Source organism: Oreochromis niloticus, linkage group LG11 (genome assembly GCF_001858045.2).
Source record: "Oreochromis niloticus isolate F11D_XX linkage group LG11, O_niloticus_UMD_NMBU, whole genome shotgun sequence".
Taxonomy (NCBI): domain Eukaryota; kingdom Metazoa; phylum Chordata; class Actinopteri; order Cichliformes; family Cichlidae; genus Oreochromis; species Oreochromis niloticus.
Genome location: NC_031976.2, coordinates 29839138 through 29910416, shown reverse-complemented (window position 1 = coordinate 29910416; position 71279 = coordinate 29839138). Strand labels below are relative to the sequence as shown.

At 39.4% G+C, this 71279-nt stretch overlaps 5 protein-coding genes across 12 annotated transcripts in view; 2 read left to right on the top strand and 3 right to left on the bottom strand.

The window, feature by feature from the left end:
* LOC102077038 (atrial natriuretic peptide-converting enzyme) overlaps positions 1–7624 on the top strand; it is a 7652-nt gene extending 28 nt beyond the window's left edge. The window contains exons 1-11 of the mRNA XM_005472785.3: positions 1–825; positions 1473–1832; positions 2600–2956; positions 3829–4182; positions 4310–4327; positions 5258–5321; positions 5412–5455; positions 5790–5940; positions 6290–6403; positions 6702–6769; positions 7318–7624. The exon at positions 1–825 is cut by the window's left edge and continues 28 nt beyond it. Coding sequence (XP_005472842.1) covers positions 436–825; positions 1473–1832; positions 2600–2956; positions 3829–4182; positions 4310–4327; positions 5258–5321; positions 5412–5455; positions 5790–5940; positions 6290–6403; positions 6702–6769; positions 7318–7341 — 1944 coding nt within the window. The 5' untranslated portion in view covers positions 1–435 and the 3' untranslated portion in view covers positions 7342–7624. The remainder of the gene's footprint in view (positions 826–1472; positions 1833–2599; positions 2957–3828; positions 4183–4309; positions 4328–5257; positions 5322–5411; positions 5456–5789; positions 5941–6289; positions 6404–6701; positions 6770–7317) is intronic.
* On the bottom strand, positions 7525–24324 carry LOC100711241 (NLR family CARD domain-containing protein 3). Of its 7 annotated transcripts, none has more exons than XM_005472784.4 (14): positions 23659–24324; positions 22325–22501; positions 20866–20934; positions 20149–20256; positions 17922–18011; positions 17371–17478; positions 16886–16934; positions 16023–16251; positions 13743–15540; positions 13480–13653; positions 12928–13101; positions 10847–11020; positions 10617–10663; positions 7525–9069 (listed from the first exon to the last, which is right to left on the bottom strand). In XM_005472784.4, the coding sequence occupies exons 2-14, from the start codon at positions 22399–22401 to the stop codon at positions 8543–8545; spliced, it is 3624 nt and encodes a 1207-aa protein (XP_005472841.1). In that variant the 5' UTR covers positions 22402–22501; positions 23659–24324; the 3' UTR covers positions 7525–8542. The 7 variants fall into 7 exon arrangements, with proteins under 7 accessions (XP_005472841.1, XP_019220390.1, XP_019220387.1 ...); XM_019364845.2 differs by having other exon boundaries at positions 22325–22438; XM_019364842.2 differs by lacking the exon at positions 23659–24324 and adding an exon at positions 22684–23652.
* A 10794-nt stretch (positions 24325–35118) lies between these two features.
* Positions 35119–37222, bottom strand: LOC109204229 (sorcin-like). The gene is made up of 5 exons (XM_019364852.2): positions 37105–37222; positions 36464–36507; positions 36159–36306; positions 35573–35686; positions 35119–35282 (listed from the first exon to the last, which is right to left on the bottom strand). Exons 2-5 carry the CDS (start codon positions 36479–36481, stop codon positions 35206–35208), a joined length of 357 nt encoding a protein of 118 aa, XP_019220397.2. The 5' UTR covers positions 36482–36507; positions 37105–37222; the 3' UTR covers positions 35119–35205.
* A 4739-nt stretch (positions 37223–41961) lies between these two features.
* On the bottom strand, positions 41962–55443 carry LOC112848208 (proline-rich receptor-like protein kinase PERK9). 2 transcript variants are annotated; one of them, XM_025911560.1, is made up of 2 exons: positions 54674–55443; positions 41962–44958 (listed from the first exon to the last, which is right to left on the bottom strand). In XM_025911560.1, the coding sequence occupies exons 1-2, from the start codon at positions 54748–54750 to the stop codon at positions 43740–43742; spliced, it is 1296 nt and encodes a 431-aa protein (XP_025767345.1). In that variant the 5' UTR covers positions 54751–55443; the 3' UTR covers positions 41962–43739. The 2 variants fall into 2 exon arrangements, 1 of the variants encoding a protein (XP_025767345.1); XR_003222206.1 differs by lacking the exon at positions 41962–44958 and adding an exon at positions 52708–53065 and having other exon boundaries at positions 54674–54764.
* Positions 46793–49608, top strand: LOC102076590 (uncharacterized). The gene is made up of 5 exons (XM_005472780.4): positions 46793–47334; positions 47671–47767; positions 48513–48648; positions 48984–49213; positions 49340–49608. The coding sequence occupies exons 2-5, from the start codon at positions 47702–47704 to the stop codon at positions 49574–49576; spliced, it is 669 nt and encodes a 222-aa protein (XP_005472837.1). The 5' UTR covers positions 46793–47334; positions 47671–47701; the 3' UTR covers positions 49577–49608.
* Positions 55444–71279: the final 15836 nt, after the last annotated feature.

Sequence of the window (71279 nt, the reverse complement as noted above, 5' to 3'; positions counted from 1 at the left end):
TATTGTAGGCTGTGTGATGAAGTATTCTGTTATTTATCTGGTAAAATCAAAACTTGAGTCACAATGACAGCAGAGTACAGTAAAGTGTTCACATTTACTTTGTAACTTTGTTATTTTCTGACCAGATGTCAGGGTTATTGTGCCAGTGTTTGCCAATACACTCTCACCCCCAGGCGTGAAAGCACATAACCACAAGCAGATGTTTTGCTTGCAACTAAGCTCAGAATCGGTCTCCTGCTCTGAGATCAGTTTGGTTCTTATTTGTGTTGGGCAACCTGTTTAAATGTGACCTTAACAGTGGTCCTAAATCAGTGCCTTGTTTGTAGAAACTCCATTTGTGGACTCATACTCCACCTCCACATTCTCACATAGTTTAGCAAACCTCCTAAAGCTTTGCTAAACTATCCAGGACAGTTTTCAAGCTTACTACGAGCCATGAAGCATTTGTTTTTGGTGGTTTGGGGTTTGCTGCCTCTTCAGTGGGTACACAGCAGGAGCGATGACAGGACAAACTGCAAGCCAGTTACAGCCAGCTTTTGTCAAGGTGTGGGGTACACCACTACCCTTCATCCAACAGGAGTTCTAGGCTACAGCCTGCAGCAAATTGGTCAGATCGTGGAGACTGCTTGTTCACCGCATGTTGCCAAACTTATGTGTCGCATTGTTGTGCCTGAATGCAGCTCAGAGGACGATAGCAGGTTGAAACCATGCCGAGCTCTCTGTGTACAAGTCAAGGCAGACTGTGAATCCACCCTCAGAGCAAAGCGGTTGTCCTGGCCTACAAGGCTCCGATGTGAGACTTTACCTGAGAGCAACTGTGTAGGGGTGAGTATAAAATAATAAGAATGTAACGTCCTACACTGTCTGGCAAACATAACGCAATATAGCTGACTGAACTCAACAGTCATAATCATGAATTTTTTAATTTTTTTATTAATCAGCTTTTAGCATCAATATCATGGGATATTCAATATTAAAACTGCACAGTCTTTGATACTGTGGATTTTTGATGTTTTTTTCCTGATTATTAACTGGAAAAGTGCTTTTTGTTTAATGTTTCATGCATCACCTCACATGTGGAATAGAGCACAAGTTAAAGCATATGAAAGGTCTCATTTTCACCCAATTATTTAATGGATTGCTTCACAATTTATTGTTCCATTGTCTGTCCCTTTCACTGACATTAACAAACTTTAAATGGGAACATCCAGTTATTGTAACACTTCATGGTATTGTCCTCACCTCCTGGCTAACATTCAGCTCATCTGTTTGTGTTTTTCACAATTTTTCAATTCATGCAGTCATTCCACAAGTATGTAGAAATGAAAATGCAATGCCTCTTTAAGACTCTTCATTTAATCAAATTTCATGTATAAAACCAAATGCACCAATATCAGAAGAGAGTGCATGCCTTTATACTCCCATTAACATTAAAAATATAAACTAAAAGATTTATGTTTGTGTTCATCCAGGCGTCATCAGTCATCAGTGTTACTCAGACACCGCCTTCAGCATGTCAGCCAATCACGGTTCCTTTCTGCAAAGACATGACTTACACAGAAACTGTGCTGCCCAGGCAGGAAACCCAAGACAATATAGCCTTAACAATAAACCGGTTTAATCCACTTGTGACATCAGGATGCTCCCCTCATCTGAAGCCATTCTTATGCTCCGTCTACGTTCCTGAGTGTGTGTCAGGAAAACCTCGTCCACCTTGCAGAACACTCTGTGAGCATGCAAGGTCCAGCTGTGGAGCACAGATGAGAAGTTTAAGTTTGGAGTGGCCCGAAGCTCTCAACTGTGAAACATTTACCACAGAGTCCTGTGAACATGTAAGTAATATGAAGATAAACAATATTCACAAAGACTTTTATACACTGTGATGAAAGCTCTGACTCTTTCACTTGCCTTTCTGGCTGAGTAGCTCAAATCTGTTTCAGCTCTGCGTATGTTTGGGAATATGCTTTTTTATACTTGTAACTATATCAAATAGTAAGTGCTGGTTAATGACAATAAATGATAGTACATTTATTCATCCATTTTCTTCCACTTCTTCAATGTGGCAGGGGGGGAGTAGACCCTGGACAGGTTGTCGCAGGGCTTCCACAAAGAGACAGACATCCAGTCACAGTCACACTGACACCTTTGGCCAGTTTAGAATAACTGATCGACCATTACATTTCCCCTTTACAACAGTCAGCTTTTCAGTTGCCTTAGAATGAAGACATAGTGAAGTCACTCTTCCAGCATGCTCTCTAGTTAGCCAAGTTTTGGCCAAGGGAAACTTTGGCTGCTCACAAACCCTTAGACCTGATAGAATAAGACAGACAAGTATCACAGGACAGAAAAACAGATTGGATATACTCTCTTTGGCAATAAGAGTTAAAATGAGCATGCAGATTTGTAGCTAATGAGCAATGACATTGTTCATTCATTCTTCTAATCATCCACTTAATTACCTGTTTATTATTATTATTATTATTATTATTTACCAGTTCATGTTCGCGGGAATCCTCTTACTGTGACGCTGCTAGCCACTGCACTACTGTGCTTCCCAGCATTGTTGACATTTAAGTGATTTATGTTTCTGTTCATCCAGACTCCAGTCATCAGTGTTAGTCAAGCATCCTCTGCAGCATGTCAGCCAATCACCGTTCCTCTCTGCAAAGACCTGCATTACACAGAAACTGTGCTGCCTGAGCAAGAAACCCAAGATGATATAAGGTTGGAGATACATCAGTTTTATCCACTTGTTAATGTGAGGTGCTCCTCCCACTTAAAGCCGCTATTGTGCTCCGTCTACGTTCCTGAGTGTGTGTCAGGGAAACCTCGTCCTCCCTGCAGAACTCTCTGTGAGAAAGCAAAGTCCGGCTGTGAGCCACTGATGAACAAGTTTGGCATAGCATGGCCTGAAAAACTGAAGTGTACAGCATTTACTACAGAGTCCTGTGAGCATGTAAGTCTGACAAAACACTCTAACACTGTCGTGTCAAACTCAATTTAGTCATGGGCTACCTATGACCCAGTTTAGACCAGTAAAACCAATGCACTGTAATGGAATACATTCTCAGATCATTAATCAGATGAACAGCCGAGGTTTTTAAAAAAGCTGAAACCATAAGAGTAATAAGACACCCAATACCTCACATTGTTAAACATTTACGAGACAACAGAAGCTACTATTTCCTGTGAAATTATTTCTCGTTTAATAAGTGATCCGTTTACATAACAGATGATGTACAGCCCTTAGATGCCTTAAGAAAAAAAGTGCAAATTCAACAGATTATCTCATTTGTCCCCATTTATTATTTAAAAGTATTCATATTAGTATTTGCCCATTTTTATGGCTCAACCAATCTACTGAGATTAATTTTTTAATACTTTTTCATACTTAAAAAATCATCTTTAAGGCCACAGGGTATAAAAAACGTTTTGATTGTAGATATGTACAAACCAAAAAATGTCAAACCTAATGAGTCCAGGTTTCATGGTGACGTACAACAAAAACAGATTTATTTGGACTTCAAAGACAGTTTTTAACATCACAAGCAGGAGTGAGTTACAACAGCACATGATTACCCTTCGTGGTGTCTTGTTCTGCTGTTATGTACATTTTTTCTGTCACCATACTGATATTCCCATCGTATTTGCAAGTCTATGTATAATTTGGTATTTAAACATTTTTCAGGCTTGAGTTGGATTTTTGTGGCACATATTTACATAAAGACCATGTTTCACTATAAAATTATTATCATTATAAAAGAGAGAAATGTATCACATGCTGAAGGTAACCAGAGCTGGAATGACATTGTGTACTTGTGTCTCCAGTATGGAGTGAGCAGCAGCGGTGGGGTCTGTGAGCCAATCACCATACCAATGTGCCAGGGTCTGTCCTACAACCAGACCCTCATTCCAAATCTTCTGGGACACACAAGCCAAAGAGAAGCATTCACGAAGATGTCCTTTTTCAACTCCATGGTGCAAACCGTGTGCTCGGTGGACATACGCGCCTTCCTGTGTCGGGTTTATGCCCCTCAGTGTGAGGCAGGGCAAGCGCAGTGGCCCTGCAGGTCATTCTGTGAGAAAGCCAGACGGGACTGTGAGGGACTGATGTCCAATTTTGGCATTTCCTGGCCAGAAGAGCTGCAGTGCAGCTCATTCCCAGAGGAAATGTGCATATCAGTAAGTAATTGGCAATTTGTTGACGACCAAAGAACATTAACAATTTAATTTAATGAAGTAAAATGAGTTATTTTTATTTTTCAGTTATTTATCTTTACTTGACATCTTCCTTTTTTTTCTTTCACAGGAAGAAAAAAGGCCTAAGGTATTTCATTTCTTCAGAAATTTAAAGTAAATTTGATAACTTTTACTTTTTGCTTCTTTTGTAAGTGGACAACTCAGGGGGCTGTGGGGCTGATAACAAAGTTTTAACCTTGCCAGTGCTGATTTCAATTTGGTTGTCCATCTCAGCAAACACAGACAGGCAGGAATACAATGATGTGATCACTGCTGCTTTAGTGACTCCTAGTGGCTGAAGAGAGCTCATCACCATCACCAAAGGCTTTAAAACTGTTTGTTTCCTTAATTTGAGTCAAAAGAGACATAAATGTGACAGCAGATGGGAAATAAATAAATAATAAATAAACTTTGACAAATTACAAAAAAAAAATAAAAAATCATAAAACAAATAAAAAATAAAAACTTTAAGGGTCTCTGGTGTTGATGAATACATCTGTTTGTAGTCTAGCAGGATTTGTCCAGCAGTTGATAGTAGAAAAAAATAAAATAATGAACAAACATGCTATTACACATGCTTATAAAAGTACACAGGATTCAAACTTTTAAGTCATCTCTGATACCAGAATGTTTTATGATGAGGGGAAATTCTTTCCACATGTTAAATGTTTTGGTATTTCTGAATATTAACAGATGTTTGCAGTAGAGCTTCACAGGGTGCCTCTAAATGATTTCCATGCATCAAAAGGAGACTTATGGTTTAGTGTGTATGACTAATACAATAAAACTATGACTGATTATGTAGATCATAGTGGTTTAAAGACAAAAAAAGTTCAAAACAAATCCATGCAGTACATTCAACTGACACAAAAGGAACTGCAAGCTGCTTTATAACTGAGGTTGTGGTGTACATACACATACCGCATCTTTGGGATGTAATTATTCAGTAATGGTATAATGGTAATGGTATAATACTGCAAAATTTCCATTACACCACCATTTTTGTCCTTGTTTGCAGATGTTGAACGCTGAAGATGTCGCTGCTAAACTGGAGGCTGGTGGCTATTCTGTTCATGGAAAAGGTTTGTTTCATTTCCAACACCAAGATTTTCAATATTAATTGAAAAACAATATTTAAATTCATGTTTTTTTATTTATTTTTCAAAATTTAGCTCTTACTCTCAGTACTGCTCGCCTGCTGCTGACTCTCATGGATGTATCCTTTTTTTGTGGCAGTTAGTGGAACCAGAACTACAAATTCTAGCCAACAGTTTAACACTTAAAGAAATAAGAAGTAAATAATTTGGGGAGGGGGAGCCTTCATGTGACTGATTTTACACTTAATGACTTCTTTGTTTTAATAGCAAAGGAAGTAAAGGCTTGCGGGTAGTGAAATAGTTAAAGCCATGCCAACATGATGCATAGAAAACATTAATATGGGAACCTTCCGTGTTATAAAATTTTCCATTAGGCATATGTTTCAATTTTTTGCAATTATGTGTTTAGCTATGTATATTGCATGCTTCATGCTCTTTAACCAGCACTTTCAGGCGGACCAGTCTGGAGACCTGGATGTGGTGGAGTTCTTCAAACTGGAGCGTTTTGTGGGCGCTATCAGGAGAGAATACGTGGAGAGCTATGGGAGCAGGAATCAACCCTCTGTTACTGAGAACCAAATGAAAAAGGCTTTGGTTGCCCGTGGTATGACATTACTTCTTTAAAAGTACAGTAAAAATACATCCATTGACATCCATAATTTCTCCTTCTTCATAACTCTGCAGGTAAATCAAGAAAATATACAGATATTTCTGATATCATAGTTGCACACTCAGCTGTGTTCAGCTTACAGTACACACTGGACACATTATACAGACATGAGCTGCAAAGCCACAGAAAACCAAACTGTACTGTATATTACATTCTTGATGCAGTACAAAAAGTTTGGAGCTGTCATTAGAAAGATTCAAAACATTTAAGGCGCAGTCATTTATTTGTAAAAATAAAATAAATAATCGGGGAAATTTCACTCATTATTGCTTCTGCCGTGCAGAATTTCATTTGGATGATGAAACCTTCAGAATTCTATGGCAGGAATATCGCTCAGAGGGTGGGATCAACTATGACAAATATGTGGCTGCCCTGACAAAACTTCAGATCCTCAAAGGTAACTGCAACTGTAACACAGTGACACTGACTTTAAGGTTGTGTTCCAGTTCAATATTACACTATGTATCTACTACACTGGGTATGATGTATAGAACTATTTTTTTAACTATTAACAAGGGGAAAAAAGCACTGTGATGAATTAAAAGTCACTGAGTGCAAACCTTAAATTAATTTGTATCTATTCCCAATAACCTTTGAATTGTTATTAATTTAGTTGCAATCATTTTTGCAGTTTCGATCTTTCTACAGGCTTGAAATGGTATTTCAAAGTTTTAAATATATGCCTCCTGTCTCAGATCGTTTCAAAGCCCATCTGCTGAACTTGCCCTGTGACTGTCAAGTGGCCAGCTTCACCATGAACCAGGTGAGTTTTCATGTTTTAAATAAAACTTGTGTAGTTTAATCTAGCAAGTTTTTACATGTTCACCTATATGGAAACCTACAGAAAAGTGTAGACAATATTAATAATGACTAAAAAGTGTGTTATATAGATTATGCATGTGTGCAAATCCAAAACAGGCCAAAAGACAAAATATATAGGCTAAAATACATTAGGCTGTAGCTTTTTGCAAGCAAAGAAAAAGGAAATTATGGGAGATAATACAAACAGAGAAAATAGCAACAGAGATTTATTCTGAGGTCATTCGGAGATTAAGGTGTAAAAATCTGCACTTTGTTACATAAAATAATTTGGACTTTCATTCAGAGGAAAATACATGCAATTTGTTTTTTGTTTTTTTTAAAGAGGTGAACTAAATATTTAACTGTTTGATGTAAGTAGTAAAAATAGACTGTTTTCTGTCTTCTTTGCTACTTAGCCTAATAAGAGTTAAATAATAAAAAATATCTATATTTTACTTTCCCTATTTATCCTTACAGTTGCATTTTAAAGACTTTCTCTTTTCTTTTCAGTTTATGAAGACAGCCATTGTGTGAGGAGCAGAGCTGAACTGACCACAAGAGGACTGTATGTAGGAAATAGCTGCATAGCAATTTAGTAATGCAGAAAACTGCAAAATATATATGACTGAAATTTTCTTTAATGACAAACATTTTTAAATAACAGCAATATTAAAGTGACAATAAACACAGAAAAGAAACAGTTTTCAATGCCGGAAGTCTGATTTCAGTGTTAGTTTTAAAATGTACTGCTGAATCACATACACATTACCATTTTGCAAAATCTTTACATGCTCACATTAAAATATTGTGAAAAATGTTCAAGAAACCTTTTCTGCACGTTCTTTGTTGACAAAAAAAGTAATGACATTACATTTGGAAGTTATAATAGGTTAAATAAAACAAAGCCTACTGCCTTTTTTTACTTTCCATACAAGCACTGAAATTAAAAGAATTGTAACAGTTACAGTATATTTACAGAAACTTCGTGCAACTTTTTACAAAATGTACAGTTTTGCTATGGTTGAGTGAATAATCTCACAATTTTGGTTTTTTTTCTCAATTTATTTATTACTGTTTTGAAGTTCAGAATTCTGATAATTCTGCAAAATATACAAGGAAACATCATTGAATAAATGGCTGTGATACTTTGTAAATTTCACACCCACACCTCAAGACTCGAGCTCCACATCTTCGCTGCTGGAGCCAGTAAGTTCCACACTTCCACAGCCAGCCAAAGTCAAGCTGCCCAGCACCCTAGCCTCATCGCCACTGTAGTGAGTGATGAAGATGCTGTTGCCCAGTCTCTCGAAGGTCCTGCACCGCAGCCAGCTCCAAGCCGATACCCTGCTCCATCTGGGTCAGGTGACATAGATGGCAAACCCACACCAGAATCTGCTTGGACTTGTGATTTTTCTTAATCCCTGAAGCTACAACCAGTTTCTTCTGAGACTGTAACTCTGCAGGGATCCTCAGAAACTGTGATTAAACCGACCAATTCATGAATGTTCCCACAAGCCAGCTAAACTTCAGGCTGTGAATTGTGGGCCAGCTAACTTGAACTAGCCTGACCTAACCCTAGCTAGACTCTTGAGACTTCTGTGCCAGAGCAGGCCTCTTTCATTAATTACTCAGACTTGCTGAATGGCCAACTATAGGAAAAGTATTGGTGACTTTAAACTATGGCCCTGATCTGTCGCCCTACTGCATCTGAGATGAGCTTCAAACAAAAAGTTATCTAACACAAAGCCAGCGATGAGTTAAATGGCTCAGTCCTGACCCTGAAAGCAGGATAGACTGGCTCCTTGAATTCAGTACGGAAGGTCTGGAGGTGGATCAGTTTGCCAGAGGAGACTTTAAAGAAGGACAGAGTGCCGGCATGCCAATCCAGGTATACCCCTATTCTGCTGGCAGCAGTTGTACGGATGGATCTTCTTTTGTTACCATGATGGCAGGAGTAACCACCATTAGAGCACATCAGGGTCCAGGACTGATCATTGCATCCAAGACAGCTGTCATCCCCTTCCCCTTTCCTCCTGATTCCTTTGTACGTCACTCCTAAGTAAACATGTCCTTTCCATTCAACCTCCCAATAACAACAACCAGACAGACCCTCTGTACACAGCACTTGTTTCCAGTAGTCAAACCTCTCTGGGTGATCAGGATATGACTGCTTCTGTCTATCCATTGTCACTTTTCGGTTGTTGTTTGACATTATAAGGTTTTTGTTTGCAGTGTTTGGGTCCAGTGTGAGTTTACGGGCATCTGAAGGAAAGATAAAGGAGAACAGCAGTTTATTGCCTTTTTTTACTCTAACTTAAATGCTGTTTCAATTTGGGGACATTTCAACACATGCTTTTTTAGGTGCACTTTACAGATTTACTTATAAATCATCTCCAGGGAGTCAAAGGCCTGTTTGAAAGTTAAGACTTGATTTTAGGAGAAAGCTGAAATTAGTTTCAATTAAGGGCTAGCGTAAGATTTTCACAATTCAAGTGGTAATTATACTCTGTCATTGGTTTGAACACAGAGTTGTTGCTTAAACTCAGAGGATGAGTCCACGCAGTTACAAAAAATGATCAAACATGTGAATGTCTGCATTTGCATAAACCCAATCAAACACGGGCAGACGTGAAAACTATAACACATGCATTAGTTGTGATTGTTAAACATAATGGTAAGAGGCCCAGGAATGCATCAATGAATACCTTTACAAAGACAGGCAAACCAACATGCAGGCAGCAGTAACTCAAGAAGAAACGTTATGAACAGAAAGCAACATTTAGCTAAAATATTAGAACCAAACACATAGTGTCAAACTTCAGATCCCAAAGTTTTAAGTTGGTCATACAAACAGATGGAGAGAACAGATGGACATACATCTGGATATATTGCTGGTCATTAGGTCAGATTTTTTTTTTAATAAATGTCATTATTCCAAAATTGATTGAAGAAACATTTAAAAACAGCTCCTTGCATAAATCACAAAAATTGGTTTGCTAAGATGTGGAAAGGTTTACTGTTAATTGGTCTCTGTTTAACAACATAAAGAAGTATAGCTCATGTGGTTACGAATGTTTCTGCTTCCAGTGTTAATACTTTTGCTGTATAAGGTGGAGATTTGATCAGAATAAGCTAATAATACAGCCCACATAAGGATGTATCTTGTTTTGGGTATTGCCAACAGAGAAGTTACTTTTTACAGTGGATTTGCAGTGTCTCAGGCTTTTAGTCACATTTATACACTGGGATTTTTCCTCGCTTCCCTGTAGCTGTGGCTCTCTCACATACCATAAATGTCTGTTGAAATACATCTCTTAAGTTTATTAGATTAATGATTTTCTGTGAGTGAAAGCCTCACCTGGTGTGTAAAAAAAAAAGAAAAAAAACTAAGAGTAATGAGTGAAGTAATTTCATTAATACGTTCATAGGTCATGATCTGACAGTAAATAATGTTTTTTGTTCTTCTTACGAACATTTTACAAGTTACTACAGATGGACCGATCTGTTATTTGGATCAGATATTGATATGATGTTGACTTGAAAAGCTTGTTCGTTGGTATATCATATCAAATCATATAACACTCATTCATCAGCTCTGTGAGTTTTTGCCCTGGTTGTTTGTGATGCTGGTAAACTGCAATGGTACATTATAGAAATAAACTCACTGTGTCTTTAGTTAGAAATTAGCGCCATAATAGTAGGTTGAATACCACAAAATTACATAAATGAAATTACTAAAAACCTGAAGACTATTAACACTAACAACCAGTGCTGTAATTTTATTTAAAGAAAAAAAAAAAAAGACTTACACTTCTGCAGAACAGGTTTTAAGAACTGTGATCCACGGGGTTCAATCCTGGTAGGTATTGAAAAAGCAATTAACAAGAAATGATGTGGACAAAGTTGTTGGGTTTTTTAATAATCATAAAATTAACAGAAATTAATTTTAGCTGCTTAGAATTTAGTCTGGTTTCATTTTTATGTTTTTTTTTCTGAAATATTTTAAAGAAAATCAATTTACACCTTGGTCTATTCATACCTGAGATCGTTCAGTGCCCAGTTTGAATTCTCTCTTCCAGCAGAGAGCAGCTTAACTCCAGATTCTCCTGGATGATTGTAACTCAGATCCAACAATTTCAGGTGAGCAGGGTTAGAACTGAGAGCGGAAGCCACCGAAGCACAGCCTTTCTTTGTGATTACACATCCTGACAGCCTACACACACAAAAACACACAAACACAGATTTCTGAAGTCTAAACTGCAAAAAAGTGTCAAGACTAACACAATGAAGAGCTTTGAATGTTCTTCAAGAAGCCAGAGGAACTATTCCTGAAAACTACCAGAAGAAATTACAAGAAAGCCTGCCAAAGACAGTTCAGGCTATGTTAAACAATAAAGGTGGTCACACCAAATACTGACTTTCAATTGCACTTAATCAGTCTCTTTATTTGACTTCATTTCAATTCAACTGAATTTTAATTACACAATGCCAAATCACAACGGTTTATATTGTAAGGTAGACCCAAATAATCATGACTAAGTGATATGAGCAATTGCTTTGGTGACAGTGGGAAGGAAAAACTCCCTTTTAGCAGGAAGAAACCTCCACCAGAACCTGGCTCATGGAGGGGTGGCCATCAGCTGAGGTGAGAGGGAACAAAAGCCAGAGATCAACAATAACTAATAATTAAATGCAGAGAGGTATATAAACACGTAGTGAGTGAGAAAAGTGACTGAAGAAGAAAGAATGCATCGTGAAAATCCCCCAGCGGCCTACACCTATTGCAGTATAACTAAGGGAGGATTAGAAATATATACTTATAACCTATATTTGCACATATTTCTCATTTTTCTAGAAAAATATCAACATATGAGGGGTGGCTCAAGATCTTACACACACACACACACACACACACACACACACACACATATATATTTTATATCTGTTCAACCCAGCATCACACCAAAGTGTGTAATAAACACCGGTCCACCGTGTCCATAGACACGCATGCAGAAATTGCAGTACTGCATGCAGATGTTGTATTACGAGCAGGAGGAGATAATAAATTTAAAGCCAATAAGTTGGTAGTGAGTGTGAAATGAATAGGTGGAACGGCATGTCTATTACACGCTTTCCCATGATACTGGAAGACTAGCTCTAGCCTAAGGACCAAATATATATGGAGCCAAGTGGCCACTACTTCCAGAGCTTGTAATTGTTTATAGGAGATAAGGAGTGGGTAGGGTTGAGCCTTGATGCTGTCAAGGATCACACCAAGACTCTTAACCTTAGGGGAATGTTGACAACAGAGTTATTAATGGATAATGAAAAACTTCTGGTTGGAACTTTAGTCTGTTTTGATTTGGTGCCTATTAGAATGAATTCTGTTTTATTGTCATTAAGTTTAAGAAAGTTGTGAGTAAACCAAACATTGATTTCACTTAAACAATCAGAAATGTGAGAGAGTGGGTTTGGAAGATAAGTAGAGCTGGGTGTCATCTGCATAGCAGTGAAATTGGATGTTATATTTCTTGAAAATATTACCTAGGGGTAGGAGAAAGATAATAAAAAGGGAAGGACCTAGGATAGAGCCTTGGGGTACACCGGGATTAACTGGAGTAGATAGTGATCTGTGATTGAGTAATTGAGTAAACTGTGAGCAGCCAGAGAGATATGAGGTAAGCCAGACGAGTGCTGTACCACTGATCCCAATAGATGCTAATCTATGAAGAAGGATGCGGTGAGAGATAGTATCGAAAGCTGCTGTAAGATCAAGGAGGATGAGGAGAGTGATGACTCCAGAGTCAGCTGCAAGCAGAAGATCATTTGTGATTTTTACTAGAGCTGTTTCTGTACTATGAAATGAACGGAAGCCAGACTGAAACTGTTCATACAAGTTATTTCCAGTGAGGTGTCTATGAACCTGTCCATTCACTATCTTTTCCTGAATTTTGGCAGCAATAACTGGAAAGGTGACTCCCTTGATACTGGCCTGAAAGTTTTGATGAAAAAAAAAAAATGGGAAAAAGAGATATGAAATTATGATTTTTTTTCCGGCCTAGAGCTTTTTTTTTTTTTTTTTTTTTCAAAGGGAGACTGAACAAATGGCTGTATCCTGACCTGAGAGTTTCCAGTCTGCATTCTGGGCTTTTTAGTCCTTCACAGAGCAGCATCACACCTGAATCCTCCAAATCGTTGTTACTCAGGTCCAGCTCTCTCAGACTGGAGGGCTGGGAGCTGAGAACAGAAGCCAGTGCCTCGCAGCTTTTTCCTGACAGGCTGCAGCAACAAAGACTAAAAAAAGGAACAAATAATGAAATAGTGTGATGACAACAACTCATTGTCCTTAAAGTGCAGCCGTTTTCCAATACTGCCAAAAATAAAGATAAGCATTTGAAGGATATTTTGTAAGTTACAGTTATTACACAATCACATTTATCAAAAATTATTAAATAACAGTAGTTACACTTGTATTATTATATTAGCAGCATTAAGAACTGTGGGCCCTGTTAAAGAGACAGTTATTGAAAATAACTAAATAAATAATTTTTTTTTTTTAATCTGATAACAGTCAGTTATAATAAAGAAATTACATTACTGGTTGCACATTTGATGACATGTACCCATGCTAAAGCAGGTTTTAAATAACTATTTGATTCTTTTAATCCTAACCTGAGTGTTTCCAGTTTGCAGTGTTGACTCTGTAATCCTTCACAGAGCAACTTTACTCCGGAATCCTGCAGGTTGTTGTAATTCAGGTCTAGTTTTCTCAGACTGGAAGACTGGGAGCTGAGAACTGAGGCCAGAGGTTTCAAACTTCTCTCTGACAGGTCATGGCAACTCACCCTAAAAATATTTGCAACAAAAAGTATTTGAACTGACAGACCTTTTTATACATTTTTATATATTTGATTTATATAGCTAATTTAACCTACACAGCTTTAGTAAATGCTTTGACCACTGGCAGCAGCCTCAGAAGAACCTCCTCTGAAGCAGAGTATTTATCCAAGTCAAACACATTCAGCTCTTCTTCTGATGACAGTAAAATGAAGACCAAAGCTGACCAATGAGAAGGAGATAGTTTATCAATGGGCAAACGTCCTGAGCTCAAGTGATGTTGTATCTCTTTTGTTAGAGAACAATCATTTAGCTCAATCAGACAATGAAACAGGTTGATGCTCTTCTCTGGACAGGAAGTGGAACTGATCTTACTCTTGATGTACTGGACTGTTTTGTGATTGGTCAGTGAGCTGCTTTCTGTCTCTTTCACTAAACCGTGTAGCAGTCTCTGATTGTTCTCCAAAGATAAACCAAGGAGGAAGCGCAGGAATAGGTCTAGGTGTCCATTTGGACTCTGTAAGGCCTGGTCTACAGCACTCTGGTAGAGAGATACTAAATCAGGTTTGGCTTCAAACAGTCTGGACCACACTGAAGTTCCTTCTGACATCAAATTGACTCCAGAATTGAAAAATGTCAGATAAACATGAAGAGCAGCCAGAAACTCCTGCACACTCAGATGGACAAAGGAGAACATCTTGTCTTGGTACAATCCGCTTTCCTCTTGAAAAATTTGTGTGAATACTCCTGAGTACAATGAGGCTGCTCTGATATCAATGCCACCCTCTGTCAGATCTGATTCATAAAAGATCAGGTTCCCTTTGTGCAGCTGCTCAAAAGCAAGTTTTGCCAATGACTCGATCATCTTTTTGGTCTCTGGACTCCAGTGTGAATCTGTCACAGCTCCTCCATCATACTTGATGTTCTTCAGTTTGCACTGAACCACCAGAAAGTGAACATACATCTCAGTTAGGGTCTTGGGCAACTCTCCTCCTTCTTTTGTTTTTAATACCTTCTCCAGAACTGTAGCAGAGATCCAGCAGAAGACAGGGATGTGGCACATGATGTGGAGGCTTCGTGACCTCTTGATATGGGAAATAATTCTGCTTCTCTGCTCTTCTTCACTAAATCTCTTGCGGAAGTATTCCTCCTTCTGCATGTCGTTGAAACCTCTGACCTCTGTCACCATGTCTACATATTCAGGTGGGATCTGACTGGCTGCTGCAGGTCGTGTGGTTATCCAGACGCAAGCAGAGGACAGCAATGTCCCCCTTATGATGTTTGTCAGTAGCACATCCAATGAGGTGGACTCTGTAACATCAGTCAGGATATCAGTTTTGTGGAAGTCCAACAAAAGTCGACACTCATCCAAACCATCAAAGATAAACAAAGCCCTAAAATCCTGGAACCTGCAGATTCCTTCTTCTTTCATTTCAGGAAAGAAGTGATTAACAAGTTCCACCAAACTAAACCTTTTCTCTCTCAGCACATTTAGCTCTCTAAAGGAAAATAGAAATATGAATTGTATATGCTGGTTGCCTTTGCCTTCAGCCCAGTCCAAAGCAAACTTCTGTGTTAAAACTGTTTTCCCAATGCCAGCCACTCCCGTTGTCATGACTGTTCTAATTGGTTCATCTCTTTCAGTAGAGAGTTTAAATATGTCTTCTTGTTTGATTTTTGGTTCAATTCCATCTGATTTCCTGGATGCTGCTTCAATCTGTCTGACTTCATGCTCATAGCTGACCTCTGTAAATCTCCCCTCTGTGATGTAGAGCTCTGTGTAGATCTGATTCAGAAGAGTCGGATTTCCTTCTTTGGCAATCCCCTCAAACACACACTGAAACTTCTTCTTTAGACTTGATTTGAGTTTATATGGACACATGGCCCCACAAGCTCCTGACAAGAAAAGTGATAAATTGTATTAAATTAGACCGTTGTACAGGTATCTCAATTTCCCTACTTTAAACCGAAGACAAATTATGTGACAGAAAAATAATAAAAAGCTGACACAAACAAAGCCACGTTTATCTCTTAATGTGACGGTAGAAAATCCTTTCTTTTGGGGGGGGTTTGGTTCACAAGTTAATTTTATACACGTGTGATATTGAAATAATCCAAAATTTTATAAGCAAAATAATCAACTTATTGTCACTACTGAATCACTCACTGGGTGATTCAGTAAAGAATATTACTGATAGAAAAAATGTGATTTCTACTACCCAGACAGAAACTCTTGATATACTCTTGGATAGTATGCATAGCCAAGAAGATCTTTAAAGATGTAATGTTTTGTATAGAAGATTTTCAGCACCTCAGATTTTAATTGTTTTGGCTTGTATGTTTGTTTTGCTTCATCTACTATATTAAAAACCTCTTACTGTTTTGTAGAGAGTCAGCCAGCTTTCCATGTTTCATTCGTCTCATGACCTGCAGTGTGATTTTCAGAAAAGCCTCTCTGCTCCTCCATATCTGGTCTTCATCTTCACTATGATTTATCTCCTCATCCTTAGCTTTGCTGTCCAGGCATTTTGGGTAATCTGGACTCAGCAATTTACGGAATGTCTTCAGCTCATTTTTCACAAAAGTAACAATGTTCTCCTCAACAACCTGTAATACAATAATACTCATTCAAGTTTCAGTTTCAGAAGCAGAAATGCATCTCTGTCAGAAGCTTTGATGTCATAGTCCTACATTTGTGTCCAAGATTTATTATTTTGTATCTTCAGTTGACTCCTTCCTATCTTCTTTCTATATCTAGGGGAGAGCCATGTATACAAACTCATTCCACCCACATGTATACATTATCTTATTCTTTTTGTTTTCTTTGTATATTTTTTTTCGTCTGACACTCTGTCCCCCTTTTTTAACAAGTGAAACCCCTACCCCAGTGTGCCAAACCAAAGGTTATCAACCAACCATGCCAATCAAGATGACCCAGCAACATCCAAAGCCTTGAGGAACTCAGGGTTAAACTCATCCACCCCAGCTCCCCCCAATTCCCAAAGTATTTCTTTCACATTGTGACTACCACTTTGCTTGGCCTGGCCTTGTTTCTGTCAGTTGCCTTCTGAGACCAGTAAGATAATACATTAGATCAAGTATCAACCATCTGGTTGTGCAAGTGCCATCACAATAGGCCACAGCCACAGTGTCAAAATATGTTTAGGTGAACAAGACCAGTTGAAGTACTCTGTTTCTTTTATTTTTTTCCAGTTAGAGGGCTGCTTATGCAGTTACTAACCAGAAATATGGAGTCCAGGTCTGTCCCCTCTGGCATTGTCTGGTGATCTCTGTGGGCAAAACATGACTCATTATTTATGATTACTAAACCAGCTCCCTCTTATACGGCTAGGGAGTCAAATAACACATCAGTAGTGCCACTCACTAATCACCTCATTACTTATTGAGACAGAGGCAAATTTAGATTTTGGCGTTGTAAAGTGTTTAAGACAAAGAAAAAGGAATAAGAGAACAATTTATTCTGCATACAAAGAGGAGACATATTTGTATGCATAACAGAACAACACAACATATTCATTTTGGGACAGAACATATTAAAACAAATGTACATTAAAAAAAAGAAACTACATTAAATAGAGCCCATGATGCTTGACTCAGAAAGTCTGTACCTACTGACTGACACACTTGACGGAAAGAGAAACAAACAACATAAATCTTTTTAATACCGATCTCACAATTATGCTAAAAACTGCTCTGTTGACTTACTCTGTAATTGATTCATGTTGGTTGAAACCAAGAGGGTAATCCATGGATCTCTGGCTCTCCATGGATACACAGCTTTGTGAAGTTGAGTTTGAATGTTCCTGCTTAGTCCTCAAAGAAATGGAGCATACAAAAAAGTCACATGGAAGTTCTATAGACTTCAGTCACTGACAGGGAAAATGGTAAGTGGTACTAGTTACCATACATAGCCAGACAAATTAGAACAAAGGTACTGACCTCATACCTTATACTGTGTGGGATGTTGAAGATTTGATGTTTAACTTCATGATCACCAAGTGATTTATTACTTACTAGTCATATTTAGTTATATATTAAGTAGAATATTTTTTCAACATGTGTTTAACTGCTAATCAATGTAATGCCTTTAACATCCATGTGAACAGTTTTGAGAATAATTAATCATTTTTAAGAGCATATTGGACAAAAGAATATGACTGATTAGGTTGATAATTAGATTTATTTATTAGTTTTTTCTTTCGCAGACTATATCAATTAAAAAAATAGTGTTAATTTCACTTGAAAATGTATCTTACTTTTTAAAACCAAGAGGGTAATCCATGGATCTTTCACTCTTCAGGGACAAACAGCTTGGTAAAGAAGAGTTTTCTCTTTTCTGCTCAGTCCTGAAAGAAATGGAGTATCAAACAATGTATAACTGTATTCTTATCTTTTTATGAAATAAATAAACACTTTTTTTTATTTTAATAAATTGAATTCTATTCACTGGCTTTCACAAATATTCACTATATACAGTTAGGTCCATATATGTTTGGATACTGGCACAAGTTTTGTTTTCTGTTTACCTAAACATATTCCAGTTATATTTGTATAATAAACATGGACATAAAGTGTAGACCCCGGCTTTCATTTATCCACATTCAAATTGGATGAAGGATTTTGGAGTTTCAGCTCCCTACTATGTGCCAACCTCTTTTTAAAATGACCAAAAGTAATTGGACAGTTGACTTAAAGGCTATTTCATGGACATGGATGGCCAATTCCTTTGTTATGTCATTATCAGTTAGGGAGATAAACACCTGGAGATGATTTGAAGTGTAGTGCTTGCATTTGGAAAATTTTGCTGTGAACAGAACATGTGGTCAAAGGAGCTCTCCATTCAGGTTAAACAAACCATCTTTAAGCAGTGAAAACTAATACAAACCCATCCAAGAAATTGCTACAATATTAGGAGTGGCAAAATCTATCTGGTCTTTAAGTCTGATGTCATTAGCTATGTCTGGGCCCAAACTCCGCTGCAGGTCCCTAAGTCAAACGATCACTGCAGCATCACTGAGAGTTGAAAAACTGTCTAAATGTTTTCATCTATAATAAAATGATCAGTCTGGATGCTCTACCAGGTGTAACAATTAAGTTTAACATCCAGGCATCCATGAAAACAGAATTTATGAAATTTAACAGAGTTAGAAGTTAGCAGAGAGTTAGCTCGCTAGTTTCCATCTAAATATAATATACCATGTTCTGACTGAGGGATTTCTGAAACAAATTAAGACGTACAGCTCTGCTATGACTTCCGACATAAATGAAGACAGAAAAATAAACAGCAGTGATGTTTGTAGGGTTACTGAAGTTTGGCTAGCTGGTATATAATGATGTAGATACCGACACAAGCTATGTTAGCATAATGTAAACACAGTGAAGCTGGAGGATGAACGCTAACTCGTTTCCCTTCGATAAAAGTTAACATGAGGGTTCCCGTTGGTTAGGGACAAATGCAATCGCATGGCAGGATGCTGTAAACGGACCAAACTTCAGTCAGGAGAAAAACTGAGATAATCCATCTACAATACGAGGTTAGTCATTAATACACTGCTGCATGGGCTGTGCTGTAGTTACATCCTAAGGTTTTAAAAACTGAGCTTTAAAATGATTAGCGTTAATAAAAACTGAGAGAGGCCGACAGTGATCACTGACTGGTTTTAGGGGCTTGTTGAGATTAAATAGAACAAGATACAAAGTATTGAAACATATTAAAAACACAACAGCCTTATTAAACACAAAGTAGTTTGGGCCCAGAAGCAGGATTCATAACGTCATCACTTGAAGACCGGATAGTTTGATACAAAAATATGGAGTCCAGGTTTGTCTGATGATAGGTGGACCCCTCTGACATTGTCTGGTGATCTTTGTTGGCAAAACATAACTCATTATTGATAATTACTACACCATATCCCACTTATACTGCTAGGGAGTCAAATAACACATCAGTAGTGCCACTCAATAATCACCTCCAGGTCACACTGTACTGATGCAGTGGTATAGGAGGTCAAAATCAGTATGGAATATTAATGAACATACTTTTCAGAAGTTGAGTACTATACATTATTTCTTGATTTGATTTTTTGATTGATCCAAGTAAATATTCTGAAATAATGGATTTCTGATTTGAATGAGCTGTAAGCCACAGTCATGAAAATTAAAACAAAAAAAGTTACGTATTGAGACAGAGGCAAGTTTAGATTAGATAAAGTGTTTAAAATAAAGACAAAGGAATAAGAGAACAATTTATTCTGCATACAAAGAGGAGACATATCAACACAACATATTCTGTTTGGAACAGAAGATATTAAAATATATATGCATTCAAAAAAAATAATAGAAGCATTAAATAGAGCCCATGGTACTTGCCTCAGAAAGTCTGTGCCTACTGACTGACACACATGATGGCAAAAGAAACAAACAACATACATTTTTCTTAATACCGATTTCACAATTATGTCAAAAACTGCTCTGTTGACTTACTCTGTAACTGATTCATGCTGGCTGAAACCAAGAGGATAATCCATGGATCTCTGGCTCTCCATGGATACACAGCTTTCTGAAGGTGAGTTTGAATGTTCCTGCTTAGTCCTGAAAGAAATGGAGCATACAAAAAGTCACATGGAAGTTCTATAGACTTCAGTCACTGACAGGGAAAATGGTAAGTGGTACTAGTTACTATACATAGCCAGACAAATTCAAAGAACGGTACTCACCTCATACCTTATACTGTTTAGGATGTTGAAGATTTGATGTTTAACTTCATGATCACCAAGTGATTTATTACGTACTACTCATACTTAGATATATATTAATTAAAAAAATTTTCAATATGTTTTATGTTTTAATTCAGTTTATGGATGTACTTTTATACTCTGGTTTGTGTGTGCTCTGAAAATAGAAAGCTGTGAGAACAGAAAACTATTTGCAAGCTGAGGTTAAATAAATATATCTGTCCAGGAATGCTTCCAACATGTGTTTAACTGCTAACCAATGTAATGTCTTTAACATCCATGTGAAGAGTTTTACTGAAAATAAATGAATTAAAACGAATAGAAATAAATAACTTTTAGGAGCATGGTGGACAAAAAAATACGACTGATTATGCAGATAATCAGTTTTATTTATTAGTTTTTCCTTTCACAGAATATGTCGATTAAAAAAAAATGAGTGTTGATTTTATTTAGAAATAAATCTTACTGTTTAAAACCAAGAGGGTAATCCATGGATCTTTCACTCTTCAGGGACACACAGCTTTTCTGCTCAGTCCTGAAAGAAATGGAGTATCAAGAAATATAACTCTGTTGATTAACTGCATTGTTATCTTTCACGATATAAATACACATTTTTTCAAAATAAATTTAATTCCATTAACTGGCTTCAGAAATATTCACTTTATATAATAAGGTCCATATATATTTGGATACTGACACAAGTTTTGTTTTCTGTTTACTGAAACATATTCCAGTTAAGAACAGAAAAAACCCATTGGAGAAATTTCTACAATATTAGGAGTGGAAAAATCTTCAGTTTTGTACATGCTGAGAAATAAAGAAGGCACTCGTGAACTCAGCTACACAAAAAGACCTGGATGTCTACAGAAGACAACAGTGGTGGACGATTGCAGAATCATTTCCGTTGTGAAGAGAAACCTCTTCATAACAACCAACCAAGTGAACAACACTCTCCAGGAGGAAGGCATATCGATATCCAAGTCTGCCTTAAACAGAAGACTGCATGAAAGTGAATACACACGGTTCACTGCAAGGTGCAAGCCGCTCATAAGCCTCAAGAACAGAAAGGCTAGATTGGGCTTTGCTAAAAATAAATAAATAAAAAAATCTAAAAAAAGCCAGCATAATTCAGCAAAAACATTCTTTGAACAGAGGAAACCAAGATCAACCTCTACCAGAATGATGGCAAGAAAGAAGAATGGACAAGGCGTGCAACAGCTCATGATCCAAAGCATACCACATCATCTGTAAAACACAGTACAGGCAGTGTGATGGTTTGGGTGTGCACGGCTGCCAGTGGCACTGGGACACTAGTGTTTATTGATGATGTGACACAGAAGAGAAGCAGCCGAATGAATTCTGAGGTGTTCAGAGACATGCTGTCTGCTCACATCCAGCTAAATGCAGTCAAATTGATTAGGCAGCATTTCATAATACAGATGGACAATGACCCCAAACATGAAGCCAAAGAAACCCAGGGGTTTTTTAAAGCAAAGAAGTGGAATGTTCTTGAAAGGCCAAGTCAGTCACCGGATCTTAGTCCAGTTGGCGTCTGCATCTGAGTTGTTTTATTTAAAATGCATTGTGGTAATGTACAGAACCAAAATTTCAAACAGGTTATCTCTGTCCAAATCTTTATGGACATAACTGTATATTTTCTTCAACTGTCTTTATCTCATATAATATAGTAACAAGTATCACTTGAAAAATTTGGCTTTGACTCTTTCCTACATTTCTAAGTACTAATAGGCCTTCTATAGTTTGCTGAATGATCAAATTCTAAATTGTATATATATTAGATATATTCAGCCTCTAAAATATCCAAAAGAGCCCAGTTGAGAGGTAAAGGACCGAACAAAAATACCCAATGCCAACTTGATAAAACTTTAAATCAGAGGATTTTGAGTTGAAAGAGATTTCCATACCTCTCAAGTTCTGCCTGGCTGCCATGTTCCTCATTTGAGGGCAGCAGTCCCTCATCTTTTTCCTCAGACTGATTCATGGGTGTTGCTCCCGTCAGCCACCACGCGGACAAGTTCTTGTTTACAGATGATTTATTCAACGTTCAGTGACAAGATTACTCAGCGTCGTCATCGTGAGAACTAACCAAACAAAAGCAATTACAATCAGCAACATCACCGTTTCTTAAACATAAAGGATAACACATATTTAGTGAAATTAAATAACTTAACCATCATGCGACATGTTCACAATAACACTGTTATGACAGTAAACACAGTCGATTTCATCGAAACTCAAATTAACAGAGACACCCTGAACGTACCTCATTGCCTGCTGTAGCCAAACGGGAGAAAGTACGTTCCTTGCAGCCGTTACTACTCTCTAAGTTAACAAATTGGGTCTAACTTAACCCAATACCTGAGTTCCTTAAAAATTAAGTCAAGCTTGGAAGTAGTTGCACGATGCGGCAGGACCCGCAGCAGAATCCAGCTTCTAGCAGGAGATGCTGGATTCACACATCATCCAGCTGACAAATTAATACTTTTTTTTTTTTTTTTGCCCTTATACGTTCAATAACACATAGACTTAAACTTAAACAAGTGCAATTACATAATCACACATTTGTGCACTGTCTTTTATTAAATTTTTTACTCTAGTACGCCTTGTATTTGTTTTGTTATGCCTATCACTGCTGTAGTCCAATTACCCTCCACACAGCATATATATATATTAATCCCTTGCAGAAACCCATGTGAAACCCACCTCACACAAGTAATTTCATCAAAGCCTCCATCTTATTTTCACCACTATCATCATCTACTGGAGGGTAGATGATGACACACACACACACACACACACACACCTCGGAGCGGATGCCTAGCCTAGCTTTAGTTTCACTTCCTCAGAGTACTAAATTATATGACGTGTTATCTAACCACTGTAAACACCAGGATATAGCTGGTCCGACAGCGCAAGAAAACAACAGCGAGCCCCGATCAGTTCTTAGGTTCATACTGATGTTCACACGGTGTTTGTCTGCTTTTTATTACCGGCTTGATCACGTAAAGAATAGATTTTCCTGATAAAGCTTTCTAATTACTTCTTTACTTTCGGTTATGTAGTCGAAATGGCGTCCAGTGTGCTTGAAGCCGCTTAATAATAAAGACAGGCTATGAGAGAGATTTCTGTATTTTATATTCGCTTAACGATGCCGTACACTTCAATACAGTAGAAGGTAGTAGTAACCTCAGACTTGAACAGCAAAAAAAGAAAAGCACTTTTGGTTCTGCTGACCTACCTTTTATATGTTACTGAGTTATCTGTTGTGGCGAAAAATTAGAAGCGGAAGTATGAAGTCCTGTTGAAGTCAGCTGATTACGTGCTCTTTAAACCCTTAAAGAGTTAGTCCCTGTATATCCAATTATTCAAACGTTTGTAACAGTTTTACAGAAAAATGCAGACTAACTGTGCCATTTAGAAGAAGGCAGAACGATATGGGCTACAAAGAAATCTTTTTCAGGCGGGGAAGCTGCTCAGTATTTCATATTCTATTTCAACATTTTATTATTGTTTAAAGCTGAATTCTTGTAAACTTAGTCATCTAATCGATTTCGGCCTCGACGAGAACGACTAGGCTTGGTATCAAAAGACATTCTGATAAAATTTTACCCTGAAAATTCTGTTACAGCTATACAAAAATACATATTTATCTGTTGATAAGTGCTAATTACGATTGGCAGTGAAGGCAGCGCGGGAATTTTAAAAATACCACAAAAATACCACAACACCGCTTCTTATTTGAAACATTAAAACCCTGATGGGTCCCAAACGGTTTTTTGAGTTTCCGGCTCGAAAATGAAATGCCCACAGTTATTAATTGAGTATTTTTCTGCAATTACAAACTCTGTTGTATACAATCGTGGTATCAAAATAAAGCTAACACTTGTGAAATTTCATCAGAGGTGTAAATATGACAGCAGATATTACTGTGTCAAAGTTACTGAGACTGGAACACAGAAAAAGTAAGTAGATTTTTATCCTCTCCTAATTTTTTTAATTTATTTTTTAGCATATAACCCTTTTAAAAATATGCCTCAGTTCATATTTCATTCCAGAAATTCAGTAACCAACATATGAACGTCGTATGTGCAAAGATTTATGTTTCTAAAGTGAAACAGTGAAAAATTACAGCACTATCAATACATAAATTGTCATGGTCCTGGGTGTTACCCAGCGTGCCACCGGCACGTCACCCCACAGCCAGATTTCAGGATGTCAAAGCAGCCGGCTGTGGTGAGTGAGAAGGACACGTTTTCTGTTTCTTCGGACTCTATGACTATTTATTCAGAGAGAGAGAGAGAGTTAAAATGTTAAAACTCAAAATGCTGGGTCAAATGACCCAGGATCGTGAAACAAAGTTTGTTTGTTTTTTTAATGTCAGAGTTGGTCGATGAGGTGTTGTGAAGGACTCACTAGTTTTTTCCCAGTAAATGTTTTAATGGTGATCACAGGAAGAGTCCTGCTGTTTTGGACGCTGGAAACATGTCGTCTTTCACTCCTCCTGAGCCCACTGTCTCTGTAACGGTTTGGCCTCTTTGGTCTTCACGGTGTGTAGACAGTTTTGCTCCTGTTCCTATTGTTCATAGTCTGGAACCGATGCGGAGGAAATTTGAATTGATTTGTGGAGAGAGATCATGCTCTGAAGCAGGTAAAGCAGTGAAAAGCATTTCAGATAGGACCACATCAAAACCATATATTGCATAGATCAGAGGCTGAGAAGTAAATATCCATTATTAGTAATCTGTGGGTTTCATTGGTGTGAAAAGCTAATGTCTGGAGAGACAAAAATGAAATGTTGGAGACAAACAGTTTGGGCAGAAGTAGGGGCACATCTCAGCAGCAGAAACTTGTCAGAATTAGGGGAAGGATGGATGCAAAAAAAAGAAATATAATAATATAGAAAGGCCTAGAGGCAAAAAACTGCAGAGCATAGCATCTTGGATAACAGCTGATATTCTGAGAACAACAATCGGTGACCAGGCCAAAGTTCAGAAGTAAACTACTCAGAACATAGCTTCACAAGTATAGTTTTAAATAGTATTTTGTAATATGTTATTCTTTTTGTTTCAATATGATTATGTCAAAAGACCAAATCCCCTGTAATAAAAACTTTATTTATTTATATAGCACTTTTCAAAACAGAGTTACAATGTGCTTCACAGTTCAAATAAAAGCCAGACATTGAAGGTAAGTGTACATCTTAAAAACATAGAGACACAAAAACAGACGCATAATCAGTCATACCAAAGCTTGGTATGGCTGATTATTTTTTTTTAATTTATGTTTGTTTAATTTCTAAAATTCATACTGATTGCATTTTTATTTCCAAAATACATATAACTATATAATGGACCTTGAGGTTACATTTGTTGTGAACTAGTCATACATTAATGAAATTGGATGGAATTGTACTGATTGTTGGTCAACATAAGTGTTCAATAAAGTGTTTGTTGTTGTTGTTTACTTCATCAGCTTGTGATTTCCATCAGTATGTCACAATGAGTTTTGGCCTGCCATGTGATATGATTTTCATTCCAGTCTCAGAAAAACTGCTTGAAGAGCAGCTGCACCACGATTTATCTACAACATGTTTGCTCGAACCCTCGTGCTCTGTACATGTAGTTCATGTGCTCGCAGGGATGCTCGGACAGCCTCTGGAGATATCTGCAGCAGGACAGTGCCCTAACTCCTCTCATGGTGAAACCACCCTGCAGGCGAGACCCAGCAAAGCTGCGGGCAGAGTTGAGAGCTCTGCCCATCCAGGTTTGACTCCAGAGTGGAGAGGCAGACAGGATGGCCAAGGACACCGCCGGGTTTTTCTTCATCCCCTCCCCTTATATTTTAGTGGATTTTAATGCTGTGGCTGACGCCACTGGACTTTGTAGGATTAAAGAAATTATTTTACGGTTACTGTTCATAACCATCATCTTTATCATTGCATTAATTATCATTTCATCAAACCATTTATTGAAGTTGTTGGCATTATGGTATAATTTGTATTACAGGGGTTATCATAATCACATATTAACATGTTTATTACAGGTGCAGTTATAACCACTTTAAATCGTTGAGTTAAATCTATAATCTTAAAAGCTTATATGCTGAGTATATTGTTACAGTAAAAATAGTAGCGGAGCAAAGGCCTGAGTGTATTCAGCAACATGTTGCACTAGAGTTTACTTGACAACAGGTGACAGAAGGAGGACAAGTCCATGGGGACCTCAAAGGCCTGAGATCATCACCATATTTGGAAGAAGATGCCAGAAAGGGGAACTTCTGTGTCTGCATTTATCTCTTAAGATTGATCATTGTCTGTAGAAGAGGCAAATAATGTTCTTAAGGTGCAAATTATGTGCTTGTAAACGCAAGAGGGGGCGTTATAATACCCTGATGTTATAAAAGCAATCTGAAGTGTATTTTTGGGAGGAGATTTACAACTGATGTTTTGCAGTTTACACCTCCCCACGCTGCGCGTATTCATTAAAATCAATTCTTTTGATCAGGCTCTTCTGGACCATCGTTGTTTTACTCTCGTCCTCAATATCGGACCCTTAACAACTTTTAGTGTTTTTATGTTTTTACTGTGTGTTCTCCCTGGCCAGGGGTGTTTAAACAGTTTTTAGATCTTTTTGTGAAATTTATATTTTAGTAATCAAGTTTTAACATTGTTCTATTGGCCTTGGCTACTCCACTGCTCTGTCCATTTTTGAAGGGTTTCCCTTCTCAAAGTAAAACCTGGCATTCACTTACATGAGCATGAACTGAGGCTGCACTTTGGAAGCCTTGATGCAGAAGCCTTCATACAATGATGTTAGATACAACATTGAAAAGGTAAAGTTGCATGGGTATAGTTTAACTCGTGAATCGAAAGTTGTAAACACAAATATGTAGTATAAGCACACTTAAATGCAAATGAACTGATATCTCTATTGCAGTTACTCAAGACGGTGTCTAAATGAACAGAATGAACCTTTGGAAGTGTATTGCAGTTTGATTAGAAATCAAATGAAATGACAGCCTGATCTGTGGTTAACAGGGTTGCCAACATGATCCAGCAGTTCCTTCCTGTATATACGAATGCTGGGGTGGTGGGGGGTGAGGGTGCCCTTCAAATAGTTCTTGCAAGTGCAAATCCATGATCTGCTATTGCTGTAAAAAACAAACAAAAACAAACAGTCCATTAGAGTGAACGGAGATGCTCAACTTTGTGCATGCGGCTGCTAAGGTCTGTCCTTGCAGGTTGTTTGATTTATTCTCAACTAGTTAATTGTGCAAGTGAAGTTAAATAATTTCCTTGGATTGTGATTTTGTTTATCATGTGCAACAAAAAAAATCACACACGATGGAAAAATCAATCTATTGCTTTTTCAATATTGGCAAACACATTTGATTGCCACAGTGCAAAGCTTCCAGTTTCTTGGACTGTGCAAGTAACATTAAGTCAAAAGAGTCTAAGGAGCTTGGAAAGAAAAGCTTCTGAACTTGTATAAGTTTCTTGAAGACATTTCACCTCTCATCCGAAAAGCTTCTTCAGTTCTAAGAGCAAATGGTGGAGAGTCCCAGTCTCGTGGAGAGTCTCATTTACTATGGGGAGTTGCCTATAGGACACGAGCGAAGGTGTGAAAACAGGTGTGTGTATGTGTGTGTATGTGTGTGTGTGTGCACATGAGATCCATTTTGGGCCAACAACACTTTTGTTCTGTTTAAATAAAACAAATAAGGTCGAACTCAGGTTATCATAGGTTTGAGAGCTAGGTCTACCTGGAGATTTTGGCCTGCAGCAGAAATGAAGAGTATGCTGCTGTGGTCTCATCACATCTTTCTTACTCCTCATCACCAGTGTTTTTAATATTCAAACATCAAACCCAACTGACTCAAATGACATCATTTGAAAATATTTAACAGTTTTCATAAAACCTCCCCTGGATACCCGCTTAACTTTTCACATTTGCATTTGCACGACACCACACCTCTACACTGTTTTCTTTGAGAGTTATCTGACACACGTAAAACACTAGAACATTTAACTGATATGACCTGAACTGAATTCAAATCACAAGCTAATGAGAAGCTAATCTGATAGTTATGTGCTTAGCTTAACAGATATTGACATGCTATTAGAATTTATTTTTTATTACTAAGGCTCATATACCCCCCATTATTTTATATACACAATTACCTCATAATTTGTATCACACGTTTATGTGTTATCCTTTACTGCACATAAATAAGCATTGTAGAATAATTTTGTATTTAGACTGCTACACTCAGACACTAATAGACAGTAGCGGTTTTTGATACGGGCTACACGGGCGGTTGCCCGGGGCGGCATCATTGTGGGGGGCGGCATCACGGACATTGGCAATAAATAAATAAATTTTTGCTCTTACTCATGCTGCCCCAACATCAGCCAGCACATATTGGGAATGTCATAGGCACCAATCGGTTTTCTATCGCCCATTTGCTGGGAGTAAGGGCTAGTGATGCGCGAATCATGAACGAATCGTTCAATACTCGAGAATCACTTTACTGACTCGTGAATCATGATTCACAAGCGCAACTGACTCACTGACTCATCCCTGTTGCTGTTAGCAAACTAATTTCATTAGTAGAAATATATCTAGCTTATAATTAAAATTGTGAAGAAAAACACAACATCCAGTATCTTAACAAAAACATTTCTGCTCTGAACTGGAAGAAAAAAAACCTGAGTAGAAGCTCACATCAAGACAATAGCTCCTCGGTTCACAGTAGCATCGCTCTGCTAACATGCTAACAGCACATTTGAGCTACTCACCCCCTCCCTTCCTGGGCTGAATCGTAGGGGAAGCAAATCACTCAGGACTCACTAACCCCCTCCCTCCTGTGCTGAATCATAGAGCGAGCGAATCACTCATGACTCGCTCACCCCCTCCCTCCTGTGCTGAATCATAGAGCAAGCGAATCACTCATGACTCGCTAACCCCCTCCCTCCTGTGCTGAATGATAGAGCGAGCGAATCACTCATGACTCGCTCACCCCCTCCCTCCTGTGCTGAATCATAGAGCGAGCGAATCACTCATGACTCGCTAACCCCCTCCCTCCTGTGCTGAATGATAGAGCGAGCGAATCACTCATGACTCGCTAACCCCCTCCCTCCTGTGCTGAATCATAGAGCGAGCGAATCACTCATGACTCGCTCACCCCCTCCCTCCTGTGCTGAATCATAGAGCGAGCGAATCACTCATGACTCGCTAACCCCCTCCCTCCTGTGCTGAATGATAGAGCGAGCGAATCACTCATGACTCACTAACCCCCTCCCTCCTGTGCTGAATCATAGAGCGAGCAAATCACTCATGACGCACCCCCTCCCTCTTGACTCGCAGCTACTTCTTCTTCTTCTTGGTTGGCAACCAATGTTAAGGCGCACTACCGCCCCCTGGCTCACAGCTCAGTGGACATTTAGATGAGAAAATATATATTTGACACATGTAAGGAAAATACTAATAAAATAAAAATAAACAAAAGAAATGTTCCCTTTAGAAATTCTTTTGCTCTTTTTTGCTCTATAAAATAGTTGTTTTCTTTAAGAATCACTCATCTTAGCAGTAGGATTTACATTAAAAGAGAAACAAATTAAGTTTGAGTGAAAATGTACATTTTTTGCACTCTCTGGTCAACTGACTTAGTGACTCAAATGACTCAAAAAACCCGATTCACTTTGGTGAGTGACTCATTAAAACTCGATTCAGTAAAAAGAATCAAATTTACCATCACTAGTAAGGGCGCCCTCGTTTGCAAGGTGCGCCAGCTGCTTCCGGCACAGGGAGGAGAGGGCGGGGCGGCGGGGGATTCTCTGGCTGGCTGGAGCAGCATTTAATAACCAACTCGCAAAATAAAAGAAAATAAAAACAAAACAACAAACATGAAAACACCAGACATTATGATACAGACTTATAATTTGCACCGATGTTTTTTCGAAATTCTATATGCAAAAAGTGAGCGCGAGAGCTCTCGGTGCGCCTGCTCGCTGCTGAAGTCAAAGTAAACTTTATTGTCATCTCCGCTACATACAGTCCAGTATATAGAGAGATGAGACGACGAGGCTCCAGTTACTGCAATGCAAGTAAACAAACAATAAATATAAGAAGAGTAAGAAAATAACTATATACACTTTAGGACTTGGGGTAAAGGGATCAATAACAATTTAAAATTTATATTTTACAGTTTGATGATTTAAAGTCTCACACACAACCTGTCGAAAGGGGAGGGGAAGGGGTCGGCTTCTTCCAAACAGAGCACATTTCATTCATAATGTTGTAAATCCAAGCCCATTATGTATTCATGATTTGAATCCTGGGTTGTGCAAATCCCAGAAATAAACCCTAGACAAAGCGAATCTGTGAACTAAGGTGTAGGTCTGTTAGGTTATGTTGTGGCGATCCTCGAGTTGGGGGATGGGTGTTCATACTGGAGTGCAAAATTAAAACCAATGGAAGATGGACAAGAAAAGTTCAAAGCCATCAGGTGCTCAGTTTAGAAAAAAAGAGAAAAGAAGAGGAGAAACGAGCAAGCAGATGTGTCATTGGATAATGGCAGGTCATCCTGAAACAATCCGAATCAGAATCAGAATATTTTATTAATCCCTAGGGATGGGTATTGATAAGATTTTAACGATTCCGATTCCATTTTCGATTCTGTTTAACGATTCGATTCTCTTATCGATTCTTGTTTTTAAAAAGGAGAACACTAAGGTCGATTAGCTTAGAACTGTTTTATATCTTCTCTTTCAACAAGATAGAAATTTAGGAGTAACATGGCCTTACAAACCCAACAGTGAGATCTTAAGAGATCCACAGCCTACGGCTCTTCAATGGGGTGTCACAGGGTCCCCGGGGAAAATTGTAAACGTAAAATAATAAAATAAATATTCTTCTGTAGCAATAACAAAGTATAACATAAATTATTCTGTAGCAGTTACACAAGAATATCCAGTAATGTCCCTGCCTACAATTAAACACATTCACTTACCATCTGCTGTGGCAAATGGCTGCAAGGTTTTGACCACAAACTAGTCACTGCTCGGTGACATTCGGGCCTGAAAAGAGACGCTACCGGTAGACTGCAGCGACAACTGCCAGCGAGCGCCAGCCAGACTCTGTCTGTCTCTCTCATCACGGTCACCTAAATGCACAATGGCAGGTTTTGTAATAAAACAGATCGCGCTAACATAATATGCACTGTTAGTTGATTATTTACCTGCCGCATTAACGGGAGATGACGTGCAAACGTTACCGCTGCTGCTGGGTGGAGATTCACGAGTCCGGAGCGGAATTAAAGACATTCATTTAAGTTCATCGCGTGTTTTGTGAGCAAATGCTTTTGCATATTCGTCGTGTTTCCTCCCTTAATGAAATATCTACTTTGCAAGTATTGCAAGTTGCCCTGTTGTCATCCGTTCTCGTAAAGTATAAACAAACTTTTAAGCGTTTGAGCAGCTTAGGCACCGTGTTTCCTGCCAGGTACGCTCCGACGCTCCGCAACGTGGTGACGTCATTCGGGGCGACTGGAATCAATAAGGGAATCGTTTGCAAAAATGGCAAACAATTCCAAGGAATTGAAACAGTGGGACCCGGTTCTCAACAAGAACCGGTTTTCGATACCCATCCCTATTAATCCCTAAGGAAATTATGTGGGTTACAGTTGCCCCAAGAAGAAATGGTAAAAAAAAAGTAACAGTAACAGACTAAATTCCAAACAATACATTATGTTACAGATTTTACATATTTAAGAAATAGCACTAATATACAGTGTTGGGTAAGTTACTTTAAATTAGTAACTTAGTTACATTACTAGTTACTTCTCTAAAAAAGTAACTCAGTTACTTCAAGTTACTCGTTACTTTCAAAGTAACTAGTTACTAGGGAAAGTAACTTTGGTTTTACTCAGAATTCTCTTGTTAATGTGTTGCTTCCGTAACTGGATACCCAGCCAGACTGCCAGTCTTCTATCTTGCTTACTTGCCACACGTGCACTGTGCCACCTACCAACAGAAAGGAAAAAATAATGTGCACATTTCCATGAGAGAAATCCCACGCCTGGACCGTCGTTGACCGCTGCCATGATTCTAGCCTGCTTTTTACATCCAACACAAAAACTGCAGTCGTGGTGCTTTTGATTGTACTCAGAACTTGGAAATTCTGCCTTCTGAATAGGAAGATGTAGGTAACACCAGACTGCAGATGAGCTGCATACAGAGCTGGACTGGGACAAAACAATCGTCCCGGGCATTTTGACTAGAGACCGGCCCACCATTATAGGAAAAATCATAATGCCTTTGAATGAAAACAAACACTGTTGTGACAGTGATGTACACTGTTCTGATGGTATATATGTATCAATCTATCAATTGTTTGTTGTAAGACTCAGATAATTATTTTTTTAAAAGCGAGACATTTTAAATGAGAATAATAAAGAAAAGTATTTCCTTGTCCCCCCCTTTCCCTGTTAATGCCCTACCTGGCCCCCTGGCAACACTTTGCTAGACTCGCCTCTGCACAGTTACCAGCTGTCAGCTACGTAGAAAAGGATCCTGGTGTTATTTGTCTCTCAGAAACAGCTCATAACTTCCCTTCAACTCATTCATGTCACCTAAAAGGTAAACCTGTTTCTCCATCACCTGTTCAGCTCTGATGATTCAGTAAGGACATCTCCTGGTTTCATCTGCATGTTTCCCTCTCACCAGATAACCAAACCGATATCATGACCAGCAGCTTTACAGCTGTGGCTCCAGCAAACATCAGCTGATACTAGAAATTAATATTAAATAAATTCTAACAACAGCTGATCAAGCTTAAACGTGCTGCTGTTGTTTAACGCGACATCCGCTGGTTTCCTCTTTCTGGCGCAAAGTGGGCGATAAACAAACAAGAGAGAAAAGCCGATCAGCTGATCATTGATCAGTTTCGTGATTGAAGTAGAAACGGGAGAGAATGAGAGAAGAAGAGGCAGCTGTGCAGCTTCAGCTTTGTGTCTTTTTCATTGTAGCTGAAGTCCGGGACAAACTGTGTTGCTTTTCACCTCAGTACGAAACGCGTAATATTTTCTCTGAATACAAGACGATTCTGTTTTTTACGGGACGGTTGGCAACTCTAATAATTAACCGTATGAACAAAATAAAGTTCAACATCAGTAACATAGCACCCACCCAGCTGTATAGAAACTCCGTCATGCTAGCTAGCACGCAGTACGAAAATGTCAGCATAACGAAAATAAACTCCACCTAAACTTGGTTTATATCTGACTCCGATAGACTGCAGGTCATAACTTCTTACCTGAAGTTCAGTTCACCTGACACGCGGACCTGCGGCCGCTTCGGGTCTCTCCTCTTGCCTCCCTTTTCCTTCATCCACCTGCTGGCCTCCACCACTTGCTAATGTTACTGAATCTGTGGAAGCTCCACGATATCCACCACACGAAGTAACGAGTAACGAGCCTATCTAAATCCCAGTAACGAGTAACGCGTTCCTGGTTTTGGCATAATAACTAGTTACTGTGCTCGTTACCACAATAATAACGTAGTTACTGTAACGCGTTACTTAATAACGCGTTAGTCCCAACACTGGTTTTCAGTAACAGTTTCTGTTTACCAGCAGGGTTGACTTAAACCCAACAGACAGTATACTATTTTATGAATGATTCTGGTGAAATGTACAGTGAACAAACAAGTTGTCATTTGCCTTTGCGGCTTCCTTATGCTACTGACCAAAGATTTGTGGACTATAAAATATATTTTGTATTGATGAGTCGCTCCCTGGTGGTCATTTAAAGGAATGCAAGTATGAATCACTTCCATGCTGGCTTTCAGACTGTATATGTATATCTTTTGTAGTCTTTAGGGGATTTGTTTTTCTGTAGCAAATAAAACACTGTTGCTTACAGGTTTGCTATATAACCTTAAAATGTGCCAAGATGTCTATGTATTTCTAAAACATACTAAATATAAAGACAATCAGCATCACAAATCTGTAGAAAGGATGCCAAGACATCTCAGAAACAGGCATTGACATCCTGTTTTGGAACCAGAATATGCAGAACAGTTCTGTGGGATTGACACACGGTACTGAGGTCCCACATCCTGCCCATCCCCTCGTACCAAACTAGGAACTAAACCCATCTATAGTGAAGAAATAGCTGATATGTTGCTAACACAACACAGCAAGACGTTATTAATAATTTCCATCCAAAGCCTGAGTGTATAACAAGTGTCAACAACAGTACAGTCAGGATTGTGGCAGCAGGGAATTCACATGGAATATTATTTCCAAGCACAGGGTGGCAGCGTTCATTTCCAACATACTTTAGCCTCACTTGCTCAGCTTTAATGCGACTTCCATTTTTACTGTTTCAGCTGGCAAACTAAAGTTCTGTGATGTCATCAAAACACAGTTTTACATTATTTGAAAATAAACTTTTGTAATTGTTTAAAGTGTTTTTAAGTCTGCACAAAAACTGTATTATGGTAAAAGACACATTTAGGTTTGATGAACATATTCACTAAATAATGAACATCTATTTCCTTAAAGACTGACCAAGGCCTTTATCTTAAATTAGTCTTGAGTCTCAGAGGGTTTTTTTGTTTATTTTTGTAAGAAGGCTTGTTTTGTTGTCTGCCTTTCAAACTAACAGCATCACACTGTTAATACAAACTTTACACAAATTTCAAATTAAATACCTTCCAGCATTTGGTGACAAAATTATAAACTCTGTGTTTATTTTGACACAAGAAAACCCGGCATTAAACACCTCAGCTGTGAAAACTTACATCGTCATACTGAAATGAGGCGTTGCCAGTTTGGGTTGTGTCCCTCCTTCGAAAATGATCTGAAAAGCAAAGATACATTAAAAGTAATCACATGAGTTTTATTACACTTTTTTTTTTGCTTTTCTATCACTGTGGGTTTTCTTTTTTTTTATTGTTTTGACAAAGCTGTATGACCATCTATAAAAACCTCATGAAAGAACACAATTTTATGTTGTCTTTTTAATCCTGTTTACAACTTAAATACACATTTTTAAAAATCTGGCAATATTCAAGGAGCCTAAGAAAGGTCCTCTCTCAATAATATTTATTGCTAGTTTGTCCAGTTTAATGCATTTCTTGACCGACTCACCGGTGAGGGCGCGGAGCCTCACAGCGCAGCTCACAAACTCATCAAAGGGGATTCTGCCGTTCAGACTGTAGCGCTTCATGATGCAGTTCATAGCCTGAGGGCTCAGATTATAACCTGAATGAACACACATACATTATCTAATGGTCATAGCACTTAGCTAACATCTACTTTATTGTCACTCTAAAACCCATGACAGTCTGTGCATGTATAGTCCATATACACAGAAATATGCAGGACAAAGACCAAAGTCCTTTTCTCTTAGAGACCTTCTGGACAGGCTTTACTGTGCAGGGAAAGGTCAGTATGACCTTTTGTAGAATTTTGCACTAAAAAGATTTTAACTTTACATGACATCCTTTCTATTTGATGTATAAGGTTTAGAAAAACGTTGACATTTATTTTTACATCGAACAAGGATGCTGGATTCTATCCCTCATCACAGCTAAACTGACTTGACCATATACAGCACCTCTTTGAGATTGGTAAGAAAAGTGGGAATGATTCAAGCAAGCAAAACATGCTGCAATGCTCCAGTGGACACCTGACTATTGTCAAAATCATAACTTAACCTTTAATTTGCTCTTACCCATGGAATTGATGGCCTGCTGCAACTCATGGCCCTCTATTGTCCCACTCCGGTCCCGGTCAAAGGATGCAAAGGTCGACCTCCAGCCATTCAGAGCCTGCCACAGGTCCTTGAACTCATTAAAGCCCATAGTGCAGGACAGGTCCCTTTGAGATAGCAGAGTCAGTCAAGGACCCTTAATACATCACCCAAGTTATGGTTTCCTTTTATAACGCACTGTGTCACGTAGTGTTTTTCCATTAGCAACTGTCATCATATCAGTTAATCCACTAAACATGTTTTTTGGATGATTAGCTGAAGGATACATCCAACATATTGATCATCAGTCTGCATGTCTCAAGGCTAAAGGCTGTGGAAAGAAACAAAGATCATAAAGATACAACTGACAACTATGTTTCGATTCATATGGGCAAATGTACAAATAACATTAACTGCGTAATAAGGAGATCACCTTTATTAACAGGTATGACAGACCGATACAAACACTGATTTTAATCTGTATACAAGGTGGTTTAAAGACAGTTATGAAGTCATGCAGAAAGAAACGTGAACGAAAAGTTGACTAACTACAACAAACCACATTCTCTTACAACACCTGCCTCCCCATGTTTCCTGTCTGCATCAACGGTCACATACAAAAAGACTTCAAAAACAGAACTATTATGGGCTGTTCTATGCAAAACAGTTCTCGAGGTCTCGAGGCACTGAACACAATTCCAGTGACACTGGTTAGCACTTAAACTGCTGCTTGCCGACAAGAGAGTTCCCCTTAATTCTATATGATTTTTAGAGCAAAGGTTTTTATAACTGTGCCCAAAAGTCACACTGCAATACCATTTAACAAGAGGCACATACATAATTTAGATATAGCAAATAAAAGGAAGTTACTAAAATCTGTATTGTGTTTGAGGTGCTTTTTAAATTCTAAACAGTCTTTTGCTCTTACGTTGGTATGAGCCAGAGATGCCAGATTGCGTGAGGCAGCGTTGCAGCTCGTCTGCTGAGATCTGTCCATCCTGTCGGGGTTTATGAAAACACGACAAAGTAGGATACACAACATGGTTAAGTAACTATCAGCTACTTTACAAAGGTTTTAAGAAGCATGAATGGCGGCAGTCACTACATCAACAGTTTATCAGGTCCAAAATTAGTGAAGTGATTTGAGACTTTAACTTTTATCAGATGAAGAAGTTTTTAAAATATTGGAAGAACTTAACAAAAATTCAGAAGTTGAGGATCAGTGTAATAATGCTGTAATGCTTAAGAGTGTTTTAAGGACTCCCACACTTTTAACCTGTCTTGCTTTTCTGTGTTCATCCTTTTACATGACATGAAGTCTTCATTGGAAATAAAACACTGAGCAAGATTCTGTTTTTGATTTTGTAAAATTGAAGTGCTTCCATGCAGTTCTTATTTGCCTTATAAATGTGGACCCAGCACAGACTGTCTTACTATGTGATCCTTTGCTTTTGCACCACCAGTATTCTTTCCCTCAATGCCATGTAGTTCACTACTGTAGACTAAAATGTTATTAACCATTTGGTAGTCAGATACGGGGGGCATTTGCTGAAATAAATGCAGTGCTAAGGCTGCAACTTTCAGCCTCTGCATGAATATTTGAGACACCTGCTATAATTATCAGGTTGTGTTGTCAGCACCACAACACATGACAATGATGTCCACTTGAAACCATATCTTACACAGATTAAACAATTGATCTATGAGGTCAGAAAATTTACTTCAGGGATGGGTATCGAAACCCGGTTCTTGTTGAGAACCGGTTCCCACTGTTTCAATTCCTTGGAATTGTTTGCCATTTTTGCAAACGATTCCCTTATCGATTCCAGTCGCCCCGAAAGACATCACCATGTTGCGGAGCGTCATTTACCTGGCAGGGCGCCTAAGCGGCTCAAACACTCAAAAGTTTGGTTATACTTTACAAGAACGGATGACAACAGGGCAACTTGCAATACTTGCAAAGTAGATATTTCATTTAAGGGAGGAAACACTACGAATATGCAAAAGCATTTGCTCACAAAACACGCGATAACCTTAAATGAATGTCGTGATTTTAATTCCGCTCTGGACTCGTGAATCTCAACCCAGCAGCAGCGGTAACGTTTGCACGTCCTCTCCCGTTAATGCGGCAGGTAAATAATCAGCTAACAGTGCATATTATGTTAGCGCGATCTGGCTTATTACAAAACCTGCCATTACTGTGCGCTGCATTTAGGTGACCATGATGAGACAGACAGAGTCTGGCTGGCTCAAATGCTGGCAGTTCTCGCTGCAGTCTACCGTTAGTGTCTCCTTTCAGGCCAGGATAGACGAATGTCACCGAGCAGTGACTAAGTTTGTGGTCAAAGGCTTGCACCCATTTGCCACAGCAGATGCCCCCGATTTTCAGTAAGTGAATGTGTTTAATTGTAGGCAGTGACATTACTAGATATTCTTGTGTAATTTCTACAGAATAATTTATAACTTTGTTATTGCTACAGAAGAATATTGATTTTATTATTTTACATTTACAATTTTTTTCCCTGGGGACCCCGTGACACCCCATTGAAGAGCCGTAGGCTGTGGATCTCTTAAGATCTCACTGTTGGGTTTGTAAGGCCATGTTACTCCTAAATTTCTATCTTGTTCAAAGAGAGGATATAAAACAAAGTTCTAAGTTAATTGACCTTAGTGTTCTCCTTTTTTAAAAGTAAGAATCGATAAGAGACTCGATAAAGAATCGAATCGTTAAACAGAATCAAAAATGGAATCGGAATCGTGAAAATCTTATCAATTCCCATCCCTAGTTGTGGAACCTCAGGGTCAGTAGGTATCGGCATCCTTCTGAAAAACCTCCATAAGGCGGATAAGTTTTGATCCCAACTCTAACTCATGAACTGAAGTTTATATAGATATATATATGTATATATATTACAATGACAATGGAGAAATTCAAAAATTAATTGTATTATTATATATAATAATAATATAATCTTAAACCAGGGGTCGGCAACCTTTCTGATGATGAGTGCCATCTAATTACAAGTTGAATCTGCTAGTTGGGGTTGTTAGCTAAGATACCGTCATTAAGAATCGGCACAACTAATGTGTCTATGCGAGCTAATTTGCAATGTGCACCGCTGGCCCAGCCATTTATTTTTCAATGCACCTTCTCAGATTAATTCACTGCGTGTCGTGCCCAGGGCTGGACTGGGACAAAAAAATTTGACTAGAGACCGGCCCACCAGGTGTTATAGGAAAAGCCATAAAGCCTTTGAATGAAAACGAACGCTGATGTAAACTATCTTGTTGGTATATGTATTATTTCTATGTATTTCACATAAGAAAAAAACTTTGGTTGTAAGATTCAGATAATTATTTATTAAAACCTAGACATTTTAAATGAGAATAAGAAGGAAAAGTATTTCTTTGTGTCCCCCCTTTCCCTGTTAATGCCCTACCTGACCCCTGGCGAACCTTTGCTAGACCCGCCCCTGCACAGTTACCACCTGTCAGCCACTTAGAAAAGGATCCTGGTGTTATTTGTCTCTCACAAACAGTTCATAACCTTCCTTCAACTCATTCATGTCACCTAAAAGGTAAACCTGTTTCTCCATCACATGATGATTCAGTAAGGACATCTCCTGGTTTCATCTTCATGTTTCCCTCTCACCAGGATATCCAAACCGATATTAAATATGAAATTAATATTAAATAAATTCTAACAACAGCTTACCACGCTTAAATGTGCTGCTATTGTTTAGTGCGACATCCGCTGGTTTCCTCTTTCTGGCGCAAAGTGGGAGATAAACAAACAAGAGACGGGACTTGCGTCAGAAATGCCGATCAGCTGATCATTGATCAATTTCATGATTGAAGTAGCAACAGGACAGGGAGGGGGAGAGAAGAGAGAAGAAGAAACAGCTGTGTAGCGTAAAGACACAGAATAAATCCAGCTTTGTGTCATTTTCCATTCTAGCTGAAGTACGGGACAAACTGTTTCTTTTCAGCTTAATACGAAACGCGTAATATTTTTTCGGAATACATGACGATTCCGTTTTTTACGGGACGGTTGGCAACTCTACTAACTAACCTCATGAATAAAATAAATAAAGTTCAGTAACATCATAGCACCCACCCAGCTGTATAGAAACTCCGTCATGCTAGCTAGTAGTACGAGTTATTGTAACTGACTGTAAAAAGTCAGCACAACGAAAATAAACTCCACCTAAACTTGGTTTATATCTGACCCAGATGGACTGCAGGTCATAACTTTGTAACACAGGACCCACACACACACGAGTGGTTTATGCTTAGACTGTCTTTTATTGAGAAATAATCTGCGGTTTTTGGCACCCGCCTCGGACGCAGCCACTCCGACTCTCTCCCAGCATCATCTGCTCCTTCTCACTGTGGACACAAATAAGACACATCTCCTTCATTAAAACAGTCCTGTACACCTGTTCCCTCCCCGCCTCCGTGCTGCCCAGAGAGCTCACTGTGTCACCCCTCCTCTGCAGCAGGCCAGCAAACCACGCCCCCGCCACAAACTTCTTACCTGAAGTTCAGTTCACCTGACATTCGGACCAGCGGCCGCCTTGGGTCTCTCCTCCTCCTGCCTCCCCTTTCCCTCATCCACCTGCTGGCCTCTGTGGAAGCTCCGCCATAGCCACCACCAAACAACTGAGTTATTTTTAGTAAGTAAGTAAGTAAAGTTTATTTATTAAGCGCTTTTCATAGACAGGTAGTCACAAAGCGCTGTACACAAAGATTAAAATAAACAGTACGATAAATAGCAAAATGCACAATATACACAATATAGAGTTTAAATGTAAATTAAAAATGTAAAAAGCATTGGTCAACAGAAAGCTTGTTTAAACAGTAAAGTTTTTAACTGCTTTTTAAAGGATTCCACAGAGTCAACCAAACGTAGTTGTAGAGGTAGACTGTTCCACAGCCTTGGTGCCACAGACTGAAAGGCTCTGTTCCCTTTCATCTTCAGTCGTGTTCGGGGAGCAACCAACAAACTCTGAGTCTGAGAGCGGAGACGGCGAGCAGCAGTGTATTTTGTGAGAATTTTTACACATCGGCCATCATCTGGCCACTACACCACCTTTCATTGTTTATACCATTACAAACCCCCCACCCCCCAAAAAACCCATCGGCCCATAAAAACGAAAAATCACCATCGGGCATAGACAAATGCCTGATGGCCAGTCCAGCTATGGTCGTGCAACCAGTTAACCCTTCGTGTGCAAGTTGTGGCACGCGTGGCCAGGGTTGCCGACTCCTGTCTTAAACTATTGCATTCACACTAATTTCATTATCTGTAATGTATCTCATATCATCAAAACAGAACATCAACAGTAAGCACCCTTACATTTCTAGGTGTGCATATTGCATATCATCCTAAATCCATCATCAAAAAAACTTTTTTAGATTTCAACCAAATTATCATGCTATTACATTTATGTGCTGAAATATGTGACATGAAATCACCAGATTCTTTAAATACTAAGGGAAGGAGGTTCAGTGCTTCCTGGTCAATTGAGGACAGGTCCCAAGGTCCTAAAGTGATGTCATGATAAAAAGTGCGGGTGTTCCAGTTTTTTCAAGATAATTTGTAAGCACCTTTTCTGTCCTTTAATTGCATGTCTTGCATGCATTTAAAGGACAAAAAAAAAATATCTTTAAAAGGACAAAAACTTAAACCAAAGATAACACAAGTAAATAGAAGCAACGTATAAGTAAATTCATTTAATATTTCTTTATTAATTCCATTCCATTATGTCTGTGCATTCAACTTTGTGCTCTCCCTGTCTTGTCAGTGTAATCAGCGTCAGCCGTGTCTCCCAGCTGTTTCCTCTTAGCTCTGTTCACATCTTGTATTTAGTGTCTGCGTCTTCCCCTGCTTGTTGTCGCGTCGTACCCTCATACCTCCCTTATGTGTTCAGTTTGCCTACCTGCCTGGTAGTTTAGTTTTGTATTCTCAGTTCAGTTCAGTTCAGTTTGTGCACATCAATAAAGCTGCTTAAAGTTCACCCTTTTGTTTCTGCGTTTGTGAGTCCTGGCAAGGCAGGTAGGCAAGCTGAACACACAGGGGAAGTATGATGGTACGACACGACAACAAGCAGGGGAAAACGCAGACACTAAATACAAGAGGTGAACAGAACTAAGAGGAAACAGCTGAGAGACACGGCTGACACTGATTACACTGACGAGACAAGGAGAGCACAAAGCTGAACGCACAGACATAAGGCACAGAGCTACAAAGTAAAACAGTAAGTACACAACAGACAGAGAGATCCACACGAGCCACAGAACTTAACATACGCAGACTCATGAGCAGACAAAATAACACCATGGACAGACAGAAGGAACACAGAGAAGAGGGAGCACAGAATAAACACTGGGAGACCAAATAACAAAACCTAAAAACAAGACCTCAGGAAGTACTGCCAAACTAGGAAGCTGAAATACTAGGACAGAAACCAAAACAAACAGTCATACTTTGTAATAAAATCAAAAGAAAAAGTACAACACCAAAAACACTGGGTCACTGACCCAGGACCGTGACTATTAGTGTCACTCTTTCATCTGCATGGGCTCTTACCACTAGAGTAACCATGTAAACCTGCAGGCTGATCAGTGGCATGTGATCATTAATGGAATTAATAAAGAAATATTAAATGAATTTACTTATACGTTGCTTCTATTTACTTGTGTTATCTTTGGTTTAAGTTTTTGTCCTTTTAAAGATATCTTTTTTGTCCTTTAAATGCATGCAAGACATGCAATTAAAGGACAGAAAATGTGCTTATAAATTCAATGAAGCTTCATGTTAATCACACTGTTTGTTATGTTATTAGCTTGTGAGTTATTTTTTAGTTATTTTATTTCATTTGAACATTTAAGATGGTGAATATGTAAACTCATTTTAGTGACTGTAAATGTAATGTATCTGTAATGTATCTAGAAAAAAAAATGATTGCAACAGGTCTGCTTAATCTCATGCACGAAACCACAAAGGAGTCCCAGAGTATAGGTTCATAGGTTTATAGTTACAGTTTTATCTCAAAAAAACTGGAACACCCGCACTTTTTATCATGACATCACTTTAGGACAGTGGGACCTGTCCTCAATTGACCAGGAAGCACTGAACCTCCTTCCCTTAGTATTTAAAGAATCTGGTGATTTCATATTACATATTTCAGCACATAGATGTAATAGCATGATAATTTGGTTGAAATCTAAAAAAGTTTTTTTGATGTAGGTCACTTGTGCAAAGTGAATTGTTAAATGTTGTAATTTTTATGCCTACCATCTCTACATTGTTTCAAGCTGTGTGATCAAAGACATTCCTTTGTCCCCCTCCCCAGCCTATTGAGGGTGTGGGGGAGGCTGTAGTGTTTTATCACAGACACATCCCATGTGAAAGTTCTGTTTGTTGTTTGGTAAACTTCCTGCCCTTTTATGGCTTCACCTGTGTTGTGCATGGTGAACCAATACAGGAATTGAGCCATATATTGGGTGTGGGGGAGATTACCGTCTTTTGACCAAGGATGTTGTTAAAAACAGTTGTGATCAAGAAGTCACACACACAGAAACAGAAACAAAACAAAAACAGGAACACGAAAAGTCCAAAAAGTCAAAAGGAACAAGAGTTCGGGCAAACAAAGTCCAGAACCAAAAGTCCATCAAAGGCCCTGAGGCCTGGAAAATAGTCCATAACCAACCCAGCGGCTGATCCAGAGGCCACTGGCCCAATAGTTCCCACTTCAGGAGTTCCGGGGGGCGACTCAGAGGCCAGCAAAAGAGACCAAGCACGTCCGGAGGCCGGCCGTGCGGAGGGCAACGGCGGCAACGCAGGCGAAACAGGTCCAGAGGCCGACCGCGTGGAAGGCAGTGGCGACGACCTCGTTCAGGGGGACGACCTCGTTCGGGGGGACGACCTCGTTCAGGGGGACGACCTCGTTCAGGGGACCTCCCCCGACGGCGAAGACGTCCAGCTAAAGCCCTGGAGAGTGGCCGGCAAAGGCGAGGTGGATCAGGCCGAGCTGGATCGGACAGCGGTGTAGAAGTGGCAGAGGCCGGACCAGGCAAGGATGGTGCGGGACCAGACGGCAGTGTGGCAGCTGTGGATGGTGACGCTGCAGGCGGTGGTGTGAAAGCTGCAGGTGATGGAGCAGGTGGTGGCATTGCTGGCAACATTGTGGAAGCCGCTGGCGATGGAGCAGGTGGTGATACTGCTGGCAGCGGAGTTGTAGCTGTTGCCGGAAGCACTGTAGGTGCCGGCGAGGAAACCGTAGGTGATGGAGCAGTTGGTGGCACTGCAGGTGCCGGTGAGGAAACCGTAGGTGATGGAGCAGTTGGTGGCACTGCAGGCGACGGTGATGGCTGGACCTGCTCCTCGGGCCATCCAGCGGAAGCAGGCTGCTTAATGGGCCCCTCGGACCCTCCAGCAGAGGCAGACACAGAACCAGCAGGTGTGCAGGCCTCTGGCGAGGACAAAACAGAACCAGCAGGTGCGTGGGCCTCTGGCAGGGTTGACACTGACTGGAGCTGAGCAGCACATAGGTTTGGCTCAGGCACCGACAGCAGGGTGCAGTGCTCTGCTGGCTGACAGAGTTCACAGAAACTCCCAACAGAGGGCGGAGGTGGCTGTGTTAACTCTCCCAGGCTCTCAGCGGAGAATGATTGCTGAGAGGGCTCAGAGTTCTCAGGTAACATGGGATTTGCTAGCTTCCTTGTTTCCAGGGGTCCAGAGTCAGCTGAGGGTTGGAGCTCAGCCTCTGGGGAGGCCCTGGAGAGAGTTACATTCTTTAGAAAGGCCAGCTTTTGAAGGAACAAAACAGTCTTAATGAGTGTGTCTTTTTGTTTAGCATGAGTGAGAAAAGAGGATGGCTCAGCAGGAGACTGGGTTGCTGAAGGCTGAAGTGACGGTTGTGGTGAGAATGAAACTGGTGGTGGAGCAGATGATTGAGCTACAGGTAGCGGGGTAGCTGACTGGACTGCTGACTGAGCTTGTGATGTGAGTCCTGCATTTTGTGTCCTCTCTCCCTGCCTGCCTGCACACAGCCCTGACACTAATAAGCTCCAGTATACAGGCACTCAAATGACACTAGCACAAACCGAGGTTACTTGCTAATACACTATGCATTACTTTACAAAAGGTTTTTGGTAAAATGGAATGTTTCAGTGACATTTTGTACAATAATGTGTGTAAAAACACATATGAAGTAAATGCCATTGATATAAGATTTTTAAAAGTGGTGGGTGTCCCTCTGTTTAGTGCTGTCCTCTTCAAATGCTCATGGTGACCTGGATAAACTAAGGAGACAAAGATAATATGCCAAGTGTTACTCTTACTTTTACCAGGCAACTGTTTCTGTTTGGTTAAGGTGTGTTTTATGTTATTTGCCTTTGCAGTTTCCTGCTGCCACTGTAAGAAACAAAGCTAGAAATCAACTGTGCATTACTTTCTGAACATCAAACAGAGACAGCTAGAAACAAGCTGGTAAAAACAGTGAGGGGATTTAGCATCTTTACCAGAATCAGAATCAGAGAGATTATTAATCCCAGAGGGAAACTGAGTTGTCATTAGGGATGGGTATCGAAAACCGGTTCTTGTTGAGAACCGGTTCCCACTGTTTCAATTCCTTGGAATCGTTTGCCATTTTTGCAAACGATTCCCTTATCGATTCTAGTCGCCCCGAATGACGTCACCACGTTGCGGAGCGTCGGAGCGTACCTGGCAGGAAACACGGCGCCTAAGCGGCTCAAACGCTTAAAAGTTTGTTTATACTTTACGAGAACGGATTGTCATCCGTTCAGGGCAACTTGCAATACTTGCAAAGTAGATATTTCATTAAGGGAGGAAACACTACGAATATGCAAAAGCATTTGCTCACAAAACACGCGATGAACTTAAATGAATGTCTTTAATTCCGCTCCGGACTCGTGAATCTCAACCCAGCAGCAGCAGCGGTAACGTTTGCACGTCATCTCCCGTTAATGCGGCAGGTAAATAATCAACAGTGCATATTATGTTAGCGCGATCTGCTTTATTACAAAACCTGCCATTACTGTGCATTTAGGTGACCATGATGAGACAGACAGACAGAGTCTGGCTGGCGCTCGCTGGCAGTTGTCGCTGCAGTCTACCGGTAGCGTCTCTTTTCAGGCCCGAATGTCACCGAGCAGTGACTAGTTTGTGGTCAAAACCTTGCAGCCATTTGCCACAGCAGATGGTAAGTGAATGTGTTTAATTGTAGGCAGGGACATTACTGGATATTCTTGTGTAATTGCTAGAGAATAATTTATGTTATACTTTGTTATTGCTACAGAAGAATATTTATTTTATTATTTTACGTTTACAATTTTTCCTGGGGACCCTGTGACACCCCATTGAAGAGCCGTAGGCTGTGGATCTCTTAAGATCTCACTGTTGGGTTTGTAAGGCCATGTTACTCCTAAATTTCTATCTTGTTGAAAGAGAAGATATAAAACAGTTCTAAGCTAATCGACCTTAGTGTTCTCCTTTTTAAAAACAAGAATCGATAAGAGAATCGATAAAGAATCGAATCGTTAAACAGAATCGAAAATGGAATCGGAATCGTTAAAATCTTATCAATACCCATCCCTAGTTGTCATAGCAGCAAATATATATTTATTTGTGAAACTTTTGTGACCCGCTTTGCTAACAATAAAGAGTGAGCCGGAGGCAGAGGAGTTGGAGTTGCTTGGACAGGCGAGTGGCAGCGCTGCTCTCTGACGCTCCCCTTGCAAGTAAAATGTACTGTGGTGTCTGTGTGGTTGTTTTCAGTAACAGTTTCTGTTTACCAGCAGGGTTGACTTAAACCCAACAGACAGTATACTATTTTATGAAAGATTCTGGTGAAATGTACAGTGAACAAACAAGCTGATAAGCAAGATAACCAAAAAAACGTTGGTATAACTGTGTTATAAAAATGTTAAACTGTGTTATAAAAGTGTTAAACTGTGCTGTAGACTCTGACAGCTGCTGTGGGTGTGTGTACATAACTGCCGCCTTTTTTTACAGACAGATATGGCACACACAGGGGTTGGTCTAAAACTTGATATGATCAGTTCTGTTTTTCTAAATGATATATAAGAAGTTACCGTCCTCTGCCTCATCGGATGAGCTCCACTGAAGAAGGTAAGAACCTATTATTATTCCTATGACTTCTCCAATAGTTGACTCTTTAGCATACCAAAAGTGCCAAAGGAAAAAAACATCCATAATCTCAGCCTGGCCCCCTTTTTTGCCTTTAGAGATGAAAATGTGAAAACCACTAAAATTTGGGTGTTCATAGAAAAACTACAAAATGTCACATCAAATTTGCTTATCTCTGTTTGTCTTTTCATTTTGTCTTGTTTTTTTGGGTTCAGACTGACTATTTCCTGTGGTGTTTTTGTGTGTGTGTGTGTGTGTGTGTGTGTGTGTGTGTGTTTTGTTTTGTTTCTCAAATTTTTTCAAAATGTTTTTTCTTAGATCATCAAAACAGTTCTTTCTTCTTTCAAAAATGAGGAATTTTATCCTGGTTGCTTTGACATTTCACCTTCTGGTGATCACAGTAGTTAACAGTGATGTAAGTAACTTCTTACTTGTTCTATTTCTGTTTTGTATAATCTGAATTATATGTCACACTGAAACCATATTTATTTGTGTAAGACTGCCAGTGTAACATGTAAAATGCTTCTTTTCTTTTTTTTTAAAGACAGGCAGAACATTTCTGATGGAACAAAAAAAAGTAATACTTTTGCAAGCTGCATCAGTAGAAAGTATTCACAGTTTTACTTTTATGAACTTCACTGTGTTTAGATTTTATTTAAAATTCCATTCAGTGTCCATTCAGTGTCCCTTAAGGATGCTGTAAATCCATGATTTTAAAAGTTAATAGTAGCATCATCTGTTGAGGTGCGTTGTGGCAGTAGGGATAATGGTGACATTTGACCTTGGATAAAAATGCAAATGTCTAAATACTTTAAGAAGTTACTGTATATAGTTGAGAAGTCTTCATATTATGTTTGAGTAAGTATTAAGAAAGTACCAGATCTGGACACCTGCCATTTTATCAGCGATATTCCACAAAAGCTTTGTGGCACATCCAGACCTCTAATCTTTCAGTTTACTATACTGGAATAACAGCAAATACATTTAAACCTAGCCCATGCTATAGTTATTGTATTTTAGTGGATGTATAAAAAATGTATTATTATTTAGCATTTTAAAACATTCATTCAAGTCTTTTATTATTTGTAGAGAAAATATTGCTGTTTTTTTCTGTTTTGCAGTCAGTATCTGGTTGTAAAACAATTTTGTTCTATTTTCAGTACACATTTGGAGATATCATTTCATTTCCAAGGAAATGTGCCAAAATCAACAAAGCTTACAAACACTTTGCTGTTTATGTGGGTACAGACGATTTATTTGGCCAAGGAAAGGACAAGGACATATTTCACCGCATACGTATGTATTACTTAAACTGAAACTATATGAGAAGTACAGTAATAGTTAATCCCTGAAACACATGCATGTTAAGATAATGTAAAAATTCTTTTGTGAATGTACGTCATTATAATTTTAAATCATAGGGGTTACCTACAGATGAATCAGAATCATAGTAAGGGGGTCTTGTATCTGATGCATATTTTCCTTGTTTTTGTAGAAGTACAGAAATAGCAGTTACATTTATGATACAAATGGATATAGGAAAAAAGGAAATGAAACTAATGAGAAATGGTAAAAGGCTTGCTGTCAAATTATTATAAAGTATTTCTAACAGTTTCTTCTAATCATTACAGGTAAGCCCACTGATGGTAAATACTGTGTTTTCGGTTCTCTCAAGAAGGAGCCAAAACATGCAAAAGAAAATTATCTGGATAAAAAGTTTACACCATCAAATCGAACTGACATAATTGAACACATCAAAGTCATGAAAACTGAGAAAAACTGCGGAACATATAGTCTCCTGAAAAACAACTGTGAACATCTTGCAACTTGGGTGCGTTATGGAAAAGCATATGTAAAGCAGGTATGTGACAATAATATTGTACTACTGTGTTTGCTCGTTAGATGGTTAAAAGATTTCAAACTGATAACCAGAAGGTAAATAACCCTCCTTTTAACAGTGATTTTTCTACTTTTATATTGTTCACAGCCTGGAACCGTGGCAGGGTTTTTTCTCCAACTGATTCCAGGAATAAAATTACATGATGCAGATGAAGCAATAAAAAGCATATCAGATGAAGAACTCTTTAAAATATTGGAAGAACTTAACAAAAATTCAGAAGTTGAGGATCAGTGTAATAATGCTGTAATGCTTAAGAGTGTTTTAAGGAATCCCACACTTTTCACTTGTCTTGCTTTTCTGTGTTCATTCTTTTACATGACATGAAGTCTTCACTGGAAATAAAACACTGAGCAAGATTCTGTTTTGATTGTGTCAAATTAAAGCTTCCATGTTGTTCTTATTTGTCTCATAAATGTGGACCCAATACAGACTGTCTTACTATGCGGTCCTTTGCTTTTTCCCTCAATGCCATGTAGTTCACTACTGTAGACTAAAATGTTATTAACCATTTGGTAGTCAGATACAAGGGGGGTGTTAAATGCATTTAAATAAATGCAGTGCTAAGGCTACCGCTTTCAGCCTCTACGTGAATATTTTTATATAATTATAATTATATAATTATCAGGTTGCTGGTCACAGCACCACAACACATGACAATGATGTCCACTTGGAACCATATCTTACACAGATTAAACAATTGATCTACGAAGTCAGAAAATTTACTTCCCACTCATTCTCTGTTTACGATACTGACATCTGGGGCAAACAGGAGATAGTTTATAACTGTCTGCAGTTTTGTGGTCTTCTGTTCACAGCCATACAGATAAATTTCCTCTTTAAAGGAAAGAAAAACAAACACAAGAAATTTACTAAAAAGTTGATGACGCTTTTTGGTTTAAACCATGGGGAGATTATCTTAGTCATGGAACCTCGAGGTCAGTAGGGGTCGCCATCCTTCTGAAAAACTTCCATAAGGCGGATAAGTTTGGTCCCAGCTCTTCATGAACAGAAGTTCATGGTAACAACTAGTTCCATATACAACGACAATGGAGAAATTCAAAAATCAATTGTATTATCATATATGAGTAACACTAATAAGCTCCAGTATACAGGCATTCAAATGACACTAGCACAAACTGAGGTTACTTCTTAAGTTTAACATTATGCATTACTTTACAAAAGGTTTTTGGTAAAATGGAATGTTTCAGTGACATTTTGTACAATATTGTGTGTAAAAACACATATGAAGTAAATGCCATTAATATAAGCTTTTAAAAGGTGGTGGGCAATGTTCCCTCTAATTTGAATGTGTCTGAGCGAACACATAAACTCCCTGAGCGGTCCCTTGGACCACTGTGAGCAACAGTAGACGTGTGCACTGTGGTCACGCCAGCATCGAATCCATCCAAGTTACATGGTTTATTAAAATAATCAAATTACAGCATTTACATTTATGTTAGACTACTTTTAATTAACTGCTTTAGCCCACTTACAATGAAAATTAAAAAAAAAAAATCTTGTTCATGACCTGTGTAGTATGTTAACACTATTGAAAGTAAAAATAACTTGAACTCCAATTTTGAAAACACAACTTTCTTTCTTTTTTTATGAAGCTCTGACTTGTATTATGAGAATGAGTCTGTGGTCTGGGAGAGAGTCTGTAATTCTGTCTGCAAAATACAGTATATAATGACCAATGTTGGGCAATTAATTATATAGTTACTTCTTCAAAAAAGTAACTGAGTTTTGCAAACAACAAAGTTTTTTGCAGCTGTTTACCTAAAAATGCAGCCAAGGCGTTTTTTTAAATAAACATTTCAAACTATTTACAGAACAATCAGCTGTTCTGCATCAAATTTGATGCCATCCAAACTATTTGTGCCACTCCAAAAAATAATTTCTGTCCACTATGAGATAAAGGAGAACAACAGCCTGATACCTGCAGGCCTGACAACAGGAGATGTATCACTCCTGTAACACCTGTAACATTCAGCAGCCGCCTCATTGTTCTGACACACACAACAAAACTATTGACTACACTACACACTAACTACACACTAACTACACAAGATTTGCGCTAAACATCGCAAATCTCTCACATCTCAAAACACCGCCGTCACTCCTAAAACTTCCCCCTTCCTAAACATCTAAATGCCATTTTTTGGGGGGCGGGTTCTTTTTGCTCACAGGCGGACAGCGCTTTCGAGCGTTTTCCTTATAAAACGCCGTTTTTACCGTTTCTTCCCGCAGTAAATATAAACAACGATAGTATTCAGGAAGAAAACCAAACATTGCATATATTTTCATCATAACTCTGGTTTTACGTGGCCTATCAACACAATTTTAAAACTGGTATAAAGTCCACACTTTTTCTGTCAATTGTTCCGTCTGTCCTGCTCACATCTCCAATGGTTGTACACGTTGTCATTAACGTGGCTTCACTCCACATCAGCCACGCCGCTTTGCTAGCTAAAACACCGGTGTCGGCACATAAGGACACTGTCATAGCCTGTCAGCGAAGTTGATTAGCTGCGTATAGACGAATGTGAATTGCATTATTGGCTGGACTATGGGATAAGGTGGCATCGTTCTAATCCTATACGGGAGCAGCCAGTCATGTATTAATTTCAATCTCAATTCAGGTTAGATTTTTTTTTGTGCGCAACGCAGATTTTCTGTGCGCAGAGACCGTGCCAGCAGTGCGCAATCTCGTGTACTCGTGATACGTCATCAGTCAGAGACCAGGTACTGTTCCAATTCGAAGTACGCATCAAGCCGAGAACGCGAAAAAGTCCCGGATGTGTTCTCGATCCGCCCGTTTTATCGAGCATGCATTGGCGTGGTCTTGGGACAGCTATATATCCCAGAATGCATTTCGTCCAAAACTCAACAGCGGACTCCCGGCACATCGTTTTCAACCCCCCCCGCTCGCGGACTTCTCACTACTCAGGTTAAAGAAACCCCAGCAGCTGTCTATAGTATTGAGTGTCCACTAGAATAGAAATAAAAGCGTTCTAACATCTCACCTGCTTGTTTTTATTAAGGTATGTACACGTATGTACATGTACACTATTTTTATTAATAGAGGTTTCACTACTGAGGTTAAAAATGATATATAAGTCACTTAGATCACTTCTAAATGTTAATGTTTGGTTTATTTCAGTGTTTTATTTGTTCCTGAGTAAACCGGTTTGGCTGTGATTACAGTTAAGCTTCATAACATGTTACTCACAGTTAAATTAAGAGGGGACGGCAGTAAAAACTCCGGACCTGTGACATCATCACGTACGCAGGTGTTCCAATTGTACATATCGCGAGTCCGTGCTCGCGTTCTCGGCGAGTACGTACTCACCGAGAACGCGAGTACGTACTCGCGTACTTGGGCATTGATAAACGGCCAGACACTAAATACAAGAGGTGAACGGAGCGAAGAGGAAACAGCTGGGAGACACGGCTGACGCTGATTACACTGACGAGACAGGGAGAGCACAAAGCTAAACGCACTGACATAGGACACAGACCTACAAAATAAAACAGGAAGCACACGACAGACAGAGACACAGACGCAGACTCATAAGCAGGCATAATGACATCATGGACAGGCAGGGGGGACATGGAAGGAGGGACCAGGACAGGCACAGAACAGAAACCTAACAACAACGGCGAATAATAATGAAATACCTAATCAGAATAACAAAAGCATAAAAAAAAAAAACACTGAGTCAACAGGCTCAGGACCACGACAAACATTGGTGGTGGGTGTCCCTCTGTTTAGTGCTGTCCTCTTCAAATGCTCATGGTGACCTGGATAAACTAAGGAGACAAAGATAATATGCCAAGTGTTACTCTACAACTCTTACACAGTCATCCAGCAATTCTTTTCTTCACTACATCACATTTTTATTAGGATGTGTAATAACTTTTATAATGTATTTAATTGTTTCTTTTTACCAGGCAACTGTTTCTGTTTGGTTAAGGCGTGTTTTATGTTATTTGCGTTTGCAGCTTCCTGCTGCCACTGTAAGAAACAAAGCTAGAAATCAACTGTGCATTACTTTCTGAACATCAAACAGAGACAGCTAGAAACAAGCTGGTAAAAACAGTGAGGGGATTTAGCATCTTTACCAGGATCAGAATCACAGAGACTTTATTAATCCCAGAGGGAAACTGAGTTGTCATAGCAGCAAACAACAAAAATCAAGCACTCATATAAAATGAGTGTAGAAATAGATAAATATACAGATATAGTAAAAAATATACATATAAATATAAAAGGACAAGTATGTGTGCAAAGTATATCCTACACTTGGAAGTTAGTGGGGACTGAGCACTAATAAAGCAAAGCTAATATGTTACGCTAGACTAGAATGAACCCTTTCCCAGCCAGACCAAAGATTTGTGGACTATAAAATATATTTTGTATTGATGAGTTGCTCCCTGGTGGTCATTTAAAAGAATGCAAGTATGAATCACTTCCATTCTGGCTTTCAGACTGTATATGTAGTCTTTAGGAGATAGAATAGATTGGACTTTAAAAAAAAGAAAGAAAATGAAAAACACACACACACACACTAAAAACATATAAAAAAGCGAGCATAGTTCACGAAAAACATTTTCTGGACAGATGAAACCAAGATCAACCTCTACCAGAATGATGGCAACAAAGAAGCATGGAGAAGGTGTGCAACAGCTCATGATCCAAAGCATACCACATCATCTGTAAACACAGTACAGGCAGTGTGATGGTTTGGGTGTGCATGGCTGTCAGTGGCACTGGGACACTAGTGTTTGTTGATGATGTGACGCAGCTGAATGAATTCTGAGGTGTTCAGAGACATACTGTCTGCTCACATCCAGCTAAATGCAGCCAAATTGATTAGGCAGGGTTTCATATTACAGATGGACAATGACCCTAAACATGCAGGCAAAGGAACCCAGGAGTTTATTAAAGCAAAGAAGTGGAATGTTCTTGAATGGCCAAGTCATTCACCTGATCTTAGTCCAGTTGGCGTCTGCATCTGAGTTGTTTTATTTAAAATTCATTGTGGTAATGTACAGAACCAAGATTACAAAAAAAAGTTGTCTCTGTCCAAATATTTATAGCTATAACTATATTTTCTTGAACTGTCTTTATCTCATATAATATAGTAAAAACTATCACTTCAAGTATTTGGCTTTGACTTTTTCCTACATTTCTAAGTACAAATATCCCTTTACAGTTCCCTGAATGATCAAATTCTTAATATTATATATATTATGTATATTCAGTCTCTAAAATGTCCAAAAGAGCCCAGTTGAGAGGTAGAGGACGTGCTTTTTGTAAGACAAGGGACAGAACAAAATACCCAATCCCAACCTGATAGAACATTTTCCAAAACTTTAAATGAGAGGATTTTGAGTTGAAAGAGATTTCCACCTTACCTCTCGAGTTCTGCCTGGCTGCCATGTTCCTCATTTGAGTGCAGCAGTCCCTCAGCTTTTTCCTCAGACTGACTCATAGGACAGTTTATACCTTTACAAAAAAACCAAACCCAACATGCTCCATTATTATCAGGACTTGCTTATAACAGGGTTGTTAAATAATTTAAGGCAATTCATAATGAAGTAATGTTCAAAGGACAGAGTCACACAACAGCCTGTTCTTCCAGCTTCTAGCAGGAGATGCAGGATTCACACAGCTGACAAATGAATATTTTTTTTGCAGTTATAAGACAGTTCAATAAACACGCATGAACACATGACAAAACACATACATTAACACTTAAATACACAAGTGCACTTACATAATCACACATTTGTGCACTGTCTTTTATTAAATGTTTTCTTCTTGTACTCCTTGTATTTGTTTTGTTATGCCTATGTGCCTTCAGTAATGAATAAACTCAGTAAACTGATCATCAGGGAATACAGTGAGTGGAGTTTGATGTGCTAAGCTAGTGTGAGTGTATGTTTCCTGGACCACAATGTGATCATACCTGGCTTTAGGACTTTTTAGGAGAATACAGGAATTAATCTGACATTCTCTTTTTCATTACATCACTTCCACTTTCCCACACTGTAAAACTCAATGCTGTAGTCCAATCATCTTTCTGCCCACCTTCTTCAAACCAATTACCCTCCAAGCACCATATTTTAAATCACACCGCTCATCTTTGATTTTCCCTTGCAGAAACCTATGTGCAACCCACCTCCCCACCACTCGCAAGTCATTTCATCCAAGCCTCCATCTTATTTTCACCACCACCAGAGGGTCCTGCCTCAATTTACGAGCCAAAGAATTTCATTATGGGTAAATGTGGCTACACTGTTTATCTGTACATGACAATAAAACTTGAAACTTGATTCCTATCACTGCTGAGATTTCACTCTGTGAGGAGCCATCAGAGTCTAATCAATTCTTTATTCAATTCCTTCTAATAATCTGGCTTTACTGAACTACCAGCTGCTGGAATCAATATTATTTGCCAGTCAAAGTCGTCATTGTTGTGAGTGTTTGAATACAGTTTGAATTAATACACCGTTTCGATCCATCTATCATCTGATTAAGATAGATAGCTATGACTCAGATGGATGGTTGTAAATAATCGTGATGCTCAAAAGAGGGAGGTGAAAAGAGAGCAGGATAAGTACAGTGCCAGGGCTTTGGATTTGAGAAGTTGTTACTGACTTTGCTAAGTGCAAGACCTGAAAGATGATGTTCAGATGGGTGAGTAGTTGTGTTCTTTCCTGAACGCAAATTGAAATATTTATATGTTGAAAGTATGTGCTCATATAGTAAGTAACCCCCCGGCCCCCCAAAAACGGATGCCTGTGTCTCTCAGCCTTGTGTGCTTTTGTTGTTAGGATGCCTGGGTCGTTGACCCAGAGTTTTGAGTTTATTATGTTATTTATCATTTCTAGTCTTTGGTTTCTTTGTTGGAGTTCTGTCTTATGGTTTATGCCTCTGTGTAATCCTTAGTTGCTGTCTCCCCTGTCTGCTATATCCCCGTGTCCAGTCAGTGTCTGTGTCTCCCCTGGTCCCACGTCTCTGTTCCCCCTGTTGTAGTGCCTGCCTGTGAGTCTGTGTCTTTAAGTTCAGTCTGTGTTATGTTTCCTGTTTTACTTTGGAGGTGCGTGTCTTATGTTAATGTGTCTGGTTTTGCTTCCCCTGTTTTGTTAGGCCTGATTTGCCCCAGCTGTGTTTCCCTCCTGTTGCCCATTCCCTGATTGCTCCCTCTATGTATTTAAGCCCTGTGTTTCAGTTTGTCATTGTCACGATCTACCCTCTTCTTGCTGTGTGGTCCGTCTGAGTAAGTTTATTTGCAAGTTTGTTACCGTTTGAGTTCAGCATTAAAGCTGTTTTGAGTTCATGTTTTGCCATCGAGTGTCTGCACTTTGGGTCCTCCTACTACCACTCCTGCCTGCACACAGCCTTCGCATAACAGTGTGCTTGTGTGCATGAAACATAACCATGCTTCACCTTCCTCTGCTATTGTGTACTTTTACTTTTTACGGTAGGCCAACCTACCTATAGTTTCACTTCCTCATAGCAGTAAATAGTAGTGAGCCCCAATCAGTTCTTAGGTTCATACTGACATTCACACGGTGTTTGTCTGCTTTTTATTACCAGTTTCATCACGTAAATAATAGATTTTCCTGATAAAGCTTTCTATTTACCTCCTTACTTTCGGTTTCGTAGTCTAAATGGTTTTCAGTTTGCTTGGAGGCGCTTTGTATATAGTCGCTAAATGACACCGTACATTTCAACACAATAGAATGTAGAAGTAACCTCAGACTTGAACAGCAGCGGTGAACCGCACTTTTAGTTCTGCTGACCTACCTTTTATATGTTACCGAGTTATCTGTTGTAGCGAAAAAAGGAGAAGTGAAAGTATGAAGTTCTGTTTAAGTCAGCTGATTACATGCTGTATAAAGATTTAGTCCCTCTATATCCAATTATTCAAACGTTCATAACAGTTTTACAGAAAAATGCAGACTAACTGTGCCATTTAGAAGGAGAATAATATGAACTAGAAAGTGCATTTTCTGAAGAAACTGCAGTGTTTTGAAGGAGTTAGCGTCCAAAAAACGTACGGAATAGATAGTGAAAAATAATAATAAAGAAACAGAAGAACAATACTGTGAATGCTTTTACAAGCATTCACACTAACTACAAATAAATTATTTTCAGGCAGGGAAGCTGCTCAGTATTTCATACTCTATTTTAACATTTTATTTCTGTTAAAAGCTGAATTCGTGTAAACGTAGTCATCTAATCGATTAGAGAACGAGAACGACTAGGCTTGGTATCAAAACATATTCTGATAAAGCTGTACCCTGAAAATTCAGTTATAGCTATACAAAAATACGTATTTATGTTGATAAGTGCTAATTACGATTGGAAGTGAATTAGAGCTGGGCGATATAAGATTTTTTTCATATCACGATATGTTTTTTTCATTTCAGGCGATAACAATATATATCACGATATAAGCCAAATAACTGTATTTGTAAGATTTAAATGTGCCGTTGCTCACAAGTAAAATGTGAAATAATCAGCAGCTTGTTTTGATTTAAATATTTATTTCCCATAATAAGTTCAACAGGACAGATGTACTTAAGGAACATGAGACTTCAGTTTCAGATAAATAAAGGCAAATATTGCAAACTACACAAAAGGCAGCCGCTAAAGCGTTTAAGTTCCAAAATAGAACAAACAAAACAGACCACTAAATTGTCAATTCCACTTAGAAAAAAAATGTTAATTCTAAAAATAAATCTTAGTTTGTTTTAAAGACGAACAGACAAAATTGACTAACTTTTGTCAATATCAAATAAACTGAGAACTAAAAGGAAATTCTCAATCTGTCTTTGTTGTATAGCTTAGCTTTACAAACAGTTTTAAAATAAAGATGCTAACAGAACATTCTTTAAATACTAGGTGCACATCCAAGGTGCAACTATACATATATATAAAACTTTAGTCTGACAAAAGCCTACAGGTTGTGGGACAGGAAGACAAGTCTATCCACTGCTTCAGGCTTTAAAGCCGCCCTGTGGCAAGTCACAATATTACCCCCTGTACTAAATACCCTCTCAGAGGGGCTGCTGGTTGCGGGGATGCACAGGTAGCGCTTTGCCAGGCAGCTAACTCTTGGGAAAAAAACGTGCTACTCTGTTTTTTGTCAGACTTCAAATAGCCGAAATACCTTCACACTACGGAACTTCTCTGGCCCTTCCTTTCGACAATCTCTCCGGCATTGGAACCGTCATCTGTGTTGTCTTCGGTAACCTGGTCACCCAAGCTCTCGGTTGATTTTTCTCTAGTCGGCACACTCCTTTACTCCATTACCCGGCCGGCACTGCGGCTGGCTGCTTCCCAAACAAATACACATGTGCGGCTTGGCATTTGTGCTGTACGTAACAAGTCGCGTGATGTGACGCTGTGGCTGTGATTGGTTCGGCTATGCGCTACTTAATTTGGATCGGTTGTTCTTTTTTTCCCTTTTTTTTTTAAGAGAGGAAGAGAGAGAGAAAGAGATGAGGTCTATCGCAATAGTTTAATTTTTCTATTGAGAAAGTTATTTTGCAATACATATCGTTATCGTTCTATCGCCCAGCTCTAAAGTGAAGGCAGCATGAACATAGAAGCAGGTACAAAGCTTCATCTTAAAGCAGAATTGAAAAACAGAATTTAAAAATACCATGACACTGCTTCTTTTTAAACACTAAAACCCTTAATTTTGCTAGTTTTAATGGCATATTGTTTTGTGTTTAGATCAGTCTGTGTGTTTCCATTCATTCCTCGTCCAATCGTCTCTTATCCTGCCTTGTTTCCACGTCATACCGAGCTACAGTACGGCAGCAGTGATCAGTGCTTGGCATATACACTGCTCAAAAAAATAAAGGGAACACTTAAACAACACAGTGTAACTCCAAGTCAATTACACTTTTGTGAAATCAAACTGTCCACTTAGGGACCAACACTGATTGGCAATCAATTTCACATGGTGCTGTGCAAATGGAATAGACAACAGGTGGAAATTATAGGCAATTAGCAAGACATTCCCAATAAAGGAATGGTTCTGCAGGTGACCACAGACCACTTCTCAGTACCTATGCTTTCTGGCTGCTGTTTTGGTCAATTTTGAATGCTGGTGGTGGTTTCACTTTAGTGGTAGCATGAGACAGCGTCTACAATCCACACAAGTGGCTCAGGTAGGGCAGCTCATCCAGCATGGCACATCAATGCGAGCTGTGGCAAGAAGGTTTGCTGTGTCTGTCAGTGTGTCCAGAGCATGGAGGCGCTACCAGGAGACAGGCCAGTACATCAGGATACGTGGAGGAGGCCGTAGAGCCCTGCAAGACCTCCAGCAGACCACAAATGTGCATGTGTCTGCTCAAATGGTCAGACTCCATGAGGGTGGCATGAGGGCCCGACGTCCACAGGTGGGGGTTGTGCTTACAGCACAACACCGTGCAGGACATTTGGGATTTTCCAGAGAACACAAAGATTGGCAACTTCACCACTGGCGCCCTGTGTTCTTCACAGATGAAAGCAGGTTCACACTGAGCACATGTGACAGACCTGACAGAGTTTAGAGATGCAGTGGAGAACGTTTTGCTGCCTGCAACATCCTCCAACATGACCGGTCGGCAGTGGGTCAGTAATAGTGTGGGGTGGCATTTTTTTTGGGGGGGGGCGCACATCCCTCCACCCCTCAGGTAGCCTGACTGCCAATAGGTACCAAGATGAGATGCTCAGACCCCTTGTGAGACCATATGCTTGTGCAGTTGGCCCTGGGTTCCTCCTAATGCAAGCCAATGCTAGGCCTCATATGGTTGGAGTGTATCAGCAGTTCTGGCAAGATGAAGGAAATGATGCTATGGACTGGCCTGTTCCTCAGACCTGAATCCAATTGAGCACATCTGGGACATCATGTCTCGCTCCATCCACCAATGTCACGTTGCACTACAGACTGCCCAGGAGTTGCCGGATGCTTTAGTCCAGGTCTGGAAGGACATCCCTCAGGAGACCATCTTCCACCTCATCAGAAGCATGCCCAGGCATTGTAGGGAGGTCATACAGGCACGTGGAGGCCGTGCACACTACTGAGCCTCATTTTGACTTGTTTTAAAGACATTACATCAAAGTTGGATCAGCCTGTAGTGTGTTCTTCCACTTTAATTTTGAGTGTGACTCCAAATTCAGACCTCCATGGGTTGCTAAATTTGATTTCCATTGATAATTTTTGTTATTTTTTTTTTTTGTCAGCACATTAAACTATGTAAAGAACAAAGGATTTAGAATATTTTATTCGTTCAGATCTGGGATGTCTTATTTTCAGTGTTGGGACTAACGCGTTATTAAGTAACGCGTTACAGTAACTACGTTATTATTGTGGTAACGAGCACGGTAACTAGTTATTATGCCAAAACCAGGAACGCGTTACTCGTTACTGGGATTTAGATAGGCTCGTTACTTCGTGTGGTGGATATCGCGGAGTTTCCACAGATTCAATAACATTAGCAAGTGGTGGAGGCCAGCAGGTGGATGAAGGAAAAGGGAGGCAAGAGCAGAGACCCGAAGCGGCCGCCGGTCCGCGTGTCAGGTGAACTGAACTTCAGGTAAGAAGTTATGACCTGCAGTCTATCTGAGTCAGATATAAACCAAGTGTCACGGTCCTGGGTCGGTGACCCAGTGTTTTGAGTTCTTGTCTCTGAGTTTTGTACTATGATCTCAGTTCCCTTTGTTCCCCAGGTTATTCTTTAGTGTCTTTGTTTGGCTCTCTTGTATTCCCTTTAGTTCTCTGAGTATTTAATAGCTCCCCTCTGTGTCTTTGTTGTTGTTCTGTGTTCTTGGTTGCTCTGTCTCCCCTAGTCTAGTTGCGTCTGTGCTACTTCCTGTTTTAGTTTGAAGGTCCATGTCTCTTGTGAGTGTATTCTACTTTGCTCCCTCGTCTCGTCAGTTCTGATTTCTCCCAGCTGTGCTCCCCTTCTGTGTCTCATTCCCCTCGTTACTACCCTGTGTATATTAGCCCTGTGTTTGCCCTTGCTCAGTGTCGCGTCGTACCCTCAACTAGCTGTGTGTGTTCTGTTTCCAGTGTTCCTTGTGTTTAGTCATCTGCTCAGGTTCAGTTTTGTTTTCCAGTGTTTCAGACCTTAGTTCCTCTGTTCCGTCTTTTGTTGTCTTTTTGGTGAGTTTAGTTAATTCAAGGTTTTGTCCCAGCAATAAAGCTGCGCTTTACGTTTGAACTCCCCGTGTCTGAGTCCTGCATTTTGGATCCACCTCTCCTGCCTGCCTGCCACACAGCCAACCATGACACCAAGTTTAGGTGGAGTTTATTTTCGGTATGCTGACATTTTCGTACTGCGTGCTAGCTAGCATGACGGAGTTTCTATACAGCTGGGTGGGTGCTATGTTACTGATGTTGAACTTTATTTTGTTCATACGGTTAATTATTAGAGTTGCCAACCGTCCCGTAAAAAAACAGAATCGTCTGGTATTCAGAGAAAATATTACGCGTTTCGTACTGAGGTGAAAAGGAACACAGTTTGTCCCGGACTTCAGCTACAATGAAAAAGACACAAAGCTGAAGCTGCACAGCTGCCTCTTCTTCTCTCATTCTCTCCTCTCCTGTTTCTACTTCAATCACGAAACTGATCAATGATCAGCTGATCGGCTTTTCTCTCTTGTTTATTTATCGCCCACTTTGCGCCAGAAAGAGGAAACCAGCGGATGTTGCGTTAAACAACAGCAGCACGTTTAAGCTTGATCAGCTGTTGTTAGAATTTATTTAATATTAATTTCTAGTATCAGCTGATGTTTGCTGGAGCCACAGCTTTAAAGCTGCTGGTCATGATATCGGTTTGGTTATCTGGTGAGAGGGAAACATGCAGATGAAACCAGGAGATGTTCTTACTGAATCATCAGAGCTGAACAGGTGATGGAGAAACAGGTTTACCTTTTAGGTGACATGAATGAGTTGAAGGGAAGTTATGAACTGTTTCTGAGAGACAAATAACACCAGGATCCTTTTCTGTGTAGCTGACAGCTGGTAACTGTGCAGGGGCGGATCTAGCAAAGTGTTGCCAGGGGGCCAGGTAGGGCATTAACAGGGAAAGGGGGGCACAAGGAAATACTTTCTTTATTATTCTCATTTAAAATTTCTCGCTTTTAAAAAAATAATTATCTGAGTCTTACAACAAACAATTGATAGATTGATACATATATACCATCAGAACAGTGTACATCACTGTCACAACAGTGTTTATTTTCATTCAAAGGCTTTATGATTTTTCCTATAATGGTGGGCCGGTCTCTAGTCAAAATGCCTGGGATGATTTTTTTGTCCCAGTCCAGCCCTGGATGCAGCTCATCTGCAGTCTGGTGTTACCTACATCTTCCTATTCAGAAGGCAGAATTTCCAATTTCTGAGTACAATCAAAAGCACCACGACTGCAGTTTTTGTGTTGGATGTAAAAAGCAGGCTAGAATCATGGCGGCGGTCAACAACGGTCCAGGCGTGGGATTTCTCTCGTGGAAATGTGCACATTATTTTTTCCTTTCTATTGGTAGGTGGCACAGGGCACGTGTGGCAAGTAAGCAAGCTAGAAGACTGGCAATCTTGCTGAGTATCCAGTTACGGAAGTAACACATTAACAAGAGAATTCTGAGTAAAACCAAAGTTACTTTCCCTAGTAACTAGTTACTCTGAAAGTAACGAGTAACTTGAAGTAACTGAGTTACTTTTTTAGAGAAGTAACTAGTAATGTAACTAAGTTACTAATTTAAAGTAACTTACCCAACACTGCTTATTTTTGTGTTCCCTTTAAAACTTTTTGAGCAGTGTACACCAGTGTTGGTCAAATTACTTGAAAAAGTAATCAGTAACTAATTACTGATTATTTCCCCCAAAAAGTAATCCCGTTACTTTACTGATTACTTATTTTCAAAAGTAATTAATTACCTAGTTACTTAGTTACTTTTTAAAAACACGATTTACAACCTTAATAGGTGATAAAGCGATAGATCTTTCAGCCCAATTCTACTTTTTCTGCATCCATCATACAAAATGTAATCAAATGGAAAAGTCTCTTTTTAAAACTTGTTTTATTAGTTTTAATCTTTTAACTTTATGCATCAAGCAAAAATTAAATTATATGCAACATTCTCTGACTGGAAGAAATTTGTTTAACATTTAAACCTATTTTCTGCACATTCCAGCACATAAAATAAAATATTTTTTGTGTTTACACTCAGTCTTTCAAATAGATGCAAGTAAAACACAGCAGAAAATAAATAAAGTCAAAGACTCAGCGGCCCTGTTGCTCTATTTTCACCTGTATAGCAGGCAGATGTTTGCCCTGGTGCAGGTGCCGCAGCGGTCAGTGGAAGAATCCGCGAGTTTCTCTGTGAATTTCTCATTCCGTGGTAGCGTACTCGGCGCTTGCTTGGAAGTTAAGGGGTTTTTCGCTGTAAAAATAAGTTTTCTTCCCACGCAGTGAACAGTGGACGCTAATGTTTTTGTCACTTTTTATGGAATCAGACTCAAAGTAAGGTCAGTACTTCCACGCTTTAAACGCTGCACCCTCATACTTTCTCCGCACTCGATATATTATCCATTGTTGATCTGCACACAGCTGTTGCCACGAACGTCGCACTCGCTTACGTCATTGTCATGAAACACTCTCGCAAAAAAATCACGGTTTTAGTAACGCAGCGTGTTTACGGGAAAGTAACAGTAATCTATTTACCGTTTTTGCAATAGTAATCCCTTACTTTACTCGTTACTTGAAAAAAGTAATCGAATTAGTTACTGCCCATCTCTGCCCATCTCTGGTGTACACACACACAGATGGACGGATGGACGGACAATAAGTTCAGAGGCTCAACTTTCATTTTAGACTTCCCCCCCCCCCCCCCCCCCCAACTATGACCAAGCATCGACAAAACATCAGCAGCTGATGTTTATTCAACATCAAATATTTACTCATTGATTTGTATTGTTGCCTTTGAAAATGTACATCCACCTTTCATCTGAAACACTGACCGGGAAAGGAAATCTGTTATTTCAGTTAGCTATTTTCACAATCATATATAACTGTATACAACTTTCAACCAATCTGACAATTCTTTAAAAAAAAAAAACTAAATAAATCAACACATAAATCCACTAGATCAGTGGTTCCCAAACTTTTTTTGCCAGGCCCCCTTTTTCACAAGAAAAATGTTCGCGCCCCCCCACCACCTAACCCCCCCCCTGCAGAAACACACACACCCATATTTTGTTTACAAACTCCATTGCGGTTTATTTCACACCTCAAACATTTAGTAAACAATTAAGCAAATACAAGTAAACGGCAATAAATTACAGGTAGTAATAAAATATACTACTAACTCTTTTACACTACGTCCACACCTATACGGGTATTTTTGAAAACGCAGCTGTTTCTATGCGTTTGGGCTTTTCGTCAACACGTAAATGGCGTTGCGATTCACCGAAAACGGAGATTATTTAAAACTCCTTTTTTGCGTTTACGTGTGGACGAGGAATACAGAGTTCGTCACGCAATATCAAAGGTATGTGCCTCTTTTCACGTCACGCTGTGTGCACGTTATTGTTTACATGAGATGAATTGCAGAATGGCAGATAGAGACAAAATACTGTTAATCTGAGTATCTTCAGGTTTTACACGCTTACATATACACACGCAGTTACTGTCCCTGCATTTAGAAAGGCAGAGGCGTCACGGTGTGATTATTTTACGTGTAGTTGTTTTTTTCCCTGTGTAATAATATTCAACATTGTTATCAATACATTTTTCAAAAAATGCCTCTCTGTGCAAAATGGGTTTAAACACATAAACAGCTGTGGGATACTGTTAGTCCGTGATTTGAACCGGGGGAACAAATTACGGCAGGATCAGCCTGATATTATTCGTATCCCACTGTAACTTTACTGCATAAAGAGCTAACATGTCCAAAATGTCAGGAGTAGTTAGTCATTACAAGAAGTGTTTGTCAACTAAAAATCAAGAATGTGGGATAATGTTTGTCCGTGATTTGGAGAGCCCAGCGCTGCTCCCGATGCAGGGAAACTAATTTTGCAGGGGAGACCTACCTTGGCACTTGTGCAGGTGAAGCCAAAGGGAAGATATGCTTCACCATATTTTCCTGTCTTTGGCTTGGAAGGAAGTTGGTTTGGAAACATATTTGGCGATGCTTCATCTCCTGCTTTGCGCTTATGTGGGAGCCCCGTCAAAAACCTGTCCACAGTGTCCAAGCGCTCTTTTTCTTTTCATACCGCGCCCCCCCTGCAATGGCTCTGCGCCCCCCCTAGGGGGCGGGCCCCACACTTTGGGAACCTCTGCACTAGATTAAGTTCAATTCCCTAATGAATCTACAAGGACACTTTTACATCACATAAATAACTGGCTTAATTACCAGTGGTCTTTTACCCTATATTTTAAAGAATAATACATGTATCACATTAGGACACATGATTTTTAAAAATCCAAATAAATTATTAATTTATTAAGAAATTAAGAATATTATCACTTCCTTTCTCCACAAGATCATTGTCACTCTTGTGGTGGTAATCACCAGCATAGAATGTTTGCGTTTTACTTTAGTTTTTATCAGTTCAATTTTGTTTTATTTATATAGTGTCAAATCGCAACAACAGTCGCATTAAGACTTTTTTTTTTATTGCAAGGTTAGGGGTTAGGGTTGATCTTAGTCTCTAGTGTCCTTCTCCATGGAGTGTACTGCTCCTGCTCCTAAATATGGTCACTGCATTCAGTTTCTTGTAGACTTTGTATTTATTTATATAGCACTTTTAAAAACAGAACAAAATAGAGTTACAATGTGCTTCACAGTTCAAATAAAAGCCACACATTGAAGGTAAGTGTACATGTTAAAACCATAAAGGCACATAATCAGTCATACCGAGGCTTGGTATGACTGATTTAATTTATGTTTGTTTAATTTCTAAAATGCACATCATTCATACTGATTGCATTTTTTACAAACCAGATTCCAAAAAAGTTGGGACACTAAACAAATTGTGAATAAAAACTGAATGCAATGATGTGGAGATGGCAAATGTCAACAATTTTATTCAGAATAGAACATAAATCACGGAACAAAAGTTGAAACTGAGAAAATTTATCATCTGAAGGGAAAAATATGGTGATTCAAAATGTCATGGTTTCAACAAATTCCAAAAAAGTTGGGACAAGGCCATTTTCACCACTGTGTGGCATCTCCCCTTCTTCTTACAACACTCAACAGACGTCTGGGGACCGAGGAGACCAGTTTCTCAAGTTTAGCAATAGGAATGCTCTCCCATTCGTGTCTAATACAGGCCTCTAACTGTTCAATCGTCTTGGGCCTTCTTTGTCACACCTTCCTCTTTGCACCAAATGTTCTCTATAGGTGAAAGATCTGGACTGCAGACTGGCCATTTCAGTACCAGGGGTCCGTTCTTCGTACCTCGCTTACTACATCCAAGATCAAATGACACATCCAAGATCAAATCATCGCGCCAACTTTGAGCTCGCTAATCCGGTTCTCCGAACACACCTGTTGTTGACATTAGAGCCACAACAGGACCCACTAAAACATGGGAACAAGTAAAAGTGAAATATAAGAATATTCTACAGAATGGTAATATTTATCACTTATATTGCTTTTAGTCTCTTGAAAAGAGACCCTGAAATAATCTGTTTGTTTATAACAGCAACCAAGAAAAGGGCAGAGCAAATAAAGACAGGTGGTGGTCCTGCACCCCCTCGTCACACCCCGGCAGAGGAGCTGGCCCTAGGGTTGAATGCCACCAGACCCATTGTTGAGGGCATCCCTGGGGGCAGCTCTTCCTTAGACCAGTAGCCGGGGTGCAGTAGCAGCAGCACCTTCATAACTGGTAAATGAGCTCATAATTCTATTTGTACAATGTAAAATATTTGGTTGTTGCATTAATTAAAATGCTTTTTGTACTGTGACATTTATTGACATTGTGGGGTTTTTTTGTGTGTAGTTTCACATAACACTCCATCACTTCCTGTTCCTGCTCAAACACAGTGGTGTTTCTGAGTAGCTTTTCTGCTTAGCAATTTAATTTAAATCTTTTGATACATCCCTTTTTCATAGTATAATCTTAACGTGCTTCATCTGAATCACCCTTTCTGTGTACTCACTACCTAATTTATAGCCAAAGTATTCACTCACTGTCTCTTTACTGTTTCGCTAGCTTAGCTTAGCTCGTAGCCGACTCGTTAGCACCATGGCTACTTCACCTGTCCCTCCTGCACTTTCCTGCTCATTGTGTCAGATGTTTAGTTACTCCTCGGCCTCCTTTAGCAGTAATGATACCTGTAATAAATGTAGCATATTTGCAGCTCTGGAGGCCAGGATTACTGAATTGGAGACTCTGCTTCGCACCCTTCATTCACCCGTAGCTAGCCAGGCCCCTGTAGCTGGTGCAGCCGAAGATAGCGTAGGCCCCGCTAGCTGTTCCCCGGCAGACCCCAAGCAGCTGGGGAAAGAGGGCGGCTGGGTGACGGTGAGGAGGAAGCATAGTCTTAAACTGAAGCCCCAGGTACACCACCAACCTGTTCATGTGTCTAACCATTTTTCCCCACTCGGCGACACACCCGCCGGGGGTCAAACTCTGGTAATTGGTGATTCTGTTCTCAGACATGTGAAGCTAGAGACACCGGCAACCATAGTCAATTGTCTTCCAGGGGCCAGAGCAGGCGACATTGAAGGAAATTTAAAACTGCTGGCTAAGGGTAAACGTAAATACAGTAAGATCATAATTCACGTCGGCAGTAATGACACCCGGTTACGCCAATCGGAGGTCACTAAAATCAATATTGAATCGGTGTGTAACTTTGCCAAAACAATGTCGGACTCTGTAGTTTTCTCTGGTCCCCTCCCCAATCAGACCAGGAGTGACATGTTTAGCCGCATGTTCTCCTTAAATTGCTGGCTGTCTGAGTGGTGTCCCAGAAACGATGTGGGCTTCATAGATAATTGGCAAACCTTCTGGAGGAAACCTGGTCTTGTTAGGAGAGACGGCATCCATCCCACTTTGGATGGAGCAGCTCTCATTTCTAGAAATATGGACAAATTTATTAAACCCCCCAAAATATGACTATCCAGAGTTGGGACCAGGAAGCAGAGTTGCAGTCTTACACGCCTCTCTGCAGCTTCTCTCCTCCTGCTACCCCCCCAAAAACCCATCTCCATTGAGACTGTGTCAGCTCCCAAAAAGACAAAAAACAAACCAAAAACCAGCAATAAACAACTTAAACATAAAAAATCACAAAGAAAGAACAATACAGTATCCACATCTGAACCAAAGAGTAAAACAGTGAAATGTGGATTATTAAATATTAGGTCTCTCTCCTCCAAGTCTCTGTTAGTACATGACTTAATAATTGATCAACAAATCGATTTACTCTGCCTTACAGAAACCTGGTTGCAGCCGGATGAGTATGTTAGTTTAAATGAATCAACACCCCCGAGTCATTCTAACTACCAGAAATCTCGAAGCACAGGCCGAGGGGGCGATGTGGCAGCAATTTTTCACACCAGCCTATTAATTAACGAAAGACCAAGACAGACTTTTAATTCATTTGAAAGCCTGATGCTTAGCCTCGTCCACCCCAGCTGTAAAACTCAGAAACCAGTCTTACTTGTTATCATCTATCGTCCACCTGGGCCTTACACAGAGTTTCTCTCTGATTTCTCAGACTTTTTATCTGATTTAGTGCTCAGCTCAGATAAAATAATTATTGTGGGTGATTTTAACATCCATGTAGATGCTAAAAATGACAGCCTCAACATGGCATTTAATCTGTTATTAGACTCAATTGGCTTCTCTCAAAATGTAAAAGAACCCACCCACCACTTTAATCACACTCTAGATCTTGTTTTAACATATGGCATAGAAACTGAACATTTAACAGTGTTTCCTGAAAACCCTCTGCTGTCTGATCATTTCCTGATAACATTTACATTTACAATAATTGATTACACAGCAGTGGAGAGTAGACTTTATCAAAGTAGATGTCTTTCTGAAAGTGCTGTAACTAAGTTTAAGAATATAATCCACCCACTGTTATCATCTTCAATGCCCTGTACCAACATAGAGCAGAGCAGCTATCTGAATGCTACTCCAACAGAGGTCGATTATCTTGTTAATAATTTTACCTCCTCACTACGTACGACTCTGGATACTGTAGCTCCTGTGAAAACTAAGGCCTCAAATCCAAAGTCCCTGACTCCGTGGTATAATTCTCAAACACGTAGCCTAAAGCAGATAACTCGTAAGCTGGAGAAGAAATGGCGTGTCACAAATTTAGAGGATCATCATTTAGCCTGGAGAAATAGTTTGCTGCTTTATAAGAAAGCCCTCTGCAAAGCCAGAACATCTTACTATTCGTCACTGATTGAAGAAAATAAGAACAACCCCAGGTTTCTCTTCAGCACTGTAGCCAGGCTGACAAAAAGTCAGAGCTCTACTGAGCCAACCATCCCTTTAACGTTAACTAGTAATGACTTCATGAACTTCTTCACAAATAAAATTTTTATCATTAGAGAAAAAATTACCAATAATCATCCCACAGATGTAATATCATCTACAGCTACTCTTAGTACCATCAATGTTAAGTTAGACTCTTTTTCTCCAATTGATCTTTCTGAGTTAACTTCAATAATTAATTCCTCCAAACCATCAACGTGTCTTTTAGACCCCATTCCTACAAAACTGCTCAAAGAAGTCCTGCCATTAATTAATGCTTCAATCTTAAATATGATCAACCTATGTACCACAGGCCTTCAAGGTGGCTGTAGTTAAACCTTTACTCAAAAAGCCATCTCTAGACCCAGCTGTCTTAGCTAATTATAGGCCAATCTCCAACCTTCCTTTCATATCAAAAATCCTTGAAAGAGTAGTTGTCAAACAGCTAACTGATCATCTGCAGAGGAATGGCTTATTTGAAGCGTTTCAGTCAGGTTTCAGAGCTCAGCACAGCACAGAAACAGCTTTAGTGAAGGTTACAAATGATCTTCTTATGGCCTCTGACAGTGGACTCATCTCTGTGCTTGTCCTGCTAGACCTCAGTGCTGCATTCGATACTGTTGACCATAATATCCTATTAGAGCGATTAGAACATGCTGTAGGTATTACAGGTACTGCACTGCAGTGGTTTGTATCATATCTATCTAATAGACTCCAATTTGTACATGTAAATGGAGAGTCCTCTTCAGACACTAAGGTCAATTATGGTGTTCCACAGGGTTCAGTGCTAGGACCAATTCTATTTACATTATACATGCTTCCCCTAGGCAACATCATTAGAAGACATAGCATAAATTTTCACTGCTATGCAGATGACACGCAGCTCTATCTATCCATGAAGCCAGGTAACACACACCAATTAGTTAAACTGCAGGAATGTCTTAAAGACATAAAGACCTGGATGGCCGCTAACTTTCTGCTTCTTAATTCAGATAAAACTGAGGTTATTGTACTCGGCCCTGAAAATCTTAGAAATATGGTATCTAAGCAGATTCTTACTCTGGATGGCATTACCTTGGCCTCCAGTAACACTGTGAGAAACCTTGGAGTCATTTTTGACCAGGACATGTCCTTCAACGCACATATTAAACAAATATGTAAGACTGCTTTCTTCCATTTGCGCAACATCTCTAAAATTAGAAATATCCTGTCTCAGAGTGATGCTGAAAAACTAGTTCATGCATTTATTACTTCCAGGCTGGACTACTGTAATTCACTATTATCAGGATGTCCTAAAAACTTGCTGAAAAGCCTTCAGCTAATCCAAAATGCTGCAGCAAGAGTACTGACAGGGACTAGAAAGAGAGAGCATATTTCTCCTGTTTTGGCTTCCCTTCATTGGCTTCCTGTTAAATCCAGAATTGAATTCAAAATCCTGCTCCTCACATACAAGGTCTTAAATAATCAGGCCCCATCTTATCTTAATGACCTTGTAGTACCATATCACCCTATTAGAG

Bases quoted from the DNA above. Each gene is read 5' to 3' on its own strand.
- LOC100711241 (XM_025911558.1), bottom strand. The intron at 17,479-17,921 runs GTAAGATACATT...CATTTCTTTGAG, and splicing joins TACCCTCTTGGTTTTAAAAA to GACTAAGCAGGAACATTCAA. The intron at 16,252-16,885 runs GTTAGTAACTGC...ATTGTATTACAG, and splicing joins ACCTGGACTCCATATTTCTG to GTTGTTGAGGAGAACATTGT.
- LOC102076590 (XM_005472780.4), top strand. From the start codon at position 47,702: ATGAGGAATTTTATCCTGGTTGCTTTGACATTTCACCTTCTGGTGATC. The intron at 48,649-48,983 runs GTATGTATTACT...TAATCATTACAG, and splicing joins GGACATATTTCACCGCATAC to GTAAGCCCACTGATGGTAAA. The intron at 49,214-49,339 runs GTATGTGACAAT...TATTGTTCACAG, and splicing joins GAAAAGCATATGTAAAGCAG to CCTGGAACCGTGGCAGGGTT.
- LOC109204229 (XM_019364852.2), bottom strand. The intron at 35,687-36,158 runs GTAAGAGCAAAT...GTGTTCATTCAG, and splicing joins GCAGGCCATCAATTCCATGG to GTTATAATCTGAGCCCTCAG. The intron at 35,283-35,572 runs GTGAGTCGGTCA...TTTGCTTTTCAG, and splicing joins GAGGCTCCGCGCCCTCACCG to ATCATTTTCGAAGGAGGGAC.
- LOC112848208 (XM_025911560.1), bottom strand. From the start codon at position 54,750: ATGAGTCAGTCTGAGGAAAAAGCTGAGGGACTGCTGCACTCAAATGAG. The intron at 44,959-54,673 runs GTAAGGTGGAAA...AACTCTCTCCAG, and splicing joins AGCCAGGCAGAACTCGAGAG to GGCCTCCCCAGAGGCTGAGC.